This window comes from Rhipicephalus microplus, chromosome 3, assembly GCF_043290135.1.
Source record: "Rhipicephalus microplus isolate Deutch F79 chromosome 3, USDA_Rmic, whole genome shotgun sequence".
Lineage (NCBI taxonomy): Eukaryota > Metazoa > Arthropoda > Arachnida > Ixodida > Ixodidae > Rhipicephalus > Rhipicephalus microplus.
The window spans coordinates 22,916,351-22,988,439 of record NC_134702.1 but is presented as its reverse complement, the minus strand read 5'-3'; the positions used below and the strand labels follow the sequence as shown (position 1 = coordinate 22,988,439).

At 45.6% G+C, this 72,089-nt stretch overlaps 1 protein-coding gene across 1 annotated transcript; it reads left to right on the top strand.

Annotated features, from left to right (window-relative positions):
* Positions 1 to 14,068: 14,068 nt before the first annotated feature.
* LOC119180613 (sodium/glucose cotransporter 4-like) lies at positions 14,069 to 64,305 on the top strand. The gene is made up of 14 exons (XM_037431728.2): positions 14,069 to 14,313; positions 48,039 to 48,110; positions 48,952 to 49,056; positions 50,625 to 50,684; positions 52,838 to 52,942; positions 54,164 to 54,269; positions 54,537 to 54,617; positions 55,628 to 55,851; positions 59,212 to 59,347; positions 59,830 to 59,937; positions 60,882 to 61,201; positions 61,863 to 62,084; positions 62,609 to 62,825; positions 63,703 to 64,305. Exons 1-14 carry the CDS (start codon positions 14,203 to 14,205, stop codon positions 63,927 to 63,929), a joined length of 2,094 nt encoding a protein of 697 aa, XP_037287625.2. The 5' UTR covers positions 14,069 to 14,202; the 3' UTR covers positions 63,930 to 64,305.
* The last annotated feature ends 7,784 nt before the right edge of the window (positions 64,306 to 72,089 follow it).

Here is a 72,089-nt window from a genome sequence, read left to right as displayed (position 1 = left end):
TTTGATTTCCCCTACATTTTTTTTAGTTTTATTTGAACTACAGGTCACGTTCAAAGCCAGCACGTGCACATAGGTGTCGCGCTGCTTCCGCGATTGGGGGCGTTACGTAGCTGAGTGTGAAGTCCCGGGTTCGACTCCTGGTTATTGCGTCGGCTAGCTGTGAATCGCACTTTGAACACACGCACACCCTAATAATGAGGTCACGAAAAAAACATTTCCTTTGTGCCCGTTGGCAAAGTGCTCCCATACAGAGAACGCGTATATCAGTCGATCAAATCATACCTTGCGCTTTTTGGCCGTGCAAGTGATCAATGGATGATCGAGATGAAGACTCGTGCTCATATCTGTGACATTGACGTGAGTGGGATAAAGTTATTCGTGAGAGTGTTCTGCCTATCTTTGATTTATGTCACCAATTACACATGAGATACCATCGTCGGCGCAATTTTCCGTGTACGAAATCACAGTGATGGCGATCCCGGAAATCTCGGAGAATTTATCGTTCATATTTAAATCCGAAGAGAATGCACAACGGTAAGTATACAACCTCTCCTGAGCGCTGTCGCTACAAAGCGCAAAGTTTTTTTTTAATGTGTATACTAAGGCGAAAACCGTAAACGCATAATCCAATGCGATGATTTACTTTCGGAAACATCAACATGAACGATGCAAAATATCACCTGATGACGTCATCACGGCAATACTGTGACGTAACCTGGTGACGTCATTACGACACTGCTGTGACGTCACCTGAGGTCGTCATCGCTTGGTCGACCGATCAGGGAGGCAATGCGAAACCAGGTGAAGCGCAGAAAGCGTGCAATGCATTCGATCTTGGAGTCATTGCAAAATCTCGTTACGTGCAGCTAGCTTTTAGATGGGGGCGTGAAAGCATCAATGCATAGACTGATGTCAAAAAGATAGCTTTCGTCTTCGAGTCAATTTTAGGCAAATGCGTAAGAAATGCTGGGAATCTCAAACAATAACTGACTATACTGGCTTAGTTTGCGCAGAAGGTGAGCGTGCGCATGAGAAATTTCGGAATTTTTTAAAATTCTCAAATTGTACCGTCGTACTTAATGATAATTGCGGGGGTTCAACGTCCCAGAACCACTATATGATTACGAAAGAGGCCGTAGTGGAGGAATACCGACATACTTATATGACGCCTGTACTTTGTTAGGGCGGTGCTATAGAACAGCGTGTTCACGGTGTTGTCAAAAGACCCAGTAAAGGCATGCCTCGGTCGAACAGAGGCTACGGTACTCGGCGGCTGACATAAAGATCACAAGTTCGACCCCGGCCGTAATGATCGCATTTCGAAGGCGACGAAATTCTAGAGGTACGTGTACCGTAAGATGTGAGTGCACGTGAAAGAACCCCAGGTTGCCTAAACTTCTGGAGCCCTCCACCACGGCGTCTTTCATAATCGTGTCTTGATTTTGCGAAGTGAAGCCCCTAAATAATATTATTAAGGAAAGTCTGGAAGATCACTTACGAAGCCCTTTTATGAGTAGAAAAAAAGCCCTTATGAGGGTGTTATTGTTTGCCGATAAGCTTTCTTTACGACTTGCTGCGCCACCCTCTTGTTGATATTTTCGACACGCGTGAACTGTCCTTGGCCTCCCTAAGCCGTTTCAGAGCTTCCACTTCTTGAACATTGGTCACCTATAACGGAAGCCCAAACTACGGCTCTGTCCTCCCAATTCTTCCCTCATACAAGTGAGTGTAGAGCGTCCTCTTCTTCCGCGGAAGCATATCGCGTTGATAGCGCGAGCTGCAGAGCGTAACTTATTCCATTAGATATCTGCGTTTTAACACCCACCACATCGAGGTTTTATATCGCCTCTTGTCTTTCCTCGTGGCATAGTTGAGGAGATGATCGAGAAAAAAAAAAAGCCTGAAGGCGATGGGAAGGAGCCCCGATTAAAGCTTCCCAGTCTACTCTCGAAGGCGAAGCTGATATGTTATCGAAGCTTTTGCTTATAGGTGTGTGTGTGTGTGTGTGTGTGTGTGTGCGTGTGTGTGTGTGTGTGTGTGTGTGTGTGTGTGTGTGTTGTAAGAAACATATAAAAAAGATCCTGCAAGTTGGCGGGGAATGCTCACGTAATCACACTAGTCATAGATGCCTAATCTAACGCGAGGATTTAGCGTGGGTGACATAAACACTAGCGATGCAAAGTATCAAATGATGACGACATCGTGACGACTTGATACTTTGCGTCCCTAGTGTGTGTGCACACAAACACATGCACACACACACACACACACACACACACACACACACACACACACACACACACACACACACACACACACACACACACACACACACACACACACACACACACACACACACACACACACACACACACACACACACACACACTCTCTCTCTCTCTCTCTCTTTCTCTCTGCTGATTTATAGGTAAGAGCGAGAGAGAAGCGACAAGCTGAGTTCGTTGCAGCCAAGGCAGGCAATGCAAACCGCTACGTGCGCGCATTGTCGTAAAAGCTGCGCTGGCGATATGTTTAAAGGACGTCGGCCTGACATTGCGCGCTGGCTCACGTGAGTCCGACAAAAAGAAGAACCGCAAGAATCGCTCGAGTGTTTTCGAAAAATGCAAGCACGTTCCACTTAAAGCTGAACGAGTGACTGCAATCGTAGTCACAACGATAACGCTGACAGCACGTGCTCTACAGTGTACGTTCACGAATGCTGTGTGCATGCATTCAGCAACCAGGCTATATTAAGCTTACTGATAAAGTCTAGCGTGTTTGTTCCAGCCCAATGGTGGTCCGATCCTTTCCCGTCTTGATGTAACGTGATGGATCAAAACAGAACCTATGCGACTCTCATTCGCACCCGATTCGAACAGTAATGATAATTATTCGCACTCACTGTCTTCGCAAACGGAATTTCCCACGTCGCATGGAGAGTTGCGTGCGCTAAACGCCGCATGTTATCGGAGCTTTCGTTCTTCGTGCCACTTCTGATGCACGAGTAGAAAAACCGGGAACTTCTGTTTGACGTGTTTTTCGGAAGATTTTTCATCTCCGTAATAAATAAAGAAAAAAAACAAACTTGGAGGATCCTTGATCAGCGCGTTCAAGAGTATAACGCGATAGCGTAATCTGGAACTGTGCGTAATTGATTGATACGTGGGGTTTAACGTCCCAAAACCACCATATGATTATGAGAGACGCCGTAGTGGAGGGCTCCGGAAATTTCGACCACCTGGGGTTCTTTGACGTGCACCCAAATCTGAGCACACGGGCCTACAACATTTCCGCCTCCATCGGAAATGCAGCCGCCGCAGCCGGGATTCGAACCCGCGCCCTGCGGGTCAGCAGCCGAGTACCTTAGCCCCTATAGACCACCACGGCGGGGCAAATGTGCATATATTGCCTTCTCGATCGCCAGCCTCGCTTCTGTTCTCGATGCATGTCTCAACCATGACGCAAGAGAACGAAGGACTGGGCTCGTCACATTGACCGTTTCAATGAACTATCCCACAATGTCCACTGAGAGCACAGTTGTTAAATGCTCGCTACGCCATAATTACTCAATTAACCAATCAGCGAGGTGTACTTGTTTCTAGGGCAACATGCAAACCCGCGATGATGCTCTCTTTTGGGATGTCCTTGCAGCCGACGATGATAACATGCATTATATGACAATTTCCGGGCGCTTTCTAATAGATATGGGCCTTTAAAACAGCTACTCGTGGCAATTCACTGGTTTGGACGTATTGCGAGATTGTACACGCTTCTGCCCCCCAAATTACATGCGGCGAGGAGACTGCTTACACAACATGAGACTCATATAGTATCTGTTTATTATTTTTTTTTCGAAACAGTTTCATGAATTAACGTGTCTTTGCAGTAGAAGTATTCAGACGTCCAGGGTTTGATTCTCACAGGGACCACAGATTTTAATTATTTTTATTTCCCTCCACCCTAGAACATTCACATAGCGTTTTTTTTTTCGGCACAGATTATTCCTCCCATTCAAAAAGAGCCTCACTGATTATACTCCATATGACCTGTTTAAGTGGTTGCGACATTGAGTCACTATAGAAAATTCGCATCATTGAAAGACACGCCGAGCCACCACGGTCGACGAGATCCGTCTTCTGAGAAGCAGCTGCTCAAGTGCGCAGTGTTGTTGAGACGTTTGACCCCGTTCCGGAGAAACTTCCCTTTCGGGATGCTTGGGTGTGTTTGCCTGACTTCTGATGAATTATGTTGTGCGTAGTTCACAATTACTGGTGATGGTTTCGTGCATTAAAGAAAAAAAAAGCGAAGCGGTGATTCTGTGGTATAAAACACCCGCTTCCCACCCAAACAGCCGAGGTTAGATTTTCACTCGAACGAAAGATTTTTGCTTTATTTTTTATTTAAATCTTTCTCGAAATTCTATCCTTCGAGTCGTATTGAATGATTCCATGAGAATACCAGGCACTTTGTTCTGTGTGTAAACGCGGCTGAATAAACAACCAAACAGCCCGCATAGCATTGTATCTAACCGTGTATAGCACTAATACGTTGTTAAAGTCGACGAAGGAAGGTCGTTCGCTGATGGCGTCCCACCGCTGCCACCAGTTGTAAAGGATGGGAAGGAAGGACGCTGGGGGATACGATAAACAAAACATGTTTATGGTACTATTTACACATATATACAACAAAGAAAGGTCAGTGGTTTCACAAACCACGAGCGTGATGGTTGAACGTTACATAGTTCAGAGCGACGTCCTGCACTCTGCGGCGTCGTTTTATGCCCTGTCGGGCTCCTCCTCTCCGAGTGGAACACCAATCACACACTCACAACAGGTGAGGGGGACGAGCATACACGGTCCACGTGAACGTCCAATTTTAAATTGTGAACACTGCACTGCAAGGTGGCGCCAGCAGGGCTCTTCCTCGTCGTGTGTGTGCCACTATAAGGCCCGTTACATTGACCCGACGAGGGCGCGTTGAGCCGAAATAAACAGGTTTTCTGGACTCACCCTCCCCATGTATAAGCGGACGCGTCGTGGCGGAGAGTCGTCGCGGCGAGTCCCGTCGACCCGGAGACAAGGGGTAGGTTCACCGAACTCGCCGCGCTCAGAAAGGGCATGTATAACCGGTCGCGCTGAGTTGACGGCTCGTGACCCCGTCGTCCTGTTGCCCTGTCCCCATCTTGCCCTGTCCCCATCACTCTTTCTCTGTCGGCCGGTACGCGCGCGCTAGGCGCGATGACATCCTCGCGGGCTCCACGCACCATGTGGACAGATGATGAAATAACGACGTTGCTAGCTTTAGTCAACGAGAAAAAATTAAGTGATTTGCTCGATAGCAAGCGGCAAAAAAATAAGGACATATTCATGGACCTGGAAAGATGTTTGAAGGAACAGGGCGTGACGTGGACGTGGGAGCAAATAAGGACCTGTTGGAAGAATTTGAAGAAACGCTTCACGGCTGTAAGTACCTCCCTGTTCGCTTTGATTCGAAAAGTTTTCGGGCGCTTTAATTTCTAATGACTTTTTTGGCATTCGCAGGAACGCCTGCTCCTATGCAAAAGTGGCGGTCGAGAGTTCCCACGATCCTGGCAGCATACTTCAAAGGGTCCGCCGATTTGTTCGCTTCATTAGCGGGGTGATTGGCGGTGGCCGCCGCGGTCTCTTCCAGGAAGTTGCTGTTTTTGTTGGCCTCTCTCGAACGGCTAACGGCGTCTCGGCGACACGACGTCTCGTCCTCCGGCTAACACGTACAATGCCTGACGAGCATAGGCAGTCGGCCGATCGGCTTGGTGATTGGGGATTAAAAAGGAGCGCCGCCCTCCTGTCAGCTCTGGCTCCGGTCACAACAGCTTCCCCGTCGCCAGATGAATCACTGAGGTCATCAGGCACGTTGCTGCTTGAAGGGACGACAAAAGGGTCCACATTTGAAGGACGGGAACTCGCCTTTTCTTGCTGCTTGGTCCGGATAATTGCTCAAATCTGCGACAGCGTCTGTCAGACTGGGCGCCGAAGGGATTGAGAGCCTCCCCCGTGGACCAGCTTACGCACAACGGCGACTGCCCAAACGAATTTCCAGGCCAAACTTAACAACGTATATAGGGCATTTCCGATACAGGCGAAAACGCTCGTGCTTACATTTGGGTGCACGCTGAAGAACCCCAGATGGTCGAAATTTCTGGAGCCCTCCACTACGGCGCCTCTCATAATCAAACGGAGATTTCGGTACGTTAAACCCCCACAATTGGTATCGCCAGTATATAGCATTGATCTGCGTGTCGAACCGTTTCTGCGAACGTCTTGCAGCTATAGTGTAAGTTGAATTGTGTAAGACGACCGAATTTCGCGTCTTATGAGGCTCTTAAAACTTTCGCCTTGAAACGAAACTTAAGCGAGCTATCGATGAACGTAATACTACGCTGTCTAGCATAGTATAACCGGTGGTGTCAGCGGTGCCTTATTTGCGCTCTCTTTATGGCTTCCGGCGCTGTAATTCGAAGCGCTATACAACGGCGGCGTTTCGAGTGTCGCGCGTACGTGATTTGTGTGCGAGCACTTTTTTCTGTTTGTTTGTTTACGCTGTGTGCTGGCATAGCAACCGTCTGCTTGAGCGACGGTCTAAGTTCTCACGTGACACCTGGCGGGAGGCGTTTGCACGAAGGAAGCACGTGCAAAGGAGCAGAGAACCCGCTTTCAGATTCTAGCAATGTCGAAAGTAGTTTCCGCGTATAGAGATCTACGGGGGACTTTCCATAACGTTAATCGTGCCATGTTTTCTTTCGCCGACAGCGCGGGTCGGTTCTAAGCGGGCCGAACAACTTCTGTATTGTTTCTTCCTTTTCGCACTTGAGCCCATTGATGACTCTCGTAAAAAAAAAAAAATGACACGTTTATTGCAGCTAAGCGGGTACGCAGACGCACGCAAATAACCCAATGAACGTTGCTTCATTCATCATTGAGAGACATGCTGATCTGGTAACACGGTAAACATTTACAAAGAAAGCTAAATGTAAGCCGGCAATGTGGTGTTTCTGAAGTATATAATGTTACCAGTAGACGTGTAGTTGTCATTGGCTGGCAATGTTTCCTACTACTACGGCGACGCCCCGCCGCGGTGGTCTAGTGTCTAAGGTAAGCGGCTGCTGACCCGCAGGTCGCGGGATCGAATCCCGGCTGCGGCTGCTGCATTTTCGACGGAGGTGAACGTTAAAGAACACCAGCTGGTCGAAATTTCCGGAGCCCTCCACTACGGCGTCTCTCATAATCATATGGTGGTTTTGGGACGTTAAATCCTACATATAAATCACCACTACGACAATGGCGATGCCGACGGCACAGGGTAGATTCAGGTTTGTTGTGAAAACAGAGTAAGGCATCGTACCGTCCCTGTCGGGCGGAGTGATGCGACTCGCATATAGGCTAAATCGAGCTGCTGTTGTATGCTTGAGGTCGCCATCTGTCTCAGCTGGCTTCGGCGGGGTTTTCCCTTGTACATAAGCGCGCCTTCAGAGATGCGTAGTGGTGCTGGCCATGCGCACGCTTATGAGCGCAAGCTATTGCAGCACACTAGGACAGCTAAAGGAGCGAGTGCCTACTGAACAACCACGAGGTTTAAATTTACGACTCGAAGTGCTCGCCACCGACTGCGACTTCGCTTGGGGTTATGACCCGATGACTATACGGTACTGCAGATCTCGACGGCTGGAAGCATCTGTGCGTCGTCCTCGGACAGTGTTAACGTGACCCTCGCTCTATAGAGCGCCGTGCATGAACTTCAGAAAACCCCGTCGAGCGGTGTTTTCAAGAGACGTGTTGGGAGTCACTGGGGAGCGATGGGTTTCGGAACGCGCCGTGTATGCATCGTGAATTAACGAACCGCATTTACCTAGTCCAAGTGTCCTCTGATCAGAGACATACGAGAGCAGGCGTTGCTGGTTCGTATACCATCACTGCCACACTGGTAGTCACGTGACCCGCAAACTTACTGTCTGATCCGCCCTGACTGACGTCAGGGCGGATCAGAATACAGAAACGTTCGAATTTTGTTAATCCGGAGTTAATCAGACGCAAATTCGGGAGTGCTCAATACGCATTATTACTAGTGGGGGTGGGGCAGAACGCGCCGGCGTTGTCGCTACCTTGTCATAATGTAGAGTTACTTAGAATTTCGAAACGGCCGCTAGAAGCTGGAGGCTTAAGTCGGTAACGCATTTCTCCGCGGGGTCAATTCTCCCTGTCTCATTTACGATGCCAAGTGTCTTGCGATATTAAATATGTTTTTGGAGCGTCACTTATGTCACCTCGTACTCCTCAACACGGCAAAAATTACTTTGTGTTTTCAAAAAAAAAGAAATAAAAACACCCCTATCCAGGGTTCATTATAAATGCATTGACATAAAAGAATCTACTCGAAAGCGATCTCCTTCCATTTGTCATCAGTCTAGCATTGATTGATCCTAGCTGAAAGCGATGGTGATTATTTGCATCAATCGTGTCGACGCCGATGGTCGATCTTGTAAGGCATCTACGGCTTTCACCTTAGAAAGCCTTAGATGACTTTCGACTAAGGCTCGAGGCAGCTTTCTAAGGCTAAAATGGGCTTTAAAGTTTCATCTCTCAAAGCATAAGCGTACTTTATGATTTAGATATCGCAAGGCAAAGATTGTACATTGACGATTCGGCCCTTGCTTTCCTCCAGTCGAAAGCCGAGTCCGAAATTTATGCCGTCCCCCTATTTCCTTCAATTATGGCATTTTCTTCTTGTTTTCGCCATCTCACTTTCTGTTCGCTATATCTTAGCATTCAGTACGTGTTTTCCCTATCGACAAGGTCAAGATACGGTGTCGCGACTTCATGTTGTGCGCCTTTCCGTAAGGAACGTTATAGGATTCTATAGCTGCTCTTGCATCGTGTGTCTGTTTTCTCGGTCATGACGACAACAGACGCCGTATAGCGCTTAAATGTGGCTTTTGTTGACAGTTTAGTAGTATGTATTCCACCTACGTGCGGCGCGCGAACGCAAGTTGAATTTGGTATAGCACGGACACGCATTTTTACAAGCGTATCGACCACCCGGTTCAATTGTGTAAGCGTCGAATATATCCGAAGTGGCTCGTCGTCTAAATAAAAAAAATTAAAATCCTATCATCACGTTGACTTCTTTTTTTAGGTTAGAACGAGTAGCCCTCCGTTCGCTCAATGGAAAACTCCTCCAAATAGTTTTGGATCGAGGCGTTTTTTATAGGTTTTGGAAGGCAGCGTGGCAAGAAGCGAAAGTGCTTTCATTGTTCAACTCATTCGGACTTAAAATTTAAACTTGCGCTTCATTTAGAACAGAGTCCACTCCATTTTGAAACGCTCGGCGCCATCTGGAAAGAGAGGTTTATAGCGGAACGTTGCGTAGCTTGGCTCGTCGCGACACTTTAATGGCGGAAAGTTTTCAATTTCTTTCCGAAACACGAACCTACGACGCTAACAGAAATTGTGACGTCTAATTCATACAACCATCGACGTGTTAGCATAAAGGAAGCTCTTTTGTTCGATGTGTTGCATGATTATACGTAGATTGAGGCCTGTCAAAACTACGTGTTACCAATTCGAATCACATGCATCTAGATTTACGTGATAATCTAAAGTGCTGTATGCTCAGCACTCCACTAAGTTCCTGTCAACATTTTTTTTTCTTTCGTCTTTAATACAGGGGTGGGGAACCATGGTGTGTGCCCCGCTGGCATTCGTTTTCTTTTCTCGTAAGTTTAATGACATGTTTGCCACAGATTCTTGGCGGTATTCTCGTCTGTTTGCTCATCGCTACTTGTAATTTGCGTGTCACAATTTGGCTGTTCAACTCTTCACACCTCAACAAACGAAGGGACAAGCAAATATTGACACTTTACGATTTGGAGTGTATAACCAACATCCTTCGCGAGCATAGATAGTAGTAGCAGTAGCAGTAATAGTAATAGTGGTAGGTTGTAGTGGTGGTAGTAGTAGCAGCAATGTAAATTAATAATAATAATAATAATAATAATAATAATAATAATAATAATAATAATAATAATAATAATAATAATAATAATAATAATAATAATAATAATAATAATAATAATAATAATAATAGTAGTAGCAGCAGCAGTCATAGTAATAGTTTCGCTCTGACGTAGCCGAACATAAAAGGAAACAAGAAATGTCTCCGAGACTGCAAGAACAAAACAAAATGAAAGTAATCACATACGCGTAAAGATTATTCCAACAAAAAGTCAAAGACCATCGCGTGGATTTTCGCATCCATATATGGCCACTTTCAGGGTCACACCATGGTCTCTGTGATAGCAGAGAAAAAGAGGGGGTGCACGTGTGTCGGCTGACGCACACTGTGGATACGCGGTAATCTCGTCCACAGAATGGTTTTTAGGGTATCGAGGGGAAGGTATACTTAGTTTCGTGGGAAGGGGGTTGTCACCGGGGAAGCGAAACGACCCGTGCGTAATAACGCCGGAGGCATGTCGTCTCTCGCTGTCCGCGCTCCATACCTGCCGTAGTGGGGACAATAGGGGCGGAAATGTAGACGTAGCGGGGAGGCACGGTGAACTTTGAGATGGCATGGAAACGAGCATGACTAAGGAGAGAAAGGGGCATGTTTACGCGTTGCGAAGATGGCACGTGTGTCTGCGAAACTGCGCTATAGCGCTAGGCACTGAGCCGTGCTCCCGACCGGGTTGCAGAAATTAGGTGCCTTTTCTCATCTTCCAACCACCACCACCTATAGGCTGGCAGCGTGTTCAGGGTGGCTAATTATAGCCACCATAACGTAGTGCTGATTAAGTATAAGCGGGAGAGGTTGAAGGCTTCGTAAAAAATGTCGTGGCGATTCGACACGTCGTTCATACGTTCTGAAACTGGTGCGGCATCATAGCCAAGGCTGGCGCTCAACGACGCTTGGGCCGGACATATTTATTCGCACGACTACCCGTCGCGATCGTCTAGTGGATATATGATGCTCGACTGCTGGTCCGAAGGTCGAGGCATCGAATCCCGAACCGCGGTGACCACATTTCGATAGAGTTGAGGTGCTGGAGGCCCATGTGCTCAGAAAGAAGCTCAGGTGGTCGAAATAGGCAGAGCTCTCCACTACGGCGTCCTTCATAATCATATCATTGTCTTGGAACGCAAAACCCCAAGAATTATGCTATTGGATAGAAAGGAACACCTTTAGGAGATCAGAGACAGATGCATACCAAATGACAGAAAGGTTACACCGGTGGTAGCTCTGACTATTCTCTCCGCAGTACAAGCAGGTGAGGTAGCTGACACCACACAGTCGGGCATGTCAGTTCAACTTCATGGCTGAACCCGTTCCAGTTACCTTGGAGGAGTAGGGGAAAAAGGGAAAGGGCATATTGGCCGCCAGTGCCGACAACCCTGACCACCAGTACTGGCTGGGAAAGAAGGCCAATTCGGCAGGGATTACCAGTGAGTTGCTGAACGCAGCAGCCATGTTCACGCTATAAAAAGATTTCATTGGAATAGAGATGTCTTCTATCAACGAATGAGACATCGTGAAACTAGTTATATATGAAGTTAAAGGGCAGATAAGGCGGCTATAAATTAATAGAAAATAAGCTGACTGGTGAAGGCTGGCGTGACTCAACCGCGCGAGAGAATCCATCTCATTCCGCGCGTGTCGAGGGCGTTGCCGAGATACTGCTTCCCACGGAACTACCCCCCTCCCCCACTTCTCGACTTCCTTGTCGCTATTCATTTGCGACAGTCACGACATAGAAAGGTCAGTGCCTCATTCACCCCTGCAAATTGGAGAATGTATGGGTTGGGCAGGCGTTGGTGTGACAGTGCTACGTGCCTCATGACTCCGTTGCTCTCGTTTTTCACCGACCATCTAGCTTCGAACAGTTCTCAGTCATTCTCACTGCGACGAAAATCATTCGCGGACAAAGATACTTGCGGTAAATCTATTTTTCTTCTACCACTGGCATCATATAGTACTTGCACGTTTATGAACGCTGGCAACTGGCCAATAAACGCTTGTACGTTAATCGAGGGGACCGGAGATGTTTTCGTTGGGGACCGTGTTAGTAGCAGAATAAACATGACTGCGCGCGTTGTGCGCATAATATTATCAGAGAAGTACACAACGGTCGGGAAAGTTCCCGAACATGTTGGTGCGGCCTGCACAATAAGATGGTTACACGTGTAACAGGCTGGTTACATAAATATGCAATAAAGGAGTGCGCGTGACAATAAGTTCGTGACTTAGGGCCGTTGTGCGCAATCATTTAGTTTGATGACGAAGCCCACGCCGAAAAACTAACAATCCATTCCATTGATCGTGGGAATGGTTGGGTATGGGAGGGTGCACCTGGGAATACCGAACGCATTCCCTCAGGGCTGTGGCTAGGCAGGCGTTTGTTTCTGCAGGGGACGGGACACGTCCTTGATATGAAGTGGGGCAGGAGAGGCAAGAGTGGTCTATTGACATTCTGTGCGATATGCCCCATGAGAAGAATAACTTTTTTCTGTCTTTCTTAAGATAGGAACAAAGAATTTTTTTGTAGGAGGGGCGCTTCGTTCCTGGCTACGCCACTGCTGTAGGATAACGGTGAACTATGTTATAGGTGCGAATGTAGCATCAGGTAACGGTAATCGGGACTGTGTCATAGATTAGACTATTAACTTAGATCCAACCCCTCTCACCTTGTTTGTGGTGGATGTGGCAATACGTAGGGGACAGGGATTTCATTTAGGAATAATAAGCAACGAATTTTTTTTTTTTTCAGTGCTAAACGTATTGATTGATATGTGGGGTTTAACGTCCCAAAACCACCATATGATTATGAGAGACGCCGTAGTGGAGGGCTCCGGAAATTTCGACCACCTGGGGTTCTTTAACGTGCGCCCAAATCTGAGCACATGGGCCTACAACATTTCCGCCTCCATCGGAAATGCAGCCGCCGCAGTCGGGATTCGATACCGTGACCTGCGGGTTAGCAGCCGAGTACCTTAGCCACTAGACCACCGCGGCGGGGCTCAGTGTTAAATGTAACCAACTCACAGTCTTGAAGAGCAGATCATGAAGCAAAGGTGACGTTTTATTATTTTGTTTGTGAATTATGTTCGCAAATGTCGGAACCTGTATGCTTTGTGTTCGACCTATCTAAAAGCTAAGAAGCAGCAGGTGTCTTATTTTTACGCCAACACCTCGGCACAGTAAACAGAAAAAAAAAAAAAAGAATGGATAGGTGTTACGGCTACCACGGCAACCGAAAAGCCACTCCCTCGCGCGAAAGAAAGGCCGACGGGAAATTGCGACGAGAGCGCATCGTCGTCAAAAGGCGGAACTACGGTGTTGCTTTGTTTTTCGGAAAGAGCGGCGCGTTACGCTCGGAAAGCACGTGTGACGCGCAGCGCCACGCGCGGCTGCCACACCTGCTGAGCGCAACCGAGCGACATCGGAGGGCTGTGCTGTATAGTAAAGGGTACACGCGCTCGGAGTAAGATAGGACGAGGAGGTGCGCCCGAAGGCAGATCGCATCGCTAATTCGCTTCCCTCGCCACCACGCGAGTGCGCCCCCCCGGCTTCGCTATAAACGCGCCGTCGCCTCTCCGCCCAGCACTAGAAACGTAAAGACGCGCGAACAGAACAGTTGGTTGCACACCCCGCGCGATAACACGGGCGTTTTATCTTTTAATTTCTTTTACTACTTCAACCCTTTGAGGAGCAGGACCGTTACTTGACAGGAGTCCAGAGCTGGCGGCACTTTCGCAAAACTTGACCGCCATCTCGTGTGTGAAGTTCTTGTGAGCGGACTTTTGAAGTGGTGGAAGAAACGCTTCCATCTGTGCCTTCGTTGGAGTGTGCTTGTCACCGCTTCTCCTCCCGATGACATTGTCCCTCTCGCGAACGTTGGAATCGTGAAAAAAAAAAAAAAAAGAGCTGCTCTTTCGTACGAAGATTGCCGATCGTTGTTTAGCCCCCTTTGGACGAGCATTCGGCGCGTGGGACTGTTCAATCGATGCGGTCGGAAAGGCCCCTTGTGGCTGGTAGTAATTGTGCGGGCGCGAGTGTGGTGTCGTAGAACTCTGAGTGGTTGGTGGTGCTACTTTCGTAAGAGACCATTTCCTTTGTCGTTTTTCTTTTACCGTTTGGTTGTGAGGGTGACAAAGCGAGAAGAAAAAAAAGTTCGCCATGACGGAAACGGCGGGTGAATCGAGAGCTTTCGACAGCATCAACCTGGAATCGTGGGACATTGTGGTGATCGTCGCCTACTTCGTGGGAGTGATCGCCGTTGGTTTCTGGGTGAGTGGCCACTTATACGGCTGGCGTCCTCGCGATTCCCGTTAAGTAAGATGTGATTCGGGGATTTAGGAGTGTACGAAAAAAAAAGTGGGAGGGAGGGAGGAGTGGTTGGGATGTGTGGCGAACGCAGTCAGGCTCGGTGTTATACAGTGTTTACGGTTCTTGGCGTCCGACTAGATGGTGGCGGGTTCGATACCTGTTGCGGCGGCCGCATTTGTACTGCGCGATATCGGTGAACGTTTAAGAAACCCCCGATGGCCAAAATTTCCTCAAACCCTCTCCACTACGGTGTGACTTGTGTCGTAGTTTTGTCACGTAAAACCCTATAGATATTACTGTATTATGAAGTGTTTCATTATTTTCCTTTTTGCCTCATGGCGTATGACGAATATATCGTGATTATACGGTAAGTCTATCAGCTGTGCTTCATGCAAGCAGGAATATTGCAGATTTAATGAATGCAATCAAAGAGTTTTTTTCTTCTTTTCTTCTTTTGCGCGTGGGCGGTATGAAGCAAATAAGCATCCGTTGACATTTCGTGCTTTACAGGATGTGACAAATTTACTAGGACAATCATACTTTTTAGGTGTATACGCGTGATCGTCGACTGACAAAGTCACTGTGGCGTATTTTTCTGCCTTTATATTACTTTATTTATTTTATTTAACATTGAAAAGTATAAATAACAACGTCGGTTTCACGGCTCCCATTCTTTCTTTAACGCAATTTATACGTTTCACTGATTTGTGAACACGTGATTATAGTACAAGTGGCGCAGTAATCGTGGAATAAGCTTGCAACGTCCACTCGGACGGTATCAGCACTTCTGAGCTACATGACACCGACCAATCTCTCCCCAGAGCACACGCAAATAACCAGCGTCCTACATCCTTATCCTCCGACTGTATTCGATCGTCCCCTGAAGTGTCGTGATTCGATAGGCGTTCACACCATTCCTCCGATACGACGTCCCGTATCTATCTATCTGCCTCCCACGGCGGTGTATTTCACGCTGTAGTCAATCTATTTTTCTGATGTTTTGTCTGGCGCGTTACCCGCACTAGCATTTGTCCTCTAAACGACTCTTGCTTATCTCGATATTATTTGGCACGCGCAACCGGTACGCTGCGAGAAGGTATTGGGTCGCCGGCGCGTGCGGCTTGCAACGCCGGGCAATTGATTGTTAGGCACGCTAGTACATCACGATTTTCCCAAAGCGAAATTAATTGGAACGTTCAGCAAAATTTGGCTCTCACTTAGAAGTTTTAATGTTTTTTTTTCTGCTTGAAGGGACACTAAAAAGGAATAATGACTCGATTTAGATTGACAAAATGCACCCAGAAAACTCTATGCCATATTTTTCATTATCAAAAGTTCATTATTAGAGGCGAAAATTAAGGTTCGAGCTTCATTTCTAAATTTCATGCCACAATTCCGTGCGTGACGTTGGAAATGTCAAAATGTATTTTTTGGTATTTCCGTGACATTGGCTCGACGAAATTTTCTGAAACATCGTATGCTATAGGGTCTATGGCACCCACGGATGACAATGTACTTCGTTTTTATTGAGTGAAAGCTACGTAGAACCCAGTGGACGCCTTCAAAGTCTGTTATGTCACGGTGTTTCGTACGGAACTCGGTAGGTGGCATCGCCACCTGCGTTTTGTTTTCGCGCCTTTTTTCGCTTACCAAGCAGCGTGTCGTGGTAAGAGTGGCGTTTTCGGAACTGTGAAGTTGTACTTCACTAATACGCGAAAAATCGTTTTGCTTTTTAGTGTCCTGTTCGAAAGTGTGGCCACGTATTATACCATGTATCGCTGGAAGTGGATCTGTTTTGTGCGTGTTCGAAGGGGAATCAACCAAACCGAACCTATAGTTAAGTAGCTCGCCACTAAACGCTGTTTATAAGAAACGGTAAATGGTAATAGGCATTCGCTCAAACGCTGAGGAAAACACGATTGCTTCGTATCTGGCCGTAGTAATCGTACTATGCCCTATACACGGCCAAGTCATTCATACGAACAAACGTTTACTTGTGGAGAAACGTGGAAAGGGAGACTATTCGAGCAACGGGTATATTCGAAGCGAAAGGCTTGCCAAAACGCAATGTAGAAGCTCGCTCCCGTTCAGTCTTTTTTTTTTCCTTCGTGAAAGGCTTGCACTTACTACGGAGCATTATCTTTGAATCGCATAAGCTGGGCCCTTTAATGTAAACTCGAAATGTACAGGAGTGTTCAAAAGTTCCCAGGAAGCGGTCGGATAAGATTACATGGGATAGTAGTCGGGAAATTTTTGTACTACTGAAACGGCGCCGCAACGTAAGACGAATGTACGCGAAAAAAAGGAAACACCTGTACATTTACTAAAATACTGGGATTGGTAAAGTGAAGGTAATACGACACAAAGGATTAACGAATTACCTCCAAATCAAGTAAAGTTTTACAAAGCCCCCAAAATATCACCGTGCTAAGGCTGTTAAGGAGTTGGCTCTCAATATCTGGAATGGAAAGGTTCATTCTTGTTAGGTGAAATTATCTTGTTCAAACATCATTTATTCTTTTTACCTGCCACGGTGTTGGTTATGGTGCTCGAGGGCTGACACAAAGGTCGCGGGATTGAATCTCTACCGTGGTGTAGGTGTTTTCGATGGAGGTGAAAAGAAGCTTGAAACCCCTGTGCTTAGATTTAGGTGCACGTTAAAGAACACCTATTGGCCGAAATTTCTGGACCCCACCTCTACGGTGTCCCTCGCAATCATATCGTGGTTTTGGGACGTTAAACTGAAATAATAATTAATAATAAACACATTTTTGTTATTTAGATAAAACTTTTTTCAGCACTGGTACGTGAACTCGACGGTTGCATTTCGTCTCTTCAGAAGCGTCTCTCAATTTCGTCGGTAGCTTAAAGCTTTTGAATCTAAATTGAACGAACGACTGCAGTGAGCGAAAACATTGTTTGGGCTCATGTTCAAGGTGAAAGACGTTCGTGCAAATTCGGCTGCGAGTGGGGTGGCTTCGTAGGTATATAAGTGGGCGCAGGGTGTAGTTGAGGGGTTGACATGCAATGATAGTACCCCCTCCCCCCTGTCCTCTATAGGGTAGGTGGGGGAGGGTAGCCTGTCATACACTTTTGCTCGGTCAAACCTCTCCTGGCATTGTTCGCGCACGGCGAATGGAGACTGCGATGAGGGTTACGAGGACTAAATGACGAAGAGAAACACACGAAATAGAGCCCGAATAACTAGAAATGTAACTTAGAAGTGCGGCAGCTTGGGCTAGTTGGTATGGCATGACGATAGTTATAGCCCGAGAACAAAACGACGACACAGAGACAAGAAGGACACGAAGGACAAACGCAAGCCAAGGAAATGTGTCGTAGACTAGAGTTGAAACAGTTGGCACAACATATTGGCATTGTTTGAAGGGCTCGTTTTTGACGGCATTGCTTTCGGCGCACTTTTTTGACCACAATGTGGACCGATGGCCCCCGATATCACACTTCGAGAACTGTTTTACTTCCTATTTTTACTCCCGGTAAGGCCAGGAATGAAGGACATGTCATTGTCAGCAGCGCGTCATCGCTTAATTCTTATATTTAGGCACGTCTTTCTGGCTCTACCGAAAAAAAAGGGGGGGGGGGGGTCATCTGCGACAAAACAATGCCTCTCCCTCTTTTTCTGGGGAACACTGCGCGCGCTTTCTAGTGCTGGCAGTGAGAACTCGGCGATAGCAGCTCGCCGGTTCTGTCTGCAGCTAGAGACTGTCGGGCGAGGATGGAGAGAATCGTGCGTAACGATGTGCAATGAAGCCACGCTTCCCCTCGAGCGACGCAATCTTTACAGCTGGCGTACGAAAGTGCCCTCTGGCGAGAGTGCCGGGTCGTGCACGTGTCAGCTGTCTGACAATTGCCACTGTCGCCCGTTTCGGTTCGAGGCAAGAACCGGGTTCGCCGTTCTCGGCAAATGTTTCGGCAATCGATATTGCTGAGCGAAAGGAAGGTGTGCGACAGTACTTTGATGGGGCGAGGAAAGCTGTTGCCACAGCATGTCACCCAGTCGGTTCTTACTGATGAAAGTGACCAAAATGTTTACCATAGCTTCGTTGTTGGACTCTCGGTCTGCGAGTGCTGCTCCCAAGCTATCGGTACTTTACACATGCAATGCCAGGAGAGGGGAGGGGGGAGGTAGGCGCCGAGTGATGAAATTTTAACTGTGTGTGCGTGCGTGTGTGTGTGTGTGTGTGTGTGTGTGTGTGTGTGTGTGTGGGTGTGTGCGTGCGTGCACGAAGAACAAACACCCTAGGCCTCCCTCAAACTCGAAGCTACCCTGGCTAAACACCGGGCCATTTCATTTTTTTTTTTTGTGGAATGAGGCTGATAAGGTCTTCGTACTTCATGTTTTAGAGTTTCCTCGTGCTTCTTTTCGCCTTTTGGAGAAGATGTGATAACCATAAAGCAAAATATTAAGTTCTACTTGAGAAAAAGAAACCGAAAAAAAAGAACAAAGTTCAGCCTTAACCATTGTGTTACACTGTGTATGCAAAAATGTACTGAACGTCGTTGCGAATAGGAAGGAAGACAAAAAGCAACGGAGGAATAAAAGGTGACGATGACATTCAGAAAACTAAATTAAACTTACGCGTATAGCAGCAAAAGAAAGAGTGGCTGCACTTTTTACAGACGCATGGCGAGTTAACTGTCACACAGCAAAGCCGCAGTAGCTTTGGGCGCGTATTAGGCAGCATGTTAGCAACGAATCCAAAAGATTCAGTGCTCTGTTGTCGATACCCGACAACTACACGGGCATTGGTCACTCTTTTGTTTCTCGTAAAATACGATGGCCTATAAACAACACGTGGTCGATAAAATCCTTAGTTCAAAATACGCTTTCACGACTGAAAACGTGGCAGAAAAAAAAAAAGAAACGGGTGACACCCATAGGCTGAGCCATTCGTTTAAGTTATAAACAATACGTTAAATTAAAAAAAAACACCACTGTGCTATGATCTCCTTCTTTCTCTGACAGGCCGACGTGGGGAATTGGGTTCTGTCGTAAAGGAGAACGCGTGGGAAAATAAACAGTCTGCGTCGGCTGTCCTCCTGCTTTTTCGTTTGCCCCCGTCGCGGCTTTGGCGTCCACGAATCGGGGCAACCGTAAGTGGCTTCTCGACCGTGGATGCACTCTTCGACTTTTCCGGCATCTGTCGACGCCGCTGACAGTTCTATCGGGGTTTCTTTTAGGCCCAGTAAATCGACGATGAAATCTAGTGCGACAAAGTGCATTCGCTCAGTTTGACTGCATTGTTTATCAAGGGCCTGTCATCTTCGGTAAGGACGAGCTTGACGCCACGAAAGCGTGAAAACGCAAGCGTGGAATTTCAAAATATATAATATGCATCCGAGTTATTACGTCCCGAAACCACGATATGATCACGTCAGAGGTCGCAGTGGAGGACTCCGGATGTATGTGGCGGTGTTTAACGTGCAATGCCATCGCACAGCATAAGGACATCAAGCATTTCGCCTCCACTGAAATGTGACCGCCGCGGGTGGAATCGAACCCGCGACCTTAGGTTCGGTAGCCGAGCGCCGTAACGGCTACACCACAGCGGCGGACGTTGAATTTTATAAACATGTGTTATTTGTTTCAACACGACGAAACATTTCCTCATTAACATGGCAGAACTGAATCTGAGGTGAAATATCGCATCAGGACATGTCGTGATACATGTGAAGTTCGCGGGTTTGAAAGGCCCTAATTTTCAGGTTTAATAACCACTACTTACGATCTGAGGAAAGAGCCGCAATAATAAAACTCGCTTATTGAACAATCGAAGATGAAAAAGTAAAGAATTTTATTATGGGCCAGCAGCCAAGCTTGACTTACTGATCCAGACGTGCGCTGCAGGTGTCAGCTTCACTTTTTTCAGCCGTGTTGTCGGACTTGAGCGTGCCGCTAACAGCTGGCCTAGTGTCATTACTAGCAAGCGTTCGAATATTCGGGCCATCACATCGAAACATACACGGCAAAACTTCGAGCGTCTTCGAAAACGTATTGGCGCTGTGTGAACTGCGAATGGGGTCTGTATCTTTAATGCGTCCGGCGCCGGGCAGCCACTCGATCCGCTAGGCTGGTTCGCGTAGCGACTTTTCTGCCTCACTGTACGACAGCGTGTTTCGAGTTCGAGAACGGGTTTCCTGCAACGACTCGATAACTATAACAAGGCCACGGCGATCAACGGGCTCACGCTTCGTTGGCGTTGAACGGCGCGTCTATTTGCCGTCACCGGCGCAGTTCCCATGCGAGAAAGCATTTTAAATCGAGACCGCTGCTTGGATGAAAGACGCGTGGTTTATACTGCTTCAAGATAAGCGAGCCGTGCGAGTAGTGTCTTTCCTCTTCTTCTTCTTCTTTGCGTAAGAGTATATATAGAGAGACTCAGCCTTCACCACTCGTTTTAGAATTGACTTGTATATTTTTTTTGAACGTGCAAATTATGCAGACTTTCTTTCGGGCCATACTGGAAGAAGGGTAATGGGTTTAGCTGCTAACTCTCCGGACATCGCTGCCTAGCACAGCGCTGATGAAAGCGCAAGCCTTCACCCACGTTCGCATCTCTGCATTAAAAAAGCGCATCTTGTAAGCCCTTCGTTACTGAGAACGTCTGCGTCTCTCAAGTGTCCTAGGTCGTTATACTGTTAACCAGTGGCTACGGGGGCGAATGTTGGTGAACTCTAACTTCGCGAATATATTAAATTTTCCTATTAGTATAAGCTAGAGGTTGACGTAAATATTTTTTACTCTATATGTGTCACGTGTAAAAAAAATGTTGTCGTTTTTTTTTAACTTTAATTTGGTTTCATTGCTGCCGCCGTGACGCAAGTGATTGTGACGTTCAGTTCTCTCCGTCACATCTTGCACTTCGGATACCTTAGTTCCTACGCTCGCGAAACAGCCTTCCCAAGTGAAGCTTCCATCGTCTGTCTGCTTATCTCAGCTTGTTATGGGACTGAGAACGACCTGCGGTTGTCGGAGATCCTGCTCGTCCTTCTGGTAACAGCGTCATCTTTTTGCTTCGAATAGATTATTTCTAATGCGAATGAGAGCCATCGCGCGCGTCACCTTATCCGTCGACGACGGCTTCGTTTGCGATAAGGCCAAGTTATATCTCACCATGCTCGAAATTTACTTTTAGAGATAGCACGAACCGCTGACGTCATATTCTACTTCGTTAGATCCAAGCTGTACATTCTGGCAAATCGCGTCTGCGGACGAATCGACGGCGTAGAACGATTTTCGGCGCCCGATTGCCTCCTTGCTTCAGGTTTTCTTCGCACCTCGCCACCACCGATGGCTCTTTCGCAGGTGTCGCATTATGCGGTGGTGGCCCTTCTCGTATAGTTTCTCTTAAAAATAACTAGAGGGTATACACTGGCGCTGTGTTTGGTTCTGCTTCAGATAAAAGAATGGACCGCGGTTTGCGAACTTTGTGAGCCGGTTTCAATTGGGGAGCCTAGAAAGGTCAAAGTGCAACTGTGGAACATTTGAGTATTCTCGTCACGTGACAAAGCGGCTCCGAGCCACGCGAAGCCAAACAGAGCCAGAAGTACGAAGATCTGACAAATTCGTGTACTACCCATAATTGCCATGCTCGCTGAAGCGCCGTGTGTTGCAGCTCCCATAGACACTAGCACCTGAGTTCGCTCTTGGGTATTGATAGGAAACTCATAGTATGGCCCTTTCAACCAATCGTTGTCTCCCTCCGCCTGAATAGTGACGTCAGCAGTTGTCCTTTGGACTTGCTGTGGCACGGAAACGTGTCGTTCACTCGGAGGAAGAAGACGTGGAATTGAAAGCTGCGCCAATGCGCACGAAAGCGTGAGCGAAAACTATGCGAAGCCACTAGCTTTGCTGGCTTCAGCCTTCACCGTAGAAGACCGGCTCAGAATTTTTGCGTCTGACTGGCCCAGAATTTACGTCATGGTTGCTAAGGCCGCCCTGGTGGTACAGTTCATGAGGGCGGTTCTCGGCTGTCGACTTAAAGGTCGTCGGTTCGATCTCGTGCACGGAAGTCGCGCTTTCGTTGGAGGCAAGGTATGCTAGATGCCTGTTGGCTCAGATTTAGGTGCAGGTCTAAAAAGATACCCAGACACTCGAAATGTCCGGAGCCTTCCACTATAGAGCTTCGCTTATCGTAATTTTGTCACGCAGAACACGAAAAATTATTTCTATAAGCGATGCGAATTTCGAGAACGGTTTTACACTTCATTTAGGCTGTTTTGAATAATTTTGAGGAAGCTGAAAATGTCGGTTGGGGCATGGGAGGGGGGACGCCTTCTGTGAAACTCCGTAAACATGACACTTCTGAATATGACTGTATACTGTCTCGATCCTGCAAGTCATTTTTCACTTTTTTTTCGGTCAACAAAACAGGGAACGCTAAACTGAAAACACTACTTGGCCAAGAAAAAGGCTGTTCCAGCTAAAAACTCGTTGTTCTAAACTATTTTAGAAGTGCTTCACGTGTTTTGCTTTTTTTCAGCACGTCAAATAACCGTGATCAACCGCACACCGCACGTCCGACACGTGGCAGTGGACGTGCGTTTCTGTAGTTTATTTCGCGAGAATCGCAATAGGTGGCGGTGAAATCCACTCAGGCCCGCACGTGCGGTCCGTTTCGTCACTGCAGGTTCACATCGTGCACGTCAGATAGAGGTTTTCCCGCAGTCGTCGTCGCATGCCGCAGCGGAAGAGGTTGGGCGCGGGGTTCGCTTCCGACAAGCGACACTTGACGTCTGTTTCACGTCTGCTTGCGGTTTCCGCAAAGCGGTAAACTGTGCTTCGCTGAAAAAAGAGAAAAGAAAAGAAAAGTAAGCAAGGATTTTGGCGACAAGACAAGACACTTGGATGATCAGAGGCGTCACATCCTTTTCCGTTTAGCGCTTTGAAACGTTCTAGTGATGACTGGAGAAAAACTTGAAGAATGAAGGAAAGCGTGCAGTTTTTACAACATAAAGTACTCGCGGGGTGAGACTCGCAAGTTTAGGGCTATCGAGTGTGCGCGCTTCTGTTTATAGCGTCTTCGGTTTCTGTCGTATCGGTTCCGTTTTGATCCGAACAGTGCATCAGCGCCAACATTAACTTTAACGGCAAGATTTTTAGCGACACGATGCGGTCATCTTGATCAATCGCTCATAACGGTCCTCATAAGAAAAGAATAAGAAAAAAAGAATTATGCCTAGCTAGAACATATATACCATGGTGTCGAGGTCAAAATGTTCAAAAAGAAAGAAAAAAAAGCGGCTTGTGGTTGAGGATGCTTAGAGCTGTATTAAGCGTTGCCATATCTGTAAGAACATATTTAAGCAAAAAAAAAAAAAAAAGACGAGGCTCATAGAGCTCGACTTCCTCTTTGCGTTCTTTACTGGGGCAGCTCCGGCTCTTTTCGTGTTAACGTGTTGTTTCGAAGAGGAACGAATATTGAAGGTTTTCAGCTCTTATTCGGCAAATATAAAATTCCCCAACTGCACCGAGGTACGCCTTTGTGCATGGAACAGTAGCTAGGGTGCTGACCTGAGGGTCGCGGGTTCGATTTCCTCCGCCGTGGTCGCAGTTAGATGGAAGTTAAATGCTAGGGACTAGTGCTCATTGCAATCTCCGAGCATGAAGAAAAAAAAAAAAAAACGCCAGATGGTCAAAACTTCCGAAGCACTCCACTACGGCGTTTGTAATATTCATCCAAGATTTTGGGATGCTAAACCCCATATAATAAATCAAATATTATTAACTTAATAATTCCGAGAAAGTTAAGGCCTGGGCTATTGCAACACAATGCGGACAGTGGGCGCACATGGTATATTAATGCTTTGACGAACGTCGTTGGGGAAAAAATGAGGGCACAGTGTAAGTTTCTCAAAACTTGCTCATAAGGCAAGCATTGAAACTTTGTCTTTTTGTTAGCGCGATAATCATGACAGGAAACCAGAGTTTAGCGAGATATAAAACGCGAGGTTGCAATCGACAGATGGCGTTATCTACTTGCGTCTGCGTGTTACCGCGGTCGGTAAACGATCGTCCTATCTCTGCATGATCAAATGTGTTCGCAAAAGCGAATGGCACAATGCATGCAGAACACAGGTACAGCTGATAGGGGTGCCAGCCAGTCCTCTTTACAATGGCTCGCGCCCATCATGCTTCGCGAGCCGCGAGAGCCGGAAAAACACTTGCCTTGGGACCAAGGTCGCGTAGTGTTGAAGAGCAGGAAATGTTTGCCATAGCCGAAGCAATCGATATCTGCGACAGTTAATACGACAAATGGCACGAAGGAAAAAAGAAAAAAAAAACGATAAAACCCCACTCTCAATGAGAGAACCTGAAGGGCCGTCACATGGTGTTACTGATTGAGAGGTAGAAAAGGTTGTGGCTGAGCGTTCGAGTGGTGGCTGACCCCATATGGGGCACTTGAGCGGTCTATCGACGTTCTTTTTTTTCTTTTGTCAGGTGTTGACGACAGTTCACAAGAGGGAAATGAGTCCCTCCAAGGGATTGCCGGAAAGGTGGCAACAATGTACTTCCTGTCGAGAGCGAGCAGCAGCAGTGTAAAGATTGTCCAGGAATATCGTGCAGCTTTCGTACTCTGTATCCATTGTTGTATTGTTTCCCCATAGGCTGCAAGTTGTCTTTCTGTGCGCGTTCATTTCTCCACAGTCACATACTTTGCATGCTTTAAAATACTCTTTTAACGTGAAAGTGTTCTATGCCAGGGCCAAGCTAGACTTCAATGACGCATTTTTGTCATGGAAGTGACGTCGAAGAATTACGCACAATCAGAAGACAAAAAAAAAAATGTACCGTCATCAGGAGTCGAACCGTCGAACGCCTGACCTCTGGGTCCGTGGTGGCAGTAGCCTGGCACGCTATCCACTATGCCATTTCGCATACTTTGATAATTAAAAAATACGCCTTTTATATCTACCGCAGTCATTTCGGTGTTCTTGGTGAAGTGCACTTATGCATCATGTCCGTGGCATCCATGATTACTTCCTTCAACGTGTCGTTTCTAAGCATGCATTTCATTCGGCGTGTTCCTAATGGGAGCAGGTGCAATTTTGTCAACGCCAAACACACTCCCATGTGGAGATCTCACCCCAAGCGTCGGTCTCACTCACAGAATTCGTCCATACGGAAAATTGGACTATCTCTCTGAAGGGAACCCTGGTGGGATGCGAAGCAGCAGCGTTGCGTGCGGGTGGCGTCACGGGTTGAACGGTGCTTACGCGGGTGCTGCGGTGAGCGCTGGATGAAGCGATGGCTGGCGTAGGTCTTGTAGGTGACACGTGCAGAAATATTTCAACGCGTACGTTAGGCGCGCGCCAGGTTTATTGCGCGTCAACCGACGAGTCGACGGTGTAGCGAGCGGCGGTCGTGGCAGGTGTTGCGGGTGAACGGACGAGGAGCTGCGAGTGCCGCGGCTCGCGCTTTAGGCGAGGGAGAGAGTGACGTCAGCGTGCACTGTGAAGTAAGCGTGACATCCACACGCAGCAGCGGCGTGACCTACTTGGCACCGCGCCAACACTTGCGGTGCGTGGCGCGTTCATGCTGAGGGACAGCGTTACGCAGGCTAGTCAAAGAGCTGCTTCGCATCTAATTAGCGTAGCTTGCACTGGAGGCGCAGTGCTAAAATGACAGCGGAACTTACGAGCGCCTAGGTAGTACAGGCCTTTGCTGCATCGTCATGTCCTGCAAATTTTCTCTTTCTTTCTTCTCTGTTATTTCTGTTCTTCCTATGTCTTTCTTTTTCGTTGTTTGTGTCTATTTATTTAGTCGCACAAGGTCGCGGATTTGGCTTCGATGGAGCCGTCTATGCCCCATGCGCATGCTAGCGTCTCGTGCAGCGTGCTCGCGTCTCCTGCCAACTGTCGCTCCCCCCCCCCCCTCCTCTCGCCTCGCAAGGCCGACGCGGGCAGTGTCTACTAGAGAGTTTTTTGATAGAAAAAAAAAACCGAGTGCTCGTGGTTCACAACCGTTCCATGGTCACCCCGTATATATATAAGGGAAAGAAGTGTATACCTAAGGGCACGTGTTTTTGTGTTTTAACGCAATATTAATGAGATATAACAGACAGTAATGCTAAGGAATGTACAGGGGAAGTTATTAGAACCAATGGAATGTAAATAAGAAGAAAGAAAATTGGATAAAGATATAACCAGCCGTGTATATATATAGGCACTCGATCTTAACCACCAGGGTGGTGCCAGTGGGAGATTTTTGCTGTGCGCTGTTGAACAATGAATATTCACGGCGTGCGTGTGTGTTACTAAATAATTACACCACCTCCCTGAAAGGGAGCATGGGGTGATGCAGCGCATCGCGGAATTTTCCAACACAACGTTCACGCGTTGCGTGGTAACGAACCAACTTAATAACACAATAACATGCGCAGTTCACCGCAAAGGTAACACCGTAACACCACAAAGCTGTAAACACCATTGAAACTCCCCGCGATGCTCCACATCACCCCACGGTCTCTTTCCGGGAGAGATAGTGTAACTTTTTTTTTATCCCCTGTTGCGCTATTAGTTATTCTACGATGAACTACACCAAGTTAAAACGAGTACACAAAAAAGTTTCATGCACATTCCTCGGTTTTGTTGCTTTCATTAAGAAACAAGCCCTTCATACGTTCGCCTTGTTTGGTTTACACCTCGCAGAAGGCTAAGGTGTACAAGAGGGGGATCGGCGCTTGAAGGGCGAACACTTCCTGCTTTCTTCTATATCTTCTCTGTTTCTTATGTATTTTCTTTCTTTTGTGGTGCAATTATTGGGCCACTTGGAGCCTTGCTGCTTTGAGTGAGACTTTCGTTCTCAACGCGGGGACACCGCTTAGAAGCCAGCTCTTTGAAACGCCGCTGGCTGCGTCCACGTCTAGCCCGGAGAAAGCAAAGATAAAGAATGAGAGGTCGAACATATCGACTTCGACCTTGCCCGTCGGGAGGTTTATGTTGCTACTTCCAGCAGTCCTGCTCAAGGACGCGCGTTTTCTTTCGTGAACGAAAAGCTTTGGCTCAAGATGTGGCCTCGTATTGTTTCCAGGTTTCGTGCTTGCAAGATTGCCGCGAATGAATGAATGAATGAATGAATGAATGAATGAATGAATGAATGAATTGGTGGAGTTTCTCGTAGAGTAGGTCGGCTGAACCTTTCTGTGGGTGTCATCGAGTACAAAACAAAGGTCATGTGACAGAGAGACATAAAAAAAAAAACCTGCGAGGAGCAAGTTACGCACAAAGGTCTTCAATGTCATCTTTCAATCCGCGACACTTGCTGTGGGAATAAGTAACACATTTGTCACGCTGCTTTCAGTTTTGCCAAGAGGACAACTGCGAGAACATTAACGGTCGTACAACTTCAATAATCGAAGGACTCGATAACAGGTGGATTTGACGTAACTGCTGTATGCTAACGCTTCCCCTAAATGACGTTTGCTCATTATTCACTTAGCGTTTGCAAGTCAAAGTTAGGCTACGACATAGCTTCATGGCACATATTTGTGCCAGAACTATGTTCTATGCCAGTAGTATATTGTAAAGTATGCATTGATTTTACAACATTCTATCGTAACCAATGGCTACGTGGTGGCACGTGTCCACACGCCACAAGAACTAGAACAGTGTCGCGTTGGGTAGATTGCTGAACATTATATAGTAACCCCTCTTCCACCAACCAAAATGCTTCTGCTTTCCTGTACGACACTTAACTGACACCTCATTTGGAATAACGTTTTCTTTTCTTTCCTGTTCTTGGGTATTTGGTAGTAAGCAGCGAGTTGATGGGAGTAATGTTGTGCTGGATATCCATTGAAACGCTCCGCTGGACACAGCAGTACGTTTCAATGGATACCTGGCCATGTTGGTATTTCGGAACACGAAGAAGCCGATAAAGCTGCCCGAAATGGACTACAATTAAGAAGTTTTAGAAGAATATTTTTCACAAGAGCCGATGCTAGGAACATCGCGAAAAGATATGCCTACACAGAAAAAGACCACCTTTGGAATTCGCCACTTCGCAACAACAACATTCTCTACTGCATTGACCCAAACAGTGAGCGCAGAACCATACCACTCGTTCACTCGCCACCTAGAGACGTTATATCATCGTCTTCGATTGAACGTGGCATACACGAACAGTCACATGTACCAGATAGGGCGCACCACAAGTCCATGTTGTGATAACTGTGGCAGCATAGAGACAGTGCAGCACATACTACTACAATGGCCCGCGTACCGTGATGAGAGGCAGCTGTTCGAACAAGAAATGGACATGATCTGCCACGAACAATTAACGTTGCGCTACACATTAGGCCCTGTGTGTGGACCTTCTAAACATTGTCGGGTCATACTGTCATTGATCCATTACCTATCCGATATAGGCCTTGCCGGAAGGCTCTAATTATCCGATGTCTCACAGCCTTGATTTACATGATACTCTAATGTAAATAGTTTTGTCAGGTTCACAAAGCACAACCTTTTTTTTCACATCTTTCTTCTTTCTCTGCTGAAATCCTTTGGTCCCCTTCCCCATACAAAGTAGCATGCCAGCGATATATAGACGCGGGCAAAAATCTGTTTTCCTAATAAAGAGTCTCTCTATCTGGGCTCGTAGCGACTCTTCAAGCTAGCCGGCCTCTTTATGCACCGGACGCAGGCTTGAGCTCTGTCTTTTGATGTTTGTTTTAAGTGGTACAAGGCCGGTAATATTACGCAAGAAGCGATGACAACATTGTAGCCAGCTGCGCAGACACTGCACGAGGAGCATCGTGAGAAGCGGGGATATGTCTTCCTCCTGCCACTGACCGCTGCTGTATCTCTGCTAGACAGTGCGACCCAGACTGTTCACCTCGAGGGCGTATGGTTCGCGAGGCCTTCTCCGCCGCTTACCTCGCACAGGCTTCGTGGACTACTTCGCTGCCTGGAGTGTCGAGATGCGGCGCTAAGCAAAAACACAACCGAGACTGGCTGAATTCTAGCCTAACTCCCCCCCCCCCCACCCCCTCTTCTTCCTCTCTGGAGGGCATTGCCAGTGGCCCCGCGCAGTGATTCGCGCAGATTGGCTCCGATTACGCAGCATTACTCCCAGAGTCGTTCGCCGCCACGGACTTCAGGTGTGCACACCCGGCAGACTGCGCGTCGCCCAGTTAATGACCGGCAATTTCCATCCCCCTCTCGTCCCCCTCTGTCTCTATATTATGGTCTTGGAGCTGGCGTTGCCCTGCATCGCTTGGCCAGCTCATCGGCGATTCCGTGGAAGTGCATTTCGTGCACGACCTCCGGAATGATCACTGCGAGGCGGTCTCGCTTGCGTGTGTACGACTTGCTTTGGCGCACGCTGACCGGTTGGGAACTCCCTTCTGGCACATGTAGTGCCCAGCTGAGCCCCGGAGCGGTTACTGTCTAGGGAGAGGAGGGCTACGGTCCCACGTTACCCGAGTGCTGCTGAGCACGATAAAAACAAATAAAAAAATAAACAACACGAGGTAGCTTTGAGATGCCGCGGGTGACGTCAAACAAGGGAGAGAAGGCGCGGCAGGCAACCGAAAATGTCAAGTGAAGGAGGAGGAGGAGGGTAGTGCACTCGCGTTCTGTACTATGCGAAGGTTTCCGGCCAAAAACCTATTGGCGCGTCACTCGTTGAAGTGGTAGAGGCCTCATCCTGTTTCTAATGCCGTCATTCCGTTGTCTTTTCGGTTGAACTCGGACTTGGCATGTGGAAAAAAGAAAACAGTTGCCCCTGAACGCAAACACCGGTGTCGGAAAGACGACAAAACAGACACTTAGGTGGGCGTTGGCTTTTGGAAAATGAGGGAATCACCGCTGGAGTTTCTGCGATGCCCTGGCGGTCAGAGTGAGCCCCCGCAGACAAAAAGTGGTAGCCTGCAGAGGCGGGCGCACATCGCCGAAACAAAGCCAAAGGGTGCTGGCGCTACTTCTGCGTATTCAAGTGCTACAATATGTAGAAAGGAGGGGGGAGGTATCCCTGGACATGTTTGCTTATTTATCATATGAATAAGGACGGAGAAGGTGTTGCATTCAAGCGGTCGGACGACCTAAGTATTTTCTGCTCTCCCTCTCCTGTCTAGTGGTTTCAGGCTGGTTTCTAAACCTCTCTGAGCGGGTCTACTAGATTTACTCGTTAGTGAACACGGCCGCCAGTGGAAACCCGGACCTAACAGCCGAATTTGAATGGCGTTTCGCCAGAAATAAAAACGAGCGTATTATGCAGCATACGACATGTGTATATTCTCTCTATCTGACCACCACCGCCAAATATTATCTGATAGCTCCGCGTGAAGTGAATAATATGATATGCAGGTAGTCTACATTATTTGCAAACAGTTACGCAGAAGGGAAAGCTGCCCTGTTTCCAAGATTTGTGCGGGGGCACGTTCCTCAAAGCCCCGAACTGTTATAAAAGATGCGCTCGCGAACAATACTCGATAGTGGGATGCGGCCCCGCCGCGGTGGTCTAGTGGCTAAGGTACTCAGCTGCTGACCCGCAGAGCGCGGGTTCGAATCCCGGCTGCGGCGGCTGCATTTCCGATGGAGGCGGAAATGTTGTAGGCCCGTGTGCTCAGATTTGGGTGCACGTTAAAGAACCCCAGGTGGTCTAAATTTCCGGAGCCCTCCACTACGGCGTCTCTCATAATCATATAGTGGTTTTGGGACGTTAAACCCCACATATCTATCTATCGATACTGGGATGCTGCTGTTGTGCTTATGTTGTGCAGAAGACAGGGTTCTTGTTACGGTAAGGCAGCAGACTATACTCTAAGCTTAGCTTTCTGAAGTCAGCCAACGTGTTTTTTTTTCTTTTATCACTGGCTGCCGTGGCTAAGTAGCATTGGAATTTGTGCCTCACTAAAGAAATATAAACAAAATCTCTTCAATTTTCCCGTTTTGTTGGTTCGCCTAACGCAGAGTTTGTTTTTCCGCTTCCACGCGTTAGCTTAAAATAAAGACGCCTGTTCAACATGGATAATTGTGTCGGTTTCATGCGCCACATAAGATATGAATTTGAGGCGCGCTGTAAAGTGGGTGTCAAGATTGATTGTGACCGCTCGGGGTTCTTCAATGCACAGATATATCTTAGTTCAAGGGTGTTCTTTGTATTTCGCCCCCATCGAAACGCGGCCGTTGTGGTCGGCGAATCGATCCCGCGCCCTCAAGCGTAGCACCACAACATTACACGTGCCATGCTGCCACGTTGGTTTGCTTGATCAACGCCCACGCGCCTTTATATCACGAATGACGCCAGAAAACAACAAAAAAAACAATGAACGCAGCTGCAACTTTTATTTTTTGTTTTTTTTTTTATTTTTGGCTTGCTTTTCGATTTACTACTGAACTGGGAAGCCTGGTATCGTCGCAACACAAACTCATCAATGGATGCATGCAAGTCTGCACTAGCTTAGTACAAAGCCTAGCACGCAACGAGGGCATGATGAGGAGGTAGTCGCCATCAAGGCACAGCACTGCCCGTTCGATGCCATATGCATAGAAGCTGGCCTTGCAGAGCTTGCCTCCGTTTTCCAATGCTTTTTTATGTGAGAGTAGCCTTCTGACAGAGTTTAATTTTTTTTTGTAAACCACGGTACAGCGCAATTGATTTTCGAGCTAATCGTTCCAAAAATAAAGCAAGACAGCGGCGTGCGTGCTACACTGCGGCTGGTCGTCTGGGCGCGAGCGACTGAGTTGTGTCGCGACTTTCCGCCAGGTGCTCTTTTTCGGCGCGCCACCTATCCAGCACTGGTATCCTATAGGTGAGCAAAAAAGATGGATGATGTTGTGTTCTAGGTTTCGGTTTCGGAATGACATATGAGGATGCCAGGGGGCGCCGCTCTGGTATCCAGGATTTCAAGGCGACTGTAAATAAAATCAGTGTGTGTTGGGTAACCGTGGAGTGCGGTTGTTGTTCTTCCCTTCGGCGCTTAGCGCCAACCCGCGTGTTCAGGCTGGTCGGCGTCCCCGCCGGTCGCGTACGTCTCCGTCGGCCGTCTTCTTCTTCTGCTTCGTCGGGACCAGCCAACAAACATATACCGCACTTAGGTCTCACTCGTACTCGCTGAAAGCTTCTTTCGGTGAATTCGTTGAGGTTCCCGGTCCGATCTGACTCTGAGTGAATCAACTCACGGGTTGGTTTGCCGACCCATGGTTGTGACTGCTTCAATTTCAGTAAGCGAGTATAACCTTCGTGGTTTCACTCGAGCGTCTCTCTACGTTGCGGGGCGTGACTCTTCGAATTGTTCATATCTACAATACTGCAGACGTGCAACAAGACATACGAGACAAGATTAGGCTTAATTGGAGTATGTATTACGAAAGTAGCAAAAGGCGAACAAAATCAACATTTAAGAAACGTGGCGTGTTTGTCGCACACTAAAACATGGACGTACAAAAATCTCTTGCTAAAGTCCTATTTTGTGTGATACGACAGACCGCAGACAAGGTGTAGCATAACATAGCTAGATGACCAAATAAGGGAGAAGTTCAAGGGACAATGGAAGCTCGATGACATGAGAAGCTAGACGAGATGAGTAATCCTTGGAACGCGAGGTGTTGCTAGAGCTCCAGCGTTTCGACAAGCCGTCTTGTCCTCTCCGAGGTAACAATTCTTGCTGGCTTAAAGGAGACTCGACAACTTGACACACACCGTGTTCGATAATATCACATCGATTACGATTGTTACCGTTTACCGCGGTGATGTTTAGCCTCCTGCATGGTTCATCGCCTGGCACGCTGCCTCAGGATAATTCACTCGAGGATAATTTTAGCAGTTCGGTATAAGCCGGCAAATGGCGCGCCTCTGTTTGCAGGTCTGGGTGGTCGCGGTTGCTCGTAGCGCGACTTCGAATGCCCGCTGGCCGAGGAACGATGACGCGAAGCGTTGTTCCCATCGCGTGCGCGCTCCCACACCAATACACACATTGTTTTCTTTCAAGGTTGCATGGTCATTATAGTGTTTCACGAGCACGGCCACCGACCACCGCGTGAGATGAAAACGAAAACAAAACCTCTACGCCTCAACAGAAAGAAAACGGTGCGGCCGAATGGGAAAAGAAACAAAGAAAGCAGGGGTAAAGGAAAGATGAATTAAGGAGGCAAAAATAGCGTCACAGCCAGAGCAGCGGTGATGGCTGACGCCAGAGGGCAAACCCAAAGCGGCTCGGCATCACCTGTTTCGGAGAGGCGCCTTTGGACGGCTGAACTCGGAAGAGAAAGAAAGGAGGATAAAGTGTGAATCCGGTTACGAGAGCGAGAGTAGATGTTCTGAGTGCCGGCCTACACCAAGTCGCTTCCCTCCCGTCCGAGATGGGTTACGCACGTGGCGAGGTCCTTTAAAAGAGTTGTTTTGGCGGCGTCGAGGGCGTTCTTGCCCTGCGGGACATACGCGCGCCCGACGGTACATTTGGTGGTCCGTGTTTTGCGGTCGCTCTCACGTACGCGTGATCTTGCCTTCGCGGTTTGCAACATGGATGCGGCTATATAGGAGGCGCACGGCATTCCGCGGAACGTTTTTGTTGCTCGCCTGCTGCGTGCGCTGGCACTGATGGCGCTGGCCTCTCCGTTATGCTATACCCTGTACGCTTGTCGTTCGATGCGACGCAGTGTCGCGCGCTGCGGCAGCTAGAGAAGAACGTTTCCCGAACCGTGATCGGAATGAACGAAAGCTCATTGGTGTGCGACAGAAATGGACTTCACGCGTGCCGTGAAAGGGTCGGTGGCTTGCTTGCAGAAAATGAAGTATATCCTGAGCAACGTGCCGGTGCATTTACATTCTTACATTGGCGTGTTACACTATCGTTCTTGTGTGGAATAGCGTTGTACTGAGATTTCATTTAGTGTATCGATGTATTTTGTGTTTTTAGATAACACTTGATTTTGATTGCGTGACCGTATACTGCCCTTGTTACCCATAGCCTCATGAAGGCCCTTAAGGGTGCCTGTAAATAAATAAATAAATAAATAAATAAATAAATAAATAAATAAATAAATAAATAAAATGTCAGTGGATGAATTGTATCATTTATTGTGCTTCGAGTCATTGTAGAAGTAAAGCAACTAGATAATGAGCTCGTAAATATAAAGGATTTGTTTAATTGGCGTGATTCGTGCGAGATATTTGTGTTCTTATATGCTACCGATTGTCCTAATTGCATGAAATACAGAATTACAAATGAACGTACAGTTCTGAAAGGAACAGTACATGGGCAAATGTGAAAAGCATTTGCTCAATTTCTTACCGGAAATAAATAAAGGCGCTGAACAGAGTAGGACAGGTACGTGAACAAGTTATTGCGTACTATGGAAACACTGAAAAGATTCATGCAGGGTTTTCTGTACGCCTTTATGATAATTCATTATAATTTTATAAATATGATATAGTGAGAAAGTCCGGTTGACCTTTTTCATACCACAATGAATTGCTAAGTGATACTGTATTTAGGGGTGCAATAATTGTTTATCATTGTGATAATGATCATTCGTAAGCACGCCAGATTACGTTAAGATGCCGAAAGGCTCCTTGGAACGACGGCACCCAAAACAAGTTGTTGTAAGCGATGTTTCCTGAAGGTTGTTTACTAATAAGGGTGAACCGTGCGCGAAGGTTTCGATGAAAACACGCACGGTGCATTCGTGTTGTGTGTACAAATGTGGCTGCATTAAATCCGTGCGCTACGTTTGTTGCTGGACTCGCATACCTATGTAGCAGGTGTCGTAAGTTTTCTGCGAACAGATGGTGGCCTCAACGCGTGAGTCTTTAACATTCTCAAGGCGTTGCGCTGTTCGTTTTTTGTTTTACTGCGACTTTGTCAAGCCTTATAGTTGGTTCACACCGGCGACTAGCAGTGGTCGCGCGACCATTTGTGACTGGTCGCAAACAGTCGCAAACAGTCGCAAACAGTCGCAAACAGTCGCAAACAGTCGCAAACAGTCGCAAACAGTCGCAAACAGTCGCAAACAGTCGCAAACAGTCGCAAACAGTCGCAAACAGTCGCAAACAGTCGCAAACAGTCGCAAACAGTCGCAAACAGTCGCAAACAGTCGCAAACAGTCGCAAACAGTCGCAAACAGTCGCAAACAGTCGCAAACAGTCGCAAACAGTCGCAAACAGTCGCAAACAGTCGCAAACAGTCGCAAACAGTCGCAAACAGTCGCAAACAGTCGCAAAAAGTCGCAAACAGTCGCAAACAGTCGCAAACAGTCGCAAACAGTCGCAAACAGTCGCAAACAGTCGCAAACTTTCGCAAACTTTCGCAAACAGTCGCGAACGGTCGCAAAGCGACTGCTTTGGCTAGTCGCTTCTTGACCGATTTTCTAGTTCCACGACTGCAGTCGCAAAGCTGCTGGAACCAATCAGCGATGCCCAGAAGTGACGCCATCATTTTTTTTTATATTCAGACTCATTCTTTTTTTTCATTGCTCTGGCACCCTGCGTACGTTCCTCTGGGTCTATGGCACTATGGCCACCACGGAGCCCTTGGCTTGGAGATGGCGGGGCGCAGCAGCTCAAACAAAGTGTCGAATTTACGTGACCGCATTCGCAAGAAGCTTAATACCGTCAACACAAAGAGAGAATGGATTGTGCACTTCCGTCCCCCGTATTTCAGAATCATTTTTTGTCTCGAACTTGACTTGCCATCGCCTTCAATGCATCGCGTTTGGAACGCGTTTGTGCTTCATGCCTTGGCAAAGCCCAAAGACGCCGCGTTTGAGGCGCGTTTGTGCTGCATCGGAGGCTGTGGAAAGTCAAATTCAAGGAGCGTTTCTGAATACCTACCACTCTCGGAAATACTCCTCGTCGTCTCAGCGCAGGTCGGAAGGTAGGCGGCTTGCATGGCCGGCCAACTCTCGCGAGTGAAGGGACGGTCAAAACCCCCACCAGCTTTTTTTTTTTTTGAAGGCTTCTGTGCTGCCAGCGCTGACATCATGACATAGCGCATCAGCGCCATGACAATCTCCTGTTCTTCGCTTGAATCGAACTCCTTGACGCTGTTCGGAACGCTGTGCAAGAGCGGACGGAAACAAGTGCAGTGCGCTCGGTTGGCTCAACATCACCTAGACTATTGAATAGTCTAGGTGGTGTTGGTTGGCTCCACTCACTCAGCCGGCGGCGATCAGCTGATTGGCGCCAGTCTCCAGAGTTCTCGCTGATAACGAGATCCGGACGTGACTCTCCGGTTTTGCGATTTCCGGTCGCTCGCGTGCAGCCTCCGCCTGTGTGAACATCAGTCGCTCTTTTGTCGCCAGTCGGAAACGGTCGCGCGCCTGGTGCTAGTCGCCGGTGTGCGCCAACCTTTACCCATTAAAATTCATTTAATTACACACCAGATGAAGCAACCAATACAGGTCATTTATGTAACAAGGGCAGGCTATTTTTCATTGTTTTTGTATAATTACGCAAGCTCGTCCATGATGCGGTGGCTGCATTTTCGATGGAGTCGCAGATGCTGTACGCCCGTGTGCTCAGATTTGGGCGCACGTTAAAGAACCCCAGGGGGTCAAAATTTCCGGAGCCCCCCACTACGGCGTCTCTCACAATAATATGCAGGTTTTGGGATACTAAACCCCACATATCAATCAATCAATTACGAAAGCTTGGTCATCCACACTCAAACCACAGTATAACGTATAAACGTATACCAAAATATTGGTTATAACAAAGCCAATGAAGAATAGTCTTGCAATACAGTGTTAGAAATAACCTTTATAGCAAATTTTCGGATATAACTTATTATTTTATTGTAAGATTACACTTTGTTATCGTGAGGTTTGAGGGCAGTAGATTTTGATTGAAAATTCCCGCGGTCCCTCATGCATTTTGTAATAAAGTTTCACTACCAGCCTCACGCATTTTCTTAAAACGACTGGAATGTGAAAGCCGTCTCCTTCTTCTATTTATTCATCATTCTGTTCCCAGTAGATTGTATTGTATCTCGATTGTATATATATTTCGTAATTGATTGATTGACATGTGGGGTTTAGTATACCAAAAGCTTTGAATAAGAAATTATATATATATATATATATATATATATATATATATATATATATATATATATATATATATATATATATATATATATATATATATATATATATCGAACGCGTTATAGCATCGAACGCGTTATTCGAAGGTCGTAGGTTCGATTCCTGCTCACGGCTGGTTATTTTTTCATCCACTTTTCTTTCTTCTTTCTTCTTATTTACATTCCATTGGTTCTAATAACTTCCCCTGTACATTCCTTGGCATTACTGTCTGTATATATACTGTCTGTATATATATATATATATATATATATATATATATATATATATATATATATATATATATATATATATATATATATATTTATATATATATATATATATATATATTGTAGAACAGTGAATGTCGATCACCAGAGTTCACGTTTCGTCAAATACACTTGTTGATTTGATACATTCACTCTTCAACCATCTTCCATCAATTCAAGCGCTGCAGCGTTCTTGCCAGCGCCGTGTTAGACCGAAATCCATCGTGCGACCTCAGCCCTGAGAAGCGTAGCCCCACCTCTAGCGAGGCGTGCAACGAACATCTGCGAAGTACCGCGCCGTGGACATATCTTCACGCGACGATATCGCGGGAGAAAGTTACAATGAATGGAGGCAGGAAACACTCCCTCGTCGTTGGCACGAGGTGACCCAAATAAGTCAATGGGATGTCGACCGTGCGATGGCTGTGGCACGACTACGCGGCAATGCATATAACAAAAAAACAAAAAAAGAAATCCAGATTGCGCCGGTCGTTCGCGACACCGTTCGTCCAAACTGCATCGCCTCTGCTCCTTTCCTTCTTCTTTTCTTTTCGCTTTTTTTCCCTCACCATTTCAAAGTTCCTTGCAATTTCACTAAACACGCGTGCTTTGGTGACGAGCAAGAAGAGAAAAACCCGTTTCACAGGCGCGCGCGTAGCACCCGAAGTGTGCGGGTTTCGCAACCAATTGAAAGAATCGTTCCGTAGTGAAAAGCCCGTTGTTGCGTGTGTAAACCACCTCGACGTAGACACGCGGAAACTTTACGTTCTCCAAGCACGCCGCTCGTTGCGATACCTGCGGCCACCCTTGGTGGGCGGGCAGGCGAAACAAATAATCTCGGCCCGTGCGATTGGCGCTGGGGGGCAAACACTCCAAGCGCAATCCTTTCAGACGGCCACGTTGTCGTTGGCGCGTCGTATATCCTTCTATTTATATATATAGATATACGAGACGGAGCGGTTAGTCAGTGGTATATTATGGATGTGGAACCTGAAATGCTGCCGCTACGTCTTTCCTTATTGCGGTCACAGGTCGCTGTCCAGTGACACTTCTAGGTTTGCGTCTGCGTTAAGCAATCGCAAGGAAAGCGCCCGGTGGCGGAATGAACGCTTTGAGTAGAGGGGTTCTTGAAGGCAATGTGTTGCCCTGTATCTTCTGCGCATATTGTTTAACAGGTACCTCAAATGTTTCTAACGACATAAATAATTATTTATAATCAAATAACTGATTATTATTGTCTACAAAAGAGAGGATGAAAGTGAAAGCTGTACCAGCGGCTTGACTTCATAATGCCGACTCCCCGTTACATAGCAGTACAGGGAGCAATCATAACTAATACTTGCATCGAAACAGTTAAATTGATACGGGTAATTATGAAGGACAGTTGTGCAATAGTTGGCGAGTAGTACTATCTACACTTCGGCTAATCAACGTAACCATTGAATAATACATACCTGACGCACTTATGTAACAAAATATACATATAAGTACGTATTCACATTGCGAAACAAAAAGCATGCGTGTAATTACACCACAAATTTAAACCGAAATCAGGTAAAACGTTTTACCCAAGTATGCTCTATCCGGCTATGATGTTATAAGACAGATTTACCCTGTGATAACCCTTGATGGCTTTGTTAGAGGCCACAATAAACTCAAAGTTATCGTTGGGAAGTCGATTTAACTGTTCAAGCACTATGTAAAACAGTGACTGTCTCAAACATAATTTAAACGAGCGCATGTTAGGACTGAGTTAGACGGGGTTAATACCAGCAAAATTTAAGCTGGAATGCTTGTTGGGGTGCTAATGATTTTTCAGTAGTTACGTAATTACTAGCGCGCGATAAACCCTTAGAAGAAAGGTGGTAGTACTTTGTGGTAGTAATTGCTTGTCACATATGTTAGAACCTTGGTAGTAAGCGCAGTTAGTAACGGCGAGGGTAGTAACAGTTACTAACTCTGCTGTTACTACCAGCATGCAGTAGCTGTTACTAACCTAGCCATTACAACCCTTGGGTAGTAACATTGAAAGGTTTCAAGAAAAGAAGTAGTAACCGATAGTACCATATTAATTCATTTTGAGATATTGCTTTACTGTTAATGTTGGTCAATTTATGTCTCATTACTAGACAACTTCAGCTAAGGAAGAGAGGTGTGCCATGAATGCGAAGAATGCATAGACCAAACAAGTTCAGTACTTCTTTTTTGTATACATGTAGTAGGAAGTAAGCGTGGGGTATATATAGCCCCTACTTTGCCGGGACATGTCTGGCACAGGAAAGGACTTGTGTTTCAAAATGAATTATAACTGATTTAAACCTAAAGCACTATATTGTACTACCAGTTTACGTTTGCTTGGTGACGTAGCACAAGACTTTTTACTAATAAAAATTTATGTTGTATTTATTTATTATAAAAGGGCCACAAAAAGGCATAATGTACAGTGGCCGGAACAAGGTACCGAACTCATTCTCAGTGCATTTGAATGCTTCACACAGCTAATATATCGGCGTTTAAAAGGTAATAATCGTTTTTGGGGTTTGACGCGTCAAAACAATTGATTGATTGATTTGTGGGGTTTAACGTCCCAAAACCACCATTTGATTATGAGAGACGTCGTAGTGGAGGGCTCCGGAAATTTTGACCACCTGGGGTTCTTTAACGTGCACCCAAATCTGAGTACACGGGCCTACAACATTTCCGCCTCCATCGGAAATGCAGCCGCCGCAGCCGGGAATCGAACCCGCGACCTGCGGGTCAGCAGCCGAGTACCTTAGCCACTAGACCACCGCGGCGGGGCGACGCGTCAAAACAATGATAATATTTGAAGACACGCCGCAGTGAAATAACTGTGACTGTCCTCGGGGCTAATTGTGACCGTCTGGTTATTTTGACCTGGCGGTCTTGTTAATATGTGCTGTAATTTACTAAGTTTGTTGTAATTGTCTATTACAACGCGTGTAGCACTAGCTTATGGTTCGTTAACTTGTACTTCTCCGTTTCGACAATATCAGAATGACGTTCACACATCTCGCATACGTAATTTAAAACAAAGAGTATTTTCCTGATCTATGGATACCTTGGGCATCATTTTCCCGTTTACTGATAATACGTCGAAACCCGCCCCACCTTTCAGTAGCGTAGCCACAAATGTTTTTTTCGTGAAAGGTGGAGGTTGTGAGGGTTCAGATAACCTTTATGAATATTCATGCACGTGTTTGTATGTGCACGTGTATATGTAGTGCACATGCAAAATAAAAAAAGGAAGTTTAACTCAATCCCTCTCCGCTGCTGACCCTCGCCCTTGTTTTCGTCAGTGCTCTGTATTTTTTTTTTTTGGCGGCGTTGAGTTTGTAAATGACTGCACTCCTTTTATGTACTTGGGAACAATTTCTATTTACGTCGAGCAACGAGCGACTTGAGCTATTCGTGTAGCGATTTCGTGACCTCGGACCTTTCGATATGTAGCGACATGCCGTGCTCCGGCTTTTCGCGAGGTTATTTGTGGTAAACTGTTCGCGTGCAGGCATTAATCGCCATACGTCAGTAAAAAAAAGCATCGGTGAGACTGACTTCGCTCGTTCGCGGCCTTTACCAATCGATGTATAGGTTTGCTCTCAGTTCGATCGCACGTGGTCGAAGTGAAGGGCAGTGTTGTTTGTTATAAAGACACAGAAAAAAAAAATAAAAAGGCTGAGACCGTGCGTCAAGGAAAGAAGTGCCAGGCAGGAAGAAACGATACGGGGAGAAAGAGAAAAAAAAATTAATAAAGAGAGGCATCCGTGTTTACGACGTTGCTTTACGACGCAAGTCTTGTCTCGCCTTCTCGCCGGACCACGTGCTGCTAAATACGTGCAGCATTGCGGGAGTTAGAAATAGTTATCTGGAACGTGCGATATCGCTCGTGCATAGGAATGTGCTGTAATCGACGGCCCGCCTCGGTGGAAGAGTGGCTGGGGTGCTCGGTAGCTGGCTCAGAGGTCGCGGGTTCGATTCCGGCCGGCGCGGTCGCATTTTGATGGAGGCGAACTGGTAAAGGCCCGTGTATTGAGTGATGTAAGTGCACGTTGAAGAACATTAGATGGTCGAAATTTGCGGAGCCCTTTCTTACGGCGTGTCTCATACAATCATATGTTGTCCTTGGGACGTAGAACCCCTGATATTATTTGTATTATAATTGATTAGCACCTTAACGACACCGCATACGCCTGAATTGTCACGACATTCAATGGGTGATTGTAAATTAATCGCTTAATAATAATAAAGAAGAAACAAAGCGTTTACGGGCATCCTAAGGTCTGGTTGAACGGAGCGAGGTTGATGTGAATGTTCGCATTTGTCGGCTTTCACAAGTTTTTACTAATAGGAAAATGTTATGCCACTTTAAAGGACTTTTTTTAGTTTTGTCTTTTTTTTCATTTCTTATCTTGTGGATATCAAACCAGGTGAAGCGGGGGAAGTGGTTCACTTGAGTTTGTAGCGTTTGCCTCAGGTTCTCCTAGCCACTTGCTCAGCGACATTAGCTAGTTCGCGCTCAGTTATCTCGCTCGGTTGGCATGTCAACTACGGAAAAGATAGAGACAGCAAGTTGTGGCAGGCTGAGAACGGAAGCCGCAGTGAGCTAGGTCGAACAAGTCAACCCTGCAATTGACGAAGATGGCTAAATCTGGCAACGCATGTTTTTTGGAGCTCTGCGGTGTGTTAACCCGAGGATTTCCAATTTCGCGAAAGATTTTTCACGTTTTCTAGTGGCAACGGGGGAGCACAGGTATTTCAACCCCAAGTTCAGCTTTATTCTTTCTCAAGGTATTACAAAACAGAAGAAAGTATACAGAAAGAGGTCCCACAGTCAAAGAACTGTAGCGGTACCTCTTGTTATCAATTACAGAACAAAATTAAATATGAAATGGTAGTATACAGAAATATATACGAAACTTACATATTGCTTGAAATGATAACGATGCATTTGGTAGCACAAGATTTCATTGCATAACACGAACGAGGAAAAAAAATACACTGAGAAAATAGCAATTACAGAAAACGAATGCAAAGACAAATGAAAAAGTATAAGTTCACCGAAAACAAAGAATCTGTAGTATTTACAAAAAAATCAAAGTAGCTTTTAATATAGATGGTATGATGACTGTGAATGTGAAGATTTTAAAAGAACGGGTAGATCATTCTATAGTTTGACCCTTGCAAAACCGACAGTTAGTTTTCCGTAGTTGCTTCGTGATTTTGGAAGTAAAATGTTATTTTTTGAAGAAAACCTAGCTATATTTGAATTAGAAAGACTGTTTTGACCAATGACATAAAGTAATTACTGATTCTTGAGAATGCGATAAATGACAATGCCGTGATTGTTGGAGATAAGCGTATTGAATGTGAGCAGATTTAACTCGGTGAAAATGGAGGTAACATGAGCGTTGTAAGGAGCCAAAGTGATAATGCGAACACCATTATTTTGGATGTGTTGCAAATGAGCTACATGACAGGGATATGTAAGGCACCATGATGCTATATAATAATTTACATGACTGAAGATAAAGGCATAGTATAATGCCAAAAGAGTGTGCCTTTAAAAGTAGTGTCTCGATTTTTAGGACCCTGACGCCGTATGCGGTTTTCTGCTTCAGGAAGTTGATGTAAATGTTAAATTTCAAAAATGAATCAAGTTGAATTCCTGAAAATGAACATTCATTAGATGCTTGTATGGGATGGGATCCTATGTACAGTGGAACAATATCATATCGAACAATATCAGATCAAGGACCTTATTTGAGCAGGTATGAATTTTGCATGTACATGAGTAAACCCAGTATTCTGCAAGCCTGACTGGACTGACAGAAGTGCATTGTCACTAGTCTAATCGGTCAAGGTGGCAGCCGGGAATCTGTCGTCAAAATGCGTTTATGAATGGCTTGGATTTGTATTGGCTCGGCTACACAGTTTTTGCTTCTTTCACTTTTGGCATGTAATTAAAATGTTATCGAGTAATTACAGGTTCCTTCCTGTTCATGAAATTCATGTAGCCATGGTTTCATACTTTGCGAGTATTTACTTCTAACATTGTCAGTCAAATATATGTGTAGAAATAATTACAGAGAACGTCGCTGGAGCAAAAGTTTTGACGAGTGAACTTTTCTTCATAAAGGCAACGCTGTTGCCCTGACGTGTACAAGTAAACTTGCCGAAACACTGTTTCAGTAAACTTCTCCTGAAGAATTTCCGACCGATTCAAGCCTCTCCGTGGCTCTGAACATCAGCCTCGTCTGGTATTCAAGTTCTGTAAGAAAACTGTTTTCTGTAATACAAAACGTGGAATAAAAAACAACTTCATTTTATTTTATTCGATCGAGTTTCATCTCACCGAGAAACCGTCCAGCTTAACTTTTGCCACTTCAGAACACACGAACGAAAAAAAAAATTGTTAACAAACTATTACGAATTGCTGCATCGCCCAAGCGGCTCAGTGGACCTGAAAGAAGGCGCGAGTGCATTCGGCTTTCAAGCGAAGTGGGAAAAGAAGGCTTCCGCGGCGACTCTCCTCCGCTCGGTTTTCCGTTCTTTCCCCCATGTTCCGTGACGTCACGAATGACGTCATGAAAGAAATTGCGTGTTTGTGATTTATTTCCAGTTGGACGTCCGTCAGTGGTAAAAGCAGCGCTGACGCCGTGTATCAGCATGCGAGAACGCGTATATTGGATGTACAGGGAGTTTCCACCCCCAGATCTAAGCCCTCTTATCTCCGCTTCCGCGAGTTTACCTTATTAGCGTGGTGCTGATTTTGTTCCATATTTTGTCAGACAAATACGCAAGTATGCACTCCCATGCATGACTCGAAGCTCTCCGACTGCTCCTAAGAGAATTTTTTTTCACAGCCACCGTCTCCCGTGAATTCGAAGACCACGCACGCTCGCCTGTTCACTGTACTGCTCACTGTACACCTGTTCGCTGTAACACCTGTTCGCTGTAACACCTGTTCGCTGTACACCTGTTCGCTGTACACCTGTTCGCTGTAGACCTGTTCGCTGTACTGATCGTCGCACTACGCTCTATCCATTGTGCGAAGTCCCATCGTTAACGGATTGATTTCACGGATCGCACCCAGTGCAAACCGGGAAGTTGTCTTTTTTTCTATCGGAAACGGGCGCACTGCCTAACTCCACCGTCGCGTTAATTACTACGACGCGTCGTCTTGACAGCTGCGTCTGTCGCTTCTGTCCGACAGCTTGCAGGAAAATTACGAGGCTAGCGAGGACCCCGATAACACTACAGGGCACTGGTTGTACACAACGTGGGTTGTATCGCAGCCTCGTAGACAAATGTTTTTTTTTTCCTTTTACGGCTCGGCAACGACGTCTTGTACTAGCTTTCAACCAGTTGTTGGAGCATCAATAAAGACTATATCCGTACCTGGAAATATTGTAAGAAGCCACCGTCAGCATATTAAGTCGGTAATAACACGATTACTAGTAAACGGTAATTGTCCACAATACGAATTATATTTCTAGATTACAAAATAGCTGAATTTCGTAACAAATTACAACTGGCCGAAAATAATGAGACTACATTATTATTAACTTTTACAAGCGACGAAGTTACGTTGAATTTATTTAAAGAAAAGTTAAGCAAAAGTAATGTCTTTTGTGGCATCGGGTTTTCATGCGTAGTTTTCCTGTGGCCAGCCTTATTCTCAAACTTGAGCAAGACACCCAGGTTTATTTGTATCGTTACTTTTCCTTCCGTTTTTTATTATTTTTTATTGACATAACGGAAGCGGACATGATATATTTTATTAAAAACTCAGAATGTAATCACTATTTCTTTTGAAGTTGATATAGCTTGAATTAATATATCGCACTACTAAAATACCAGCCCCTTAATGCATGCCACTACGTTACTCATTACAGCAAAATGCTGTTTAATTACTGGGTATGGGTTACTGTAATTTCATTACTGTCCCGTCTGGTTCAAGTCATGTCCAGAAAGACCGCACGCACACTGTGCAATGGGCGCCAACAACCCGAAAATTTTCATATGTTAGAAACAGTGTCCATAGTTTAGTGACCTAGAGGTTACCAAACCTTCAATTCTTTAGCAAAAAGCGCATGGCAAATGCAACGCTGCTGATTGTGATTATGCTGGCGGTCACGAGGACTATAAGATATGGTGCGTTTCAACCGTGGGAGGTGTACCAATAATTGGGCTGCTATAAGGAATATGATATTGAAAGACTGATAGAAATGTAGACCAAAAAAGCGGAAAATCATAGTAATCTGTGTTACCGAATAATGGGGCAAGATGAACGAACGAACGAATTAGTTATACTTAAAAAAAGGCAATCATTCAACATGTAAGCCAATAAAATAACCAGAAAATTGATGTGGCCGATAGTGAAATAAGAAAGTGTTTTCTTTCCAACTGTATTATTCCGGGATCATCACGCGATGTTTTTGAAAATACCTGGTAACAGCTCGCCAAATACAGCAAAGAGATCTTGCAACTTCCCCAAACGAAGGAACAATGAAAACAAAAAGGAATAAAAAACCCACAGTGTTTGCCTATTATATTAGATCATTATTCTTGGCTTTTACCATAAAGTGGGTATATGCCATATTGACGACATCACATAATAATACTTTAGGCCACTCTCTTGACGTGAGTACGTCAGTACCATGCTGATAAAGGCAAACAAAAATGAAGTCTGAATAATATTTCATAATGTCGCGTTGACTCATTCGGAAATTCTTCGTTAAATTTTTTTCTTCAAATTCTTGTTTTCATTTTTTTACTCGACAGGCGACTATTTCGTTGTAGTGGGTTGCACCATTTCACTTGGGATCTATCATAATCTCGTAGGTTTCTCGCGATATCATGCGTTTGGATGCATAACAGCAGGCTTTTCGTGAATACACAAGCCTCGCCCACTGTAGCCGAACTGACAAGTAACCGGCGAGATGACGCGTAGAGACACCGAAAAGACAAGTGACTACTATACTATTAAGTGTTTTGTTGTGGGCTGCAATAATCGCGGTTATACCATTGGCAACGCACGACGCCCTCCTTGCTGCCAGATGATATCGTGATTGCGGTGACGTTCTGACAGCGCCTCGTCACGAAACCTCATTATTTCTTTTAACTCGACGCGTGACATAACAAGAACAGTTAAGTTGATGGCGTGTAACGCAGCATATTACAGACCGCGAAGTGACAAGTCGCTAACATGCTAATCGCTTGGTCCTCGCGTGAGAGGCGCGTCTGTGCGGCACTCTTCTAATCCCCCCGACCTTGGGTGACTGTGAAGGAAAACTTGCGCGCCTGCAACATTGCCAGACCCAGACTGAAGCAACGAGAAAGAAAATAAGTATAGGGGCGTGTCGTGTTTTTTTTTTCCCCTTCGAGGCCTGGTGTTGAAAGACAGAGCATACCCATTAAAATTCCTGTCTACCAACGCGTTGTTGGCGTTTTCCACACTGAATAAACTTTGTCGCTAGACTTGCTTAAGTCTGCACATTGCATTCTAATAAGGCATGGTTTTATTTTTGAAGCGACTGTCACGTTGTGCAACAAAGCATCAACAGGGCATCGTTCTGATTCGCTGCGTTCAGTGTATGGGGCGAAACGGCGGAGGTGTTTTGCCAGTACACCGTAGCCGCAAGGGATGTCGGGTAAATAAGGAACGTGCGTTACTGCGAAGGATAACAATTGTGCTGATCTGAGATACATTCTCTATCAGTGTTGTTTTGCGGTGCACTTTAGAAGTAACAAAAAAGCAAATATAGAACATGAACTGATGTTTTAACATCAATAGAAGGAAGTCTATGTTTTAAAACATGGATTTCTCCTTCATTTTCAATAACTTCAAAAACATAGCGTAGATAACAAGGAACGTTATCCGCCATACTTTTTAGTCACTTTGCCGAAGGTATGAGCTGACTTCACTGAATTTTACGGCTTATGCGTATTCGTTGCATTACTGAGCTTTTTTTTCTCTTCATAAACAGCGGTGTTTCGTTTCGCCAGCTCTTGGGGTTGCCCCACAAGGCGTAAACCCTGAGAAGAGCTGCGTAAGTGCTTCGGGAGCATAGGTGATGTACTCGCGAATCTTTCGGTGTAGTTGTTCAGGGCAGGACTAATTCAATGACGGTGCGAAAAGTGAGACTACCTTACTTTCGAAAGGATGGCCGAACGCATGCTCATGCGTTACGAATGTCCTGATATCACTGATGTCGTTCTTGTTATGAGAATGTGTCTTCATTTCATCTTAAATATACAACTGTTGTTACTATACAACGACGGTCACTCCGTACACAGCGTACTACATCAACCTCATTTGTTAAATCTTAACGCACTGTCTCTTTTCATGGCCAGTCATCATGGAGAAGCAGTCGGGGTTCCATGAGTGGCTACTTCTTGGCCAGCAGGAGCATGCACTGGATACCCGTGAGTATAGATACCGAGACGGCTTCGGTAACTCATTGTCACTTTATTTTAATTTGTTCTTTAACAACATACATGTCAAGGAATGGCATGGCTAAAGGCAGATTAACTGCCTGACAGTGGCCCTACCCATATAAGAACTGTTCAACAGCGTTGTGAAAATAATTAAGAAATTTTACGCTTAAAAGCGGAAGCGATGAACGCGGGAAAAAAAATCACATATTGCAACTCGTTTGCGAAACATGGGGTTATGCGACATTTGCGCAAGAAAAAAATTTTAGACGGGCGTCCAAGTGAAACAATAAATTACTTTAGACTCATAAATTATACTCTGAAAAGAGGGCACCACTGCCTGGTTTAACAGTATATAAGAGATTCAATGTGAAAAAGTGTCACCGGAATTTTTCCGTCGAAATATTCGGTGAGATGTGACGGTCCTGCAAGGCATTCTTTCGTATTTTTGCCCCGTTGTCTTAACGAGATTTCCAGAAAATTGGTGTATTAAGTATTTACCTTTTTTTAGGTGTCAATGAACATCGTTTTTTATCAGTATAAACTAGGTGGGCATTAATAGATACTATCATGTTCTATGACGTTTCGGTGACTGGTGCGGGATCTTCAATGGGGCATTACCCACCGCATTTTCTTTTTTCGCGTTTTCTTGCTTACCTAGCACCCTCTCGGAGCAATCGTATCGTTTTTGGTATCATGAAAGAGTAACTTTAAATGCGATTTGTTGTTTTCCCCTTCAGTGTCCCTTTACAGCGTCCCGTGTTTGTTTATTCTTTGGATTGCGACCTTGTTTCGAGCTCGCTTTCTAACCGGCTCTTCCGTGCTACTACAGGTTGGTGCTTCGCTCTTCGCCAGCAACATTGGAAGTGGTCACTTCGTCGGTCTTGCCGGATCGGGAGCCGCTACGGGCATCGGCATCGCGGGGTTCGAGCTGAACGTACGTAAAATGTCCGAGTTGGGCGTTCGCGTATTGATTATTTGCGACATGGCGGCACTGTCATGCATCGCCACCTGAGAACAGGCGGCCGCGCAAACGATTGTACCGGGGCCAGACTCTCCTCCTAATTCGAGAAAAAAAAATTACTAGACGCCTAAACACAACTAACAGGAAGAAGAAACATAAGAAAAGAGCTACGAAAGGCGCTATCTTCTTGTGCCTCTTCTTTTCTTTGATGGTGCTTATGCATCCAGGTTTTTTTTCTCGTAGTTTTGTATCAACTAGGCCAGCAAAAAGTTCTTCAGCTTTAGATTGCCTTTTTTTTTTATTGCGGCTCGTCGTCACTTGGGACACGACCTAGCAGCGTGGACGCTGTTAAGAACCCGAGTTTGAACGATGGCGTCGGTTGAGCAAGCTCACGTGTCATTCAACCGCTCTGTGTTCTGAACCATGCTTCATGGTCCGGGTAACCAGTAGAAGTAGCCCCATAAAGAATGAAAACAGAGTGGTTTATTGATATGCGATCTCGCTCGACCTACGGCATTGTTCCAACTCTTTTTTTTCCTCCTCTTTAGCAGCGTTCCCGCTGCTAGGCCATGTCCCCAAGTGGTGACCCACCAGAAGAAGAAAAGCCCGCCACACGTCTATGGCTTGTACAAATGCTACAGAGAAAACTATCGGCAACTAATCGACTGAGAGATGGTGTTCATCTACGCGCAGCAGTTCGAGAAATTCGAGGGCTCTTTGGATACCCACGCTATGCCGGGGCTTGCATTTCAATGTGTGCTCTGTAACTGTGGTTCATGTCCACTCATGCTAGTTTAAAGAGGGTATTTCCTCTGAAGAGTTACCTTGTTCAGCCCTATCATTGCAAATCTCCCAACACTACACAACCGTGACAAGAAAGCAACACGGTTTTCTTGTCACTAGTAAGGCGAATCACAAGCCAGCGAAGGGAAACTCTTGTGATTGTGCTTCAGCGAGGCGCTACGGCTATGAAAAGTCTTGCTCGAATCGAGTTTGTGCATCTTCGCGTTTGCATTGCTTGTTGCGCAGTTTGTAGTGGAACGCTCGAAACAAGGATAAGGCTCAATTAAATTAACGCGGCCCGTCGGGACGAACAAGCAATTAGAAAGGGTACTAGCTTACAGGACTACTTCTACTAGTAGATCACTCCATGAAAAATCATTGATTCAGGTTTCGACTCTCCAATACGAAAGTAACAACGCAACTGATGCAATGAAAAAGAAAGAAAGAAAATAAAGCAACAGTCTGGTGATTTCGGCCGTATACATGTTCTTGTAAGTTGCAAGTTTCCAGAAGAAGAAACCATTTCTACGCAACTTCATATTCTCCGTTTCTTTAGGCTCCTGGGCCAATGAATGATTGTTTAGGCTGTACATCTTCCTCGAATAGTAGTCGACATATTCGCTGCATTCGGAGCTTAATAACTGGTTTTCGAAAACGCTGCGTTACAGCAGGTGCAGTTGCTGTCGTCATTTCCCACACTTATGAGTTGCTTGTACATTTGGCTTATTTGTATATCTATATTCATTGTTTTCTTGCAGGCTGTCTTTATTCTCATGATCCTGGGATGGTTCTTTGTCCCTGTATACGTGGCCTCAGGGGTAAGTGTTTTCTTGTGTCATTCACATCACATATGCTCATTCTGACGTTCAGAGAACGATTGCGGCGCCACAGTCGTACAGTTGTGGCGAAATAAGTGAATAATTGCGTTGTTGTCATTGCTACACTCTAGTGCATTACTGCAACATAGACAGATTACGTACTACCGTGAATGGCGTCAGCACTCGCCTCAGGCATGAGGCAGAAGGGGTGTGGCTCAGCGCGCGCATAGCAAGTTCTTTCAAAAGGCAGTGGAGTCTTCTTTCTACTCGGTTTACGAAACCGAAAGACTTGTTTGGCGTAGATATGAAGCCTTTAGGTCCTCAGCTGACCTCTCATATCAAAATTGGAAACACGAAAGGTGCTCCTGTTCTTGATGTTCAATGTGTCACGTGCGAGAATTGGTTGGACACGTACGGTGGCCTTGGAAATCAATATGTTAGATGTGTTGTATATTGAAGAATTCCACGAATGCGCGAAGAAAGCGAGGACAGGTGGATGGAACGAACACTACACCATGCGTGCAGACTAACTATGAGATCTGCCTCTATAGCCTTAGATGACTCGTCAAACGTGAAAATTGACCGCGTCGGCGTCCTGCGTTGGCGACGGCGTCAACACGAGTGATGCGGAAAAACTATTCCGCGATGACATCGCCGCATCACGTCAATGAGGTCGTCAAATGTCACCATTCGTCGTTTTGCGACGTCATCATGAGGTAACAAACGTTACGTCACACAATGACATCATCACGGGACCTCGTCAAATGCAGAAAGCTTTCCGAGAGGGTAGGGGAAGAGCAATACGTCGTCTGAGAAGCAGAGAAAGAAGGCTTTCGCCTTCGAATGGTTTAAGGCGAATGCATGCAGGACTGCGAGTTTCTTTAGTTACCAGTGCGCGCACTTTGCTCAGCTTACACAGAAACGAGAATACGGCCATTACAGCGAACGGCTTGCTATATCTTCAGTGTTACATGAATTACATGGTGGATGTTGGGCGTAACTAGCGTTTTATTTTCAATGATGACCTCTTTTTATTTTGTGATGTTTTTTTAATATTCTGCAGAATGCTTTTCCGTGCACTTGCGGTCAAATTTTGAGGGTATCTACTAGACGAAAGCGAGAATTGCACTGGATTTTTCCAGAGCACACTTTCAGGCCAGGGTTATGCCAGCGTGCTAACAAGCTAAGAATGCGCGCTTGTTCTTTGACTAAAAAGAATAAATAGTTCACAGCCAGCGCCCGTGGTTTTTAGCGTTCGTTCCTTGCATCTGTGCTTGTTTTTTTTCTCGCCTAGTTTTCAACCTTTGCCATAAGATCAATGAACTAGTCCACAAAGGTGTCCTACTAAGTTAGTAGTAGTGCATTGGCGTAAATCATGGGGGGGGGGGGGGGGGTCAGGGAGGTTAGGGCCGCTCTTGTGTTTAGGCGAGAAAGGGACACCCCTTTCAAGTGGCCGCTCTTGAGATTAGCTTTAGAACATCACATATCTGTGTTAATTTACAGTTAAGTAAGGTGCTCTAAACTTTTTTTGAAGGCTGATTATATTTTTGCTTGTACCTGCAGTGTTTTATACACTTTAGCTGTGCGAGACTATGGAAATCGCAAAAGCCGCTCGATCGTTTCAAGAAAAAAAAAAAGACTGAATAGGACTATGTAACTTCTGGAACTCGGACTCCATGTCTTTCATTTCAGAGCTAGAAATAATTTTATGTAAATAAGATTACAACCACTATCTGAATAAATGGCCGCCATGGTCTTATTTGTGTCCCCCCTTGGAATTTTTCTGGATTAACGCCGCTAGTAGAAAGCATGGTATTTGAAGTGATATGATCTTCCGGAGCTGTGGTAACGTTTTACGCAAAGAACGTAAACAAGCAGCATTACCTTGATTAGGGCAAATTTGTCCATCTTTAGAGGGCACTTGAAAAGCGCTAACGTCGAATACGAAGAAAGTGCCACTCCATGTTGTGTTTATTTCGATTTCTTGGTTCGTATTTGTTCATCTTTTAAAACTTGAGGGTCACCGAAAGATAATTACACATTTATCCGCAGAGACGCTAGCCGAACTGTGTTGGAAATGGTGAGAAGAGGAAAGATTTGCTTTGACGTCCATGTTCGTTGGAACCTCAGCTACCCTTTATTCTGTTCTTCAGGTGTACACTATGCCCGAGTACCTGCGCAAGAGGTTCGGTGGCCAGCGGATACGGGTCTACCTGTCCGTGTTGGCACTTCTCTTGTCCATTTTCACGAAAATCTCGGCAAGTGCTCTTTTTTTTTCTTTCTTGTTGGGTCGTATACATATAGTAGGGTTGAAGACAAGCAAAAGATAACCGCTGCATCTGCAGGCACGTCGTGATTACGAAAGTTGGCGAACAATAATGAACTTCCAGCGTTTTGCACGTGCGCTGCGAAGCCGTATTTAGTCCGACGTAATTAGTTCAAGATGTCTCAATGGGGATTTGCAAGATGTTATTCGTAAATGGGGGCAATCAAGAGCTTTTCGGATTTCAAAAATAACTTACCTGTACGCTTCGAAGCCTTGCTTGTCATTGAGGCACATGTATGTGATAGATAATCTGTCCAAAAAAAAAAACGAATCATTTCGCATTGCTAGAATTTTGCATTATCATCTCGAGATACTTGCAACGCTGATCGATAGATTGAATGACGATCGAGTCGGTCAAACTAACTCCACTCGCTAATTCTTAGTCGAGATTTTTAACTTGTAATCTTACTGAGATTTGTGGATTAACGGTTACCGCAAATACAAAGAAGTGTCAGTGATGCGCTGTCTAGCTTAACCAGACAAACAAGGAGCTCAATAAGGGTGACAGATAATATTTACAAGGAGCTAATATTTAAAGTAACCAAGCGCATTGCACTTCGGTGCTGGTACAATATTTCTGCAGCAACGTATACGCCGAGTACATTGCCTTCTTAAAACACTTTTTTTAGATAACATTCACGGAACTATGTAATATAATTATTAGGGTTACACGAATAGTCACAATATGTATTCGTGAACACGTAACATACACGTTTGACCTATACCTGCTCACTTTAAAACACCACTCATGCTCGCAAAAAGGCAGTCAACCTGTAATGCCATCTCAGACACGCACGAAGTCGGTTGATATAGATGATCTAGCTACAGTTTATTAAGTCCTTATTAGGCCATTCTAAAGAATAGGAAGACGAACCAAACATGATCAGATAAGTTACTCATTCTAGAGACGTCAGTGGGAGAAAGAATTCAGTTAAGCGAGCATGGAGGTAATCGGAACAGTCGAGCCTCAGTCATTCAAGTCGAGCCGTATCTATATACGAAAGTCATCAGGCTGTAAATATATCCGCTAGAAAGTCTCCTTTGTTCTTTCAAAAGACGGGAACGAATTTAGTCATAACAAATCTGTGAAGTAATAGAAGAGCTCTATACCGCAGCCATGTTTGCTACTTTTTCATCTTTTTTTTCATTTTAGGCGGATCTCTTTGCGGGAGCCATCTTCATCAAGCAGGCTCTGGACTGGAACCTCTACGTGTCCGTCTGCGTACTCCTGGCCATTGCCTGCATATTCACCGTTGCCGGTACGTGCACTACCGCCATTGCGCCGTCACTTCTTTCTCCTCGCATTTTGTCCTCTTCGTTGACTCTGTCCTAGGTGGGTAAGGGGCATTTCAATGGCGGCCCACACCTCACGGGATAGAGTGTCTTGTATGTTCAACATTGCTACATCTGGGTACTAGTCAGACAGAAAAAAAAAAGACTCGTCGCAATGCCCACCTTATGTCTTTTGAGTCTGCAGTTTTCACTCTATTTTCTCTCTTTTTCTTTTTTTTCGAAACCTTTCGCAGGTGGTCTTAGCGCCGTGATTTGGACAGACTTTGTCCAGACGATCCTCATTGTTGTGGGCGCCTTTGTTCTCATGGTGCTGAGTAAGTACGACTCCCGAAGCGCATTTTATTTTATTTTTCTCGCCTTCGCCATCCTTGCCTGCTCTAGTGTCGCTCTCCGCTTTCTTTCTTTCTTTCTTTCTTTCTTTCTTTCTTTCTTTCTTTCTTTCTTTCTTTCTTTCTTTCTTTCTTTCTTTCTTTCTTTCTTTCTTTCTTTCTTTCTTTCTTTCTTTCTTTCTTTCTTTCTTTCTTTCTTTTTTCCTTTCTTTCTTTCTTTCTTTCTTTCTTTTCGTTTTTGGTTCTCGATTTTAGGCCCCGAAGACGAGGTCACATGGCGAAATAGAGTCGCGCTTCATCGCGCGCGCGAACAGTGCTAACACGACGAACGCAGCAAACATTGTCAAACGAACGCTTCGGTCGACAATTCGTGTTCTCTCTTTCTCTGAAATGGTTAAAAAAACACTAAAGGCGAGGAACACGATTCAAGCTGACGCTGTGTACATATCGGAGCGGTGAGTTATGAGTTAGCTCAAATGCACGCGGTTGACGTCAGCGTGAAGGAAGAAACGAAGAAACACAAAAGGGAAAATAAGTGACACCGTAGGCACAGCTATTCGACGATGAGAGTTAACCCTACGCGCAGATCAACATTTCGCTTTATCTCTAGATCTTCAGTCCTGGTCATTCCGTTTTTGCTTGATCGTATCTCCAATTCGCCACAAGCGGTATTTGCATTGTTATGAGAACGTAAAATAAACACCACCCAAGGATTAGTCATGGTTACCCAGGGCTATAATTATTTGAGTGAATACAGTATAGTATTCTCGCAAACTGTGTGCATTTTTTTCAAGCGTAGGTAATGAAACAATGTTGTAGGGAAGACTGAAACCCACCATAAAGCTGAACGCTTGCGCAACTCCTAGATAACTTTCCTTTTTCATGCTTGGATCTGTTTCCGAAACACCAATTACCTTTTCGTAAAAGCTTTGCCATTGTCGAAACTATTATGTCTAAATTGGTGGAATTGATCGGTTATCATCTGCGTTGCGCAGGTTTCATACGAGTTGGCGGCTACAACAAGCTGATGCGAGACTTTGCCTTCGCCGAGCCTACCAACAACAGTTACGTGCAGTTCGACCTGGACAACACGTCCTGCTCCAAGGTTCCCGACAACTACAACCACCTGCTGCGCTCCGCATCCGACTCTCAGCTGCCCTGGACAGGAATGGTGTTCGGTCTGACCATCGCCGGAGTCTGGTACTGGTGCTCGGACCAGGTGAGCAGCCTCCCCCCGGCGCAGATTGATAATTTTAGATTGAAATTGAAGAAAACTATAGCGGAATAGCGCAAAATACAGGACAATGAAATACTCGGGACATGACGTAGCGTTGTGTCCTCTTTTTTAATGCCCCGTATATCGCGCTGTCATTCCACAACAACTGGCCACTTAATAAACCCTGTCGAAGTAAACCTTTGTGCGCAAGTTATAGCGAAAACTTATTGATTTATTTCCATTTTAATACTACGTGTTGGCGCTGCATGATTATCTTCGACATTCTATTGGTGCCTACATCTGCTCCGGTGCGAAAACTTGGAAATCAACTAATAAAATCTTGAGCTTATGAGAAACGCGAAAGAATTAAGCCATGAAAGGAAACAGAAAACTAACAAAAGAAAACAGCGGTGCAGATTAGAGCACAGCTGCATCTATCCTTTATTTTAAGGGATGTTAGAAAGGGTCGGAGTAGCTGGCGTTATGTAACGCATACCACACAGAGCCAATGGTATATTAATCTGAAAAGCACCATTTTGACATCATATATATATAGCCAAGTGAAAAGGCGTTGTATCTGTGTCGGTGGTTCTCCGTCACATTATATATATATATATATATATATATATATATATATATATATATATATATATATATATATATATATATATATATATATATATATATATATATATATATATATATACTAGCCAACACGTATTTACTGTCAGTGAACGCTAGCCAACGTCGCTAATAAATGTGTAACCCTTATAGACGTCAAGTCGCTTATAAACATCGTTTTGTTTCTCGTTTATTTAGCCATTGCATATATTGAGTTCATGATAGTTTTACATGGCAATGCGTTCGCGCTGCTTTGCGCCACCGTATACTTTTCTTCCCAACTTAAAATTTAAAACCCTACTGGTCCTGATATTTATACCTCATACAATTGGTTTTGGAGAAACCGAATTTACATTCACTATAAATATTTTGCTTTACTAAAACTGAAAAGAGTGTGTATATTTTATATTTTTCGACAGAACTCCGGCGAGTTCAATACACCGGTGTCGTTGCGCCATCTCGAAACGGTTGAGCGAAGCGCGTCGTGATAATGAATTCATCAAGCGCAAAAGGTTTTTCTTTCGCGTTTTGTGTCGCAAGATGGGGCGACAAGAGCGCCGTTTGCACAGGCGACGTACGCGTGCCTCTTTCCGACTGCTTTGCGAGGCTGTCTAAAAAGCATTCGAGCTGTTTGTGACGCATGTAAATTGCGAAATGCCCCGAATAGATGCAGTAGGCGCAATCTGCTCGAAGCGTTTCGTGCGATGTCATATTTGCGCGTACCCGCGTTTTTTTCGCCTGCAGTAACATGCACCGTCGACAGCGATTCGAGGGAAAAATGTCTTGAAATCTTTCAGGCGTGTTCTTTCGAAGCTGACTTTTTGGCAAAGCTGTAAAGAAATGCCGTGAAGACAGCTTTGCAGGTCATTTTCGTTTGACTATAGGCTATAGCTCAAATTCGAAAGAAAGAAAGAAAGAAAGAAAGAGAAAGAAAGAAGAGAAAGAAAGAAGGAAGGAGAAAGAAAGAGAAAGAAAGAAAGAAAGAAAGAAAGAAAGAAAGAAAGAAAGAAAGAAAGAAAGAAAGAAGGAAAACGCTGTTATTCGCAAGGAGATAAATGCTACATAGAATGAATTTTCAACGTTTAAACGAGTGGCCGCGGCGGTGAACGACAGCGAACTGGCGACTCTACAAAATAAAGAGAAATAAGGAACGAAATAAATTTAGGACGAAGAGAGAAATAGAGAACCTCTTCTTTGTCGGGCTCTGTGTTGCGACAAAGGCATTTCTCTGAGCCAGCTAAATGTGCAATGGCATGGTGGTTTCGGAGACTAACCGGCGTAAGCATAAAGAAAACGTCGTGAGAAATGTCCTCTATGCGAATGTTCCTTGACTAGTCGTTCTTCCTTGTAGTTTTGGTGTCATGGTAAACATCTTTCCGTTGATCGTATACGCCTGTACTGCTGTATGAAACGCCCTAATAAAGTTTGAAAGTCGGAAGCGTGCTATAGTATTCATGACACTGGCGCCTTCGTCATTCATCGTAAAAGTGTGAAGAAACTCGTCATTTTAACCCCATATCCTCTCGTTCTTTCCTTTCGCAGCAATGCTAGAAAATAGTCTATTTGGAACTGATGTTCGCGGAAAAATATCTCGTTACTAATCCAAAACTCCGATTTTTATTCTCCTGACGTGCCGTAGAAACATGTCGTTTGCGGTTAAAGTTGACTGTCTGTGGTGTTAACTGGTGCTTGTGGAAGCATTAACTTCAGTAGAATTTGTGTAATTGATTGAAAATCATCAGGGCGCAGATGTCGACGTGGATAACGTATTTCCCCCCGCCACGTTGGTCTAGTAGATATGTCACTCGGCTGCTGGCCAGAAAGTTGCGGGATCGAATCCCGGCCATGGCGGCTGAATTTCCGATGAAGACGAAAATGTCCGAAGTCCGTTTACTTAGATTTAGGTGCATGTGAAAGAACCCCTGGTGGTCAAAGTTTCTGGAAACGACCACTACAGTATCTCAAAATAACGTGGTGTTTTGTGACGTTAAACACCAAGCATTATTATTAATAACAACAGTTTTCACTTTATCTTCTGTTATTGCTGGCCGTGAGATCGTCTCTGCGATAGATAGATAGATAGATAGATTGTTTGACTGATTGATGAATGATAGATTGATAGATAGATAGATAGATTGTTTGACTGATTGATGAATGATAGATAGATATATAGATAGATTGTTTCACTGATTGATGAATGATAGATTGATAGATAGATAGATAGATAGATGGGTAGATAGATAGATAGGTAGACAGATGGGTTGATTAATTGATTGATGGGTAGATGGGTTGCTTGATTGATTGATGGGTAGATGGGTTGCTTGATTGATTGATGGGTAGATGGGTTGCTTGATTGATAGATGGGTAGATGGGTTGATTGATTGATAGATGGGTATATTAGTAGATAGATGGGTAGATGGGTAGACGGATGGATAGATAAGTAGAATATAAAACAAACAAAACAAATGAGCATGGTTTGCTAAATACACGTACTGAAGGTCAGATTACTGCAAAAATGAGGCGCAACTGTAACAATGCAATGTTTGCAAAAATAACAATACAATGTAACCACGGAACCAAATGAAAACAGATGATTATAAGGGTTCTAACCTGCGCGAATGCGACCGATTTTGTAAAAAGAGGGGGGGAAATCGGTAAATGAATTTTGCTTTGAAGTGATTAGTATTTGAGGCTCTGCGATCCTGCCAACCGTTTCTGATGCGTGACGCAATCCTCTTGCAGGTTATCGTTCAAAGAGCCCTGTCCGCGAAGAGCATGGTTCACGCCAAGGCTGGCTGCATCCTTGCCGGCTACCTCAAGCTTCTTCCCCTCTACCTCCTTGTCCTGCCTGGCATGGCTGCTCGTGTCCTGTTTCCAGGTTGGCTAGCTACTACTCTCTCCAACGTAAAAAAAAGAATAACTAAAATGATTTGCATAAGCAAAACATACAGATGTTTTTGATAATAACATATTGTATTATCACTTTTGTGTGTGTTTACTTACTCATTGTGCTCTTTATATTTTCCTTCATTTCCACACTAAACTTCACTTGTAAGTCGGTGCTTCGTCAGTATCAATAATTGATAGCCTTCATTCTTGATGTTTCTGTGCTGTTCGCTTTTGATCTGAAATCTAACACATGCATCACTTCCCTTTACTAATGGCGTTACGTAGAACGTCAACGTTTCATGATCTATTGCAATGTTCCTTTCGAAAAGAAGCTGTGCATCTAAACTCCACGCGAAAACTATTTCACTCGATTGACACTGAATGCATTGTGCAAGTCGCATGCAAGTGCAGAACCGAAACTCGCCGCTGATCTTTCTTTTTTTCTTCTTTTTTTTTACTTGGCACAAATAGACCTCGTCGCCTGCTCGAATCCCGACCGGTGTCGGGAAATCTGTGGCAGCGAAAACGGCTGCACCAACATCGCCTACCCTCTGCTCGTCGTCAAGCTGATGCCCATCGGTAAGCGAACGACTCCTGATAGCGTTCCTTTCAGTCGAGACTAAATGGATTGGGTCGCACACAGTTTTGTTCAAAATGTAGACGCTTAAAATGCGAATTGGCGTTGCTTAACTTCAGCATGCAGCCCTACCGCGCTGGTTTAGTGTCTATGGCGCTTGATTGCTAACCCGAATGTCGTGGGATCGAATCCAGGCTGCGGCGACTGCATTTTAGGGGGAGGTGAAAATGTTTGAGGACCGTGTAGACTTTTTAGGGCACGGTAAAGAATCCCAGGTGGTCGAAATTTCTGGAGCCTTCTACTACAGCGTGTCTCATAATCTTCTCGTGATTTCAGGACGTTGAACCGCAGATATTATTAATTAGCACTCAACATAAAAATAACAAAAGCACGACAAATACGAAGAGGAGACAATATTGCCTCCTTTACAAGTACATCGTGGGTTGCAATTGGAGCATTATGGGAGGAGGGCTGTGTGTTAAATTCCGACTGCAAGGAGCTTCTGTTAGAGAATCCACAGGCAGGTAAATGGTGCCAAGTGAATTCACAGTACTTTTTAAGACACCGACCATTTTTGCTTAGCATTAATTAGGCAGCAAACTAGATATGAAATGCGTAATAAAATTTCTGTTACTGAAGATGAAACCACACTCGAGTAGGCCCTACAGGTTGAGTACAGAAATTGGCACAAATGCAAACACCGCTAAACAATGAGTGCATGTTCGTAACTAGCTTAAAAAACAACAAGCGCAATAATCAAAGCACAAATAGGAAAATGTTTAATACGACGATATCGCCAATGGGTGGTACACTGATACGCGGAAATAAAAATAATTGATGCTGAGATATCTATCAGTGGAGATGAGGAACTCTACCGAAAATGTCCTTCAATCTCTTTCTACCCAATGATTGCTTCACCATCTCGTTTGTTCCCCTCGCAATGCAGGAGCTCGTGGCATGATGCTGTCAGTCATGTTGGCCGCCCTCATGTCTTCGCTGACGTCCATCTTCAACAGTTCCTCGACCATCTTCACCATCGACATCTGGAAGAAGTTCCGGAAGCACGCCTCCGACGTCGAGCTGCTCATCGTCGGTCGCTCCTTCGTCGTCGTCCTGGTCGCCCTGAGCATCGTCTGGATCCCCATCATCGAGCACTTCCCGGGCAGCCAGCTGTTCCACTACATCCAGAGCGTCACCAGCTACCTGGCACCGCCCGTGTGCGCCGTCTACGTCCTGGCAGTCTCGTGGAAGCGCGTCAACGAGCCCGTGAGTGTTCTTGATTGGAACGATCTTCTAATAAAGATTATTGCCGATGACTCTAAATCAGTGCCGTAGCGAGGTCAGCTCTACAAGTTGAATGGAGCTAAATTCTAGTAAATATGGCACATTTATCTGCTTTGTTCGCGGTAGCGAAGGGGATGGGGCGTTGTGGGTCTCATTAAACTTAAAAAGTCACCGTCGTCGTCTCGTCGTCAATACTATGGTGCCAAACATCATCATCGCCATCTTGATTGCTCCATAGGGAGGATTCGAAGGCGAATGCGAGCCAATTCGGTAATCTTCATCTTAATCATTAGGATCACAATATTAATCATGGAGAACATGATAATAATGTTCACATGGTATCACGAAAATTTATAGATTCTAATCAGAACATAGGGCTGTTCTCTTTGTTTCCTTAAAAATTTATGCGATATCTTTTGTTTCCTGTTCACTTATAGCTCAGAAATCACGAGAAATGGCAAATTTTTTGTGAATCTTCTTGATTAATTAGAAAAAATATCTGAACGACCCCCCCTTTCCCCTGAATTTTGGAAAGCAAAAGCAGTGTTTCGATTTCGACCATTTCGACCAAAAACCACTGTTGGTCCACGACAGTGGCCGCCGCTTGCCGTTCGAACTCACGGAAGTACTTGCCGTGTCGCAGGGTGCCTTCTGGGGTCTCATGGTCGGCTTGATCGTTGGCCTGGCTCGCTTCGCCTGGGAGTTCTCGTACGCTGTGCCCACTTGCGGCAGCGGAGTGGAGGACCCCAGGCCCAGCATCATCTCGCAAGTGCACTACCTGCACTTCGGCGCGATACTGTTCATGGTCTCGGTCATCACCACGGCCGTCGTCAGCCTTCTCACGCCGCCCATCGACGAGAGACACGTGAGTACACCTTGACGATCGCGAAGCGCCATCGAAATCCCCAAAGAAGACTTACGAGCCTTCGACCTAAAATAGTGCAAAACGTGACGCTTGTTGTGTCGAGAATGCAAGTCGTTATTGCCTACATATAGAACATGCATACGTGCTGCACTTTCTACGGAGCCTACGGTACTCCTACGAAGAAACACGTTACTTTGAGGGCAAACTGGCACATTTCTTGGTGTAGTAGTCACAGAATGCTTACGCATCAGAAAAAAAGATTAAATCGCAGCCAGTCTTATAGCGAAGGGTCTTGTCTAATCATTTTGCTCGCATCATGCGAAAGCTGTGGATCGATTGTCTTGATTTTTACGCAATATAGCGATAACCTGACGATCACTCCAAGCGATTACTCCACAATAAACGGTGATATGTGTACGAAAGGCGCCTGAGTCAAGGTAGAGTCGGGTAATGGACTCAATTCTAAGTGTCACAGTTTTAGTGTTGTATTTCGCTAAGTTGCTCGCACGTTGTACTTCACGCAGCTCTACCGGTTGACCTTCTCGACGAGATTCAGCACCGAAGTCAGGGAAGAACTGGACAAGCCAAAGAAGAAGGTGCCGCCCACAGTCAGCGCAGTCATCGGAGGGGCGGACAATCTGGCGTACAATAAGAGTACGGACAACCTGGCTTCCAACGATGTACCCTTGACCATCAGAGGTCACGTGTCGCCACACGAAGTGATGCAAGCCCCAAAGAAAGGTTCGTACACCTCGATCGATACTTTCGGGTTGGGAAAATGTTTGGGCCAAGCAGATGCGAGAAGTGAGTCTAGAACGAATGTCTATATACTCGACGCCGATATTTCGGTGAAATTCGACATGAAGTCTGAGTCAGATGGAAACTTGTTTGGTTGGCAAAGAAGTTGATGACAATAATTATTAGGAAGAGATGCCGACCAGGAAAGTTAACCAAATCAAGTGTTTCAGCTTAAAAAAAAATCCTGTAGTTTTTAAAAAAAACGCCAGCATGTAAAATCAGCACACATTTATTCTGTCCTCAGTAGACCTGTTTTTCGGTGTCAGAATGTGTGGTGTGTTACAATATATGCTGAAAGTTGAAACTACATACTTTACAGAAACACTGCAGTGACCAAGCATACCATGTCTTACGGAGGGTAGTGCCTGTTTTCACTTGAAATTGTTTTCAAGTTTTCCTGAAAAGTTATCGAAAACTAACCTTTACGCGTGTTTATAGGCGGGCGCTGGGTTCCTTCTCAGAGAGGGTGAAAGTTAGTCACAGCGCCCCCCTTCTTATGCCAATTGATGGAGGTGCTTTTGCGACCCCCCCCCCCCCCCCATCCTTTTTACGTCAATGTATGGGACTGACTTTGCAACACCCGCTTTTAGGTGACTAGGAAGGAGGCCATCCCTTCGCACCTCCCTTTATGCGCACGCCTATGAACGTGGTAATGTGTTTGGTTGTGTGCGTGGGTGTATATACACATGTAAAATTGAAGAAAAAAAATAGGGGTAGAGATCTGAGCTCCCAGAACCACCCACGCCACTGTTAGACAAAGTATATTCAAATCTGGCTTGCTCAGCATTAACTTGCTCTCCCTCTGCATTCACCCTCGCAGAGCTGAGAGGCTTCAAGAAGGCGCTGTTCTGCATCTGCGGCGTCACCGGGACGCACGAGGAGGCGCAGGAGATGGCGGCCAACCAGCTGCCGCCCGTGAGTCCCGAGCAGGAGGCCCAGGAGGCGGTTGCCGCCCTGGACGAGAGTCGCGTGTGGGGCACCGTGTGCACGCTCAACGCAGTCTTCCTCGTCGCCGTGTGTGCGTTCATCTGGGGATTCTACGCTTGAACGGCAACGACTGCAGCTACCGAGCAGCTGAGGACTGAACCCCGGACTTCCAGTCAGCGTGACACGTTCTCGCTTTTGTGTTGACATCGTGGTGATTGCGACTATGGGACTAGCGCCACTGTCCTTGTGCTTGTGGAACTTACGTGGGGTACTTGAGTAGCTCAAAAATGATTGGGAACAGTGCCTCATTTGACGACCGTCCACTTAGCGGGAAAGTTGTACCCTAGATCGTTGCCGTGCCTTGCCGAAGTACCGTAGTACCGTAGTACGTACTGTAAGTACGTTGCTCGATTACTGGGGTTTAGAACGAACGGGAATGTATTTGTAAAACTGCATATTCAGAGTACAGAGTGGCTTCCGCGGGAACAGGAGACGCCGTGGGTGACATTTTTAGTAGGCTTGGGCTCAGTCACACGTGTCGCAACCCACATTCTACTGGCAGGCCTGTTAGACTTGCTATAATTGACCGTGTCGGCAGTGTCCCAATCAGTACGAAGGTACTTTTGTACCTTCTGCTCTCAAATAAGGCCACGCGATAAGGATTTCGACACAAGTATGGTCGCTGTGTCACAAGGTGTGAACCACCGACGCTCATTGCGGACACGTCATTTCCGGGCACTCCTTGTCTGGTCCCATGTGCACGAACAAACCTGTTTACTCTGATGTATACGTCAACGCTACGGGAGAACTTTTCTACTCGGTTGCGGCCGGCGCACGCTTGAACGACTGATGTCGACAAAGTAGTCTCATGCGTCATGAATACGAGACTCCGGACAGAACGTTTATGTACTTGAACTTGTGGAATCTGTGATAGCACGCCTTGTATGCTGCAGGGACTGCCGATCCATGGTTCGGTGTTTTGTGTTGTGCGTGGTGTCTGTGCTGTGATGCTACTGTTTATGTTGCATGCTTTCACTGTTGTACCAGCGCTGGACGCTTTGCCGTAGATTTAGAGCTGAAATTCTGGGGTGAAACGGGTCGATCAGTTTCAAAACCGACTCTGGGGAACGCATTGGTCAACCATTTCGAATCAACGCTGGCTCACGAAAACGCAAGGTCGTGGAGCTTGCGATCGCTGTCATAATTTTAGTACGTGACTCGTGCATTAGCGTTGCCATGGGAACTGCCTGAATAATTAACTCATGGGTGATAATTTGGACCATTTTGATTTTATAGTCTTATTCACCATTAGATAGCAAGATCATCAGAAACCGTGGTGATCCCATGGTTACAGAATCGGGTCCTGGCTGTGGCGGCCGCATTACAATATAGGACCAATATTCCAGAGGCCTGTACATTTAATTAGGTGCACGTTAGAGAACACCATATTTTCAAATTTTCCGGGCCCTCCGCTGCAGCGTACCTCGTAATTGTATCGTTGTATTGTAGTTTAATGATTCTCAATTTTTATGAAAGGATCATAAGAATGTGAAGGCTGTCAACACTACAGAGTGAACATCAGGAGTTACGAAAAGATGACAAACCTCAGGGTTGTTTTTACTTGGGCTACACACGTTAAAGTGAAATCTGCTTATCCACTTTTTCAATGTTCGTTCTTGCTTGTTTTTGCCTTAGGTTCGCGTTTGGGATCTGAATCAAAATGCACGAGCTAAAAATATTACGAGGACCTTGCGCAGTTCATGACGGCAGGAGTGGTTGCCAACCGCGTTGCTCAGATGTTCCTGAATTACACTAGCGAGCTTTGCGCGAGCCAGAAAATCACACGGAAAAGGAAAACAAAGCTTATTGGGATGCATACAAAACGTACGGTGAGTCGCACGCCACTTGGGTTTGAGAGCACACGCAGTCGCTCTACCAATTAAATTATGCTTAATTTGCACACAACTTATTGGAGCCAGTTATGTTTAACGTATGGTTATTATGAACTTTATTAGGCGACATCGAGAAACGTTGCTATACCCACCACTTGCCATCGCTGCATTGCTATCTCTCTCTTTTTGTCTAGTAATATTTAACGTTCGTGTAACCCAATCTGACAGCCTGAAGCCGGGACATGAAAGGATGTCAGACTTGAGTTGGACGCGGTAGATGACATTTCTTTGCACAATGTACATATTTCTTTGTGAACGCTTGTCCTGCTCTCCAATTATTCAAGAATTCCTATTTAGGGCTCGGAAAGTTGGAGGTCTGGCTTTCTGGTAAGCGTTGAGACTGGCACTGGGAGAAGTTTGCAAAGTGATCCACTAAAACCAATCACTTCACTTCCTCTTGCAGTTTACATAAAAAAAAATCTAAAGGGTGATTACAATGGTGCCAACGTCGACTTGTTTATTAAACAGGGTTGCTCACTTTGAGCCCGTTTACGGTTTGCTTCACTATATAGGCCTTACCATGGAACACAGCAGGTACTCGCCTTTTGCCGAGTTATAGGTTTGGGTAGTCAAATGATACATTCTTTATGGACCAGTATGGCCGCAGTTCTCATGCCTTTTAGAATGAATGTATTTACGTAAGTGTACATATATGTAGGATCATCGTATGTAAGCCTTATTAATAATTCAATTCACGTGCAGAATCATCACAGCGCCAGGACGGGGCTACGCTCTGTACATATGTTCCTAATAATCAATAACTGCACTGCATATACTTGACGTATAGAGATTTCAGGTGATCGAATATGCGCGAAGTTATGAAGCGCACGCCGTTAATTTCGCACGCACCAATAAACTTCAACCATCTGGAACATGTAGAGATTGCAAACGTTCGCAAGTATACCGAGAAGTATTCTTTCCGTGTTTAATGTGCGCCATGATATTTATTCAATGCTAAACGACACCTACAGTCAAGTGCCTGCACGGTATCGTTTTAAGCTGCGCTCGCACGATGTTGTAGGCTTCCACTGCGTAAAGCACTGCTTATACTCCTAGCAATAGTTTAAAGCTCTGTATTCGTATCTAGAAAATGGCTGAACACTGGCTCGGGTTTCAAGAAGCTTGGTAATAGAAACAAGGTGCACTTCTGCGTTGTGCGCGATCAATAAAAGCTAGCTAGTCTATTTTGCACGGTTCGAAGAAGGACGAAGTCTTATTTTGATCTCCTGAAAGATTTTGAGATTCTCATGGACAAAAAAACTGCCGATTTTTTTGGCACAATATGTCTACATTTCTGCGTGAGCTGGCAATTGAAATGAGTAGTATTGGAATTTTAGCTGGAACGTTCTGCTAATATTGCGTAAAATTGGGGAGGGGGGAGGGGGATATCTCGTATCACGTTTACGATAGTTGTGTTGTCTATTTCGCGGAAATATGGTTGGAAGTATATGTTACAGTGAAAATTGTTACGCATTTGGTGCAAGTAGCAGGCTTTCGAACGCTATCAAGACCAAGCCCGCGAGGCCGCTGAGGAGATAAGTATGTCGGTCCACACGTGGGAGCAGCCCGCGACAGAGTGACCTGTGTTTCGGAGGCCCCAATAAATGTTTCTCCAATCCAATGCTCTCATGATTCGTTAACACTAGTTTTTTTAAAAGATGTATTAGCGTAAGATATCCCATTTCTGGTGAAGACAGTAAACCAATACCTGAGCGTGCCTCGAGAAGTTTCGTGACATCGATTACCTAACTTGTTTACTTGTGTAATATTAGCACTCGTGAGCGCTGGCTATGGGTGAATAATGGGTGCAAATAGTAATGATTGTTAATATTGGCTATTCGCGGCCTTCAATCTAGCATTAATTGCCTTTCTTTGAGTCGGATGCCAATGATATGTCCGTATTCCAATTTTTAAATGAACGTTTGTTGTTGTAGGGTTTCAGTTTGAGATTATTGTGTGCCGCTTGTAATCCACGAAGCCAGAAAAACGCGACAACCTGGTATCCAGTGGCTTTATTTCGTTTTTATCGTTTTGAGGTAGTACGGAGAAAAAATGTTCAATTTTGCAGAGGTCAACAATGTTTCACGTTGTAACCTTGGCGCAATTCGCTCATATGTTGCTATGTTATTTATGAAATATCGCCTTTTACACATGCAAAAACGCCGTGCATCTGTTATAAGCTGTGCGTTAGAAATAAGCCGATGACCTTTAGATTGTGGTGTAATTGTCGTAATTTGTACTGACTAGGCAGAATAAATGCATCTGCAAATTTGTACCTCTCGAGTTTTGTCACTTTTGATAAGAGTGAGACGACACTGCTCCGACTGATAACAGAACAAACTCCTAATTTTGTCAGAGTGAGACAGACCGAATAAAAGCATGGCGATTAACCGGACGTGGTCGCTGGTTAGACATCCTGTAGCTAGAAAAAGAAAATGGGATCATAAATCACACAAGAGAAGTCTGTGACACTGTAGGGAGATGCTTCGCTTGGTATTCACAAACATAAATGTTATGGAGTTCTAGAGTGTGCGACATATCGAAAAGCTTTGATCACCCTCGTATCGAATTGTCTCTCTATTGGTTTCTTCATGACGCCAATAAAGTGAAGGAATAAGTTCTGGGGGGGGGGGGGCTGCAAACTATGATGGCCCCAGCTGACACCTATTCTTCAAAAAGGGTCGAATTTAACGCACTCAATGCAAAATATTCAAACTGTCCATTCTCGACAAAACTTTACCGCGTGTCCGTCAGCTATAGTATAAATTAGACCATGTGTGAGTAAGATCGGTGGTTTAACATTCAAGCAACGGGGTGAAAGTAAAGAAGATTATGGTGATCGTCTGAGCTCAAGATATTATGCACTCGTCAATGGTAATTTTCAGCGTTGCCTACTGTAGTAATTATTTTATTTTTTCAAGCGTTTATTCAAGACGATCAGGTAACAGCATTACCAAATAAAGAAACTTCGTGTTTTCATTGATTTTTATTGATTTTCATTGTCCTAGCATAAATAGAAATTTTTAATACAATCTTCGCTACATTTCAGCGACTTTTGGCTAATTCTGTGTAGTGTATTGGTAAAAGGATAGGACCATCGTCATGGTTATCGTTTGGACGGGAGGAGTGTCATTGTCCCCTGCTGCTGAGCATGACACAAGATTGAGAGAAGTACGAAAAAATTTGATGAGAAAAACAAACAATTATGAAAAATTTCAAGTCGCAGAATACGACCAAAGCTAAGCTATAACTGTCCCTTATACACTCACAGGTACAGTATACTCACAGTACTCACAGTACAGGTGAGTACTGTGAGTACTGTGAGTATACTCACACCTGTACTGTGAGTATACTCACACCTGTACTGTGAGTATACTCACAGTATACTCACAGTACAGGTGTAAGGCCTGCCGTGGTGGCGACACCGGAGTCGAGTAGTCCAGGCTCGTCACGTTTATGAAGTCCGTCGCGCCACAGGGGCACGGCCGTCGGCTACACCGTGGGTCCCGGCAGTATCACGTGACTACAGCGTCGGGTCCCCGCCAACGGCTGTACCACTCGACATTGTGATGTGCACTCTACGGAGCGAAGCCGCAGGACGTCTTTCGCGTCCTCACAAGGATGACGTCACTTGGCCGAGCTTCTCTCCTGGTCACACCCCGAAGCCCACAGGGCGTTGCTGGGAAGGTAGGCACATCTGGCCATGTGCTCTGCTGGCGGACTTCCGTCGAACACCGTGCCGCTGTCCCCGCACGTCTACGCTTCTTGTAGATGTAGATGCAGGTCCTAAATTTCCCCTTTTACTTGCTTGCTTGCTTGTGCCTATGTTTGGTTCGTACCCACCAGGGGGGGGATTGGTCATTAAACTGGCGGTTACTATATTGAGCATAAAATAATTTTGTATTTTATTAAGAAAAATGAATGAAACAAATATCTAGGAAATATAGGATTTAACAATACTAAAGGCACGTACGTTAAAGTAGATACAGAACTGTAAGAAAAATTATTAACTGAATTTGAAAAAAAAAACAACTAGACCTTCATTAGGGATAACCTAACAAGAAAATCTGTGCGTGTCTCTTGCCGTTCCAAACCACATTTCCTCATCCTCTTGCTTTCTTGCTTGTTCTTTTATGCTTTGGCTCGTCCTAACTATGGGGTATTGGCCATTAAACGTAACCTCTCATGCACCTTCCTTAACCTTTTCTTCCTAGCATTCTTTCTTGCACAAGGCTTGCTCCAATGTATGCTCTTCTTCTTTCTTTATCTCTTCAACTGATATTGTTATTTTCTCTCATTTCGTCGTCTTATTCTTCTCCCTCTTCTACTACTCCCCGCCGCGGTGGTCTAGTGGCTAAGGTACTCGGCTGCTGACCCGCAGGTCGTGGGATCAAATCCCGGCTTCGGCGGCTGCATTTTCAATGGAGGCGTAAATGTTGTAGGTCCATGTGCTCAGATTTGGGTGCACGTTAAAGAACCCCAGGTGGTCGAAATTTCCGGAGCCTTCCACTACGGCGTCTCTCATGGTGGTTTTGGGATGTTAAACCCCACATATCAATCCCTCTTCTACCACTAGGGGACATGTTCATGACAAGGAGATAGTTTGGATAGCTCAGAAGTTAGTCTAATAGCGCTGGACCGGACAGACCCTTCCCTGGTAATAACCAATCATAGTGATTGGGGATTTACTGCCTATGCATAATATAAAAGATAAAGTACGGCCAATAGCGTGACGCAATCTTACGAAGATTTGCTGACCATTCGGTGACTTGAACTATTTTCTTGAGAGCCATTATCTAAACATACATTAAGTTCATAGTTATGAAACGGTGCCACAAGTACAACAATATCACGGAGGAACACAGAAGACACGTGCGCCGAACTCCCAATGGAACTTCTAATTACATGTGATAAATAGATATATATACCCTGACGTGGCCACAAACACATAACAGAGAAACATTTGAAGTAGGTATCTACCCATTTAAGTGCAATATTTAAAGTACTGCAAAGCGATAGATGGGAAAAATAATATTCTCATCATATATTAATAGTGGGCAGCACTTGTCATACGCAGTGGGTGACGCGAAGAGAACGAGAAAAGCACGATTCACGCGCTCTGGCAGCGTGCACCGCGTGACTCGGAACATCGAGCGCTGCTGGAATCGAGTCATCACGCCCGCCTCTGATACCAACGGCAGCAGCAGCCATGTTTGAAGGGTCGCAGGCGTCCTTGATGCGGGCCGAGGGCGGCGGTCAGCCTCAGAGCAGGAACAAGCCTCTGCTCTCCATACAGAGCATGTACATATGTGTCGGTGTCGGCATCATTGTCGGCATCGGCCTTGTCATCGTCATCGGCTTCATCCTGGTCCAGCGGCGGCTCGTCTACTGACTCGAAGCCGTCCGTCCACCACTAAGGCAGTGCCGTCACCGAGGTTCCACATCACCGAAGACAGAACGAGTCCGGAAGTACATACCGTCCATCACTTGCGGGTCTCAAGAGGAGCGAGAGCTGCATCGCACAACATGGGCGTCCTTTCCGGCGCCACGGCAGTTCGGCATCACCGAAGACAAGCGATGCCAGGTTGCTCCGGAGCTGTGCTATACCATCCATCTCCATGTGAGTCTGAAGAGTGGCGCGAGCTGCATCGCTTAAGATGGACGTCACTTCTGATTCCGGCGTCTCGTTCGAGCGTTTAACTACCGAAAGGCAAGGCATTTCTGTACGAAGACGATCGAGACTTGCTTTCAGCTCACGCAAGACCTGGGACTACTGCCCTGAACAGAATGACATCGCTTCATCGATGACTCACCCGATAACGTGCAGGTGTCCTTGATCCAGGATCTTCACGATGGATCGTCCCCGCCTGTCCTCTCAGCAGACTGTCAAGTACACAGGTCCTGCGGTTCTTTAGAATCTGCTGCTGCAGGATTACACTACTTGACCTTGACACAGCATCAAGTACGCACGGTTTCGGGGCCATCGGAAGCTGTTACTGAATTACATCAGGACCGATCCACCTGGGAAAGTGTGTCCGTCTTCCAGAAGAAACGGGACTTTCCTACCACCGTGTACCCAACGAGTAATATTCTTCTACATAGACCACAGGCTCAATTATGCACACCAGGACGAGCCTTCGGAGTTCTTGGAAATTTTGGCTAGTTTGGGACAATCGGGTAGTTCTTGGTGTCAGCAGACTGGCAGTTTGTGCAACAGCTTGAGCAGACCCTGCATTTAGGTCCCCGAATGAAGTAGCCCGATGTTGTGTTGCCCGTTTCCTTTGGGAGACTGCTCGTCCATGGATTTGTGTGTTCATCTTTCTGACGA

What these genes read in the sequence shown, in the direction of transcription:
- LOC119180613 (XM_037431728.2), top strand. Translation starts at nt 14,203, where the DNA reads ATGACGGAAACGGCGGGTGAATCGAGAGCTTTCGACAGCATCAACCTG. An exon ending in TGCTCGTGTCCTGTTTCCAG is followed by an intron (nt 59,348 to 59,829) that starts GTTGGCTAGCTA and finishes TGGCACAAATAG; the next exon opens with ACCTCGTCGCCTGCTCGAAT. An exon ending in GGAAGCGCGTCAACGAGCCC is followed by an intron (nt 61,202 to 61,862) that starts GTGAGTGTTCTT and finishes GCCGTGTCGCAG; the next exon opens with GGTGCCTTCTGGGGTCTCAT.